Source organism: Lethenteron reissneri, chromosome 47 (genome assembly GCF_015708825.2).
Source record: "Lethenteron reissneri isolate LAM-NWPU_2019-01 chromosome 47, ASM1570882v1, whole genome shotgun sequence".
Classification (NCBI taxonomy): domain Eukaryota; kingdom Metazoa; phylum Chordata; class Hyperoartia; order Petromyzontiformes; family Petromyzontidae; genus Lethenteron; species Lethenteron reissneri.
The window spans coordinates 11,349,045-11,403,818 of record NC_083825.1 but is presented as its reverse complement, the minus strand read 5'-3'; the positions used below and the strand labels follow the sequence as shown (position 1 = coordinate 11,403,818).

The following is a 54,774-nucleotide window of genomic DNA, read 5'->3' as shown; positions in this document are numbered from 1 at the left end:
GAGTGTGGGGGTGGTGGTGAGTGTGAGTAGTGAGGATGATTGGTTTAGGGTGAGTGTGAGGGAGGGAGAGTGTAATCTGCCTAGTGGTGAGGGTGAGTGGTGAGCGTGAGTTGTGAGGGTGAGTGGTGAGGGGTGAGTGGTGAGTAGTGAGGGTGAGTGGCGAGGGTAAGTGGTGAGTAGTGAGGGGTGAGTGGTGAGTGTTGAAGGTGAGTGTTGAGGGTGAGTGGTGAAGGTGAGTGGTGAGTAGTGGTGAGGAAGAGTGGTGAGGAAGAGTGTTGAGGAAGAGTGGTGAGGGTGATTGGGGAGGGTGAGTGGTGAAGGAGAGGGGTGAGTGGTGACGGTGAGTGGTGAGCATGAGTGGTGAGATTGAGTGGTGAAGGTGAGTGGTGAAGGAGAGGGGTGAGTGATGAGCGTGAGTGGTGTGGGAGAGGGGTGAGTGGTGAGGGAGAGGGGTGAGTGGTGAGGGTGAGTGGTGAGCGTGAGTGGTGAGGGTGAGTGGTGAGTGGTCAGGATGATTGGTGAGGGTGAATGGTGAGCGTCAGTGGTGAGGGAGAGGAGTGAGTGGTGAGCGTGAGTGGTGAGGGTGAGTGGTGAGGGTTCTGTGGTGTGAGTGGTGAGGTGGTGAGTGGTTAGGTGGTGAGTGGTGAGGGTGAGTGGTGAGGGTGAGTGGTGGTGGTGAGTAGGCAGAGTGAGTGGTGAGAGGTGAGGGTGAGTGGTGAGGGTGAGTGGTGAGGGTGAGTGGTGAGGGTGAGTGGTGAGTAGTGAGGGTGAGTGGTGAGTAGTGGTGAGGAAGAGTGGTGAGGAAGAGTGTTGAGGAAGAGTGGTGAAGGTGATTGGGGAGGGTGAGTGGTGAAGGAGAGGGGTGAGTGGTGAGTGGTGAGCGTGAGTGGTGAGGGTGAGTGGTGAGTGGTGAGGATGATTGGTGAGGGTAAATGGTGAGCGTCAGTGGTGAGGGAGAGGGGTGAGTGGTGAGTGTGAGTGGTGAGGGTGAGTGGTGAGTAGTGAGGGTGTGTGGTGAGGGAGAGGGGTGAGTGGTAAGGGTGAGTGGTGAGAGTGAGTGGTGAGTGTGAGTGGTGAGGGTGAGTGGTGTGAGTGGTGAGGTGGTGAGTGGTTAGGTGGTGAGTGGTGAGGGTGAGTGGTGGTGGTGAGTAGGCAGAGTGAGTGGTGAGAGGTGAGGGTGAGTGAGTGGTGAGTGTGAGTGGTGAGGGTGAGTGGTGAGCGTGAGTGGTGAGAGTGAGTGGTGAGGGTGAGTGGTGAGAGTGAGTGGTGGTGGTGAGGGTGAGTAGTGAGAGTGGTGAGGGTGAGTGGTGAGGGTGAGTGGTGAGGGTGAGTGGTGAGGGAGAGGGGTGACGGAGAGGGGTGAGTGGTGAGGGTGAGTGGTGAGTGTGAGTGGTGAGTAGTGGTGAGGGCGAGTGGTGAGCGTGAGTGGTGACGGAGAGGGGTGAGTGGTGAGGGCGAGTGGTGAAGGAGGGGTGAGTAGTGAGTGGTGACGGTGAGTGGTGAGCGTGAGTGGTGAGGGAGAGGGTGAGTGGTGAGGGTGAATGGTGAGTGGTGAGGGAGAGGGGTGAGTGGTAAGGGTGAGTGGTGAGGGGTGAGTGTGAGTGGTGAGCGGTGAGAGTGAGTGGTGAGGGTGAGTGGTGAGGGTGAGTGGTGAGTAGTGAGGATGATTGGTTAGGGTGAGTGGTGAGGGAGAGGGGTGAGTGGTGAGGGTGAGTGGTGAGCGTGAGTTGTGAGGGTGAGTGGTGAGGGGTGAGTGGTGAGTAGTGAGGGTGAGTGGCGAGGGTAAGTGGTGAGTAGTGAGGGGTGAGTGTTGAAGGTGAGTGTTGAGGGTGAGTGGTGAGGGTGAGTGGTGAGTAGTGGTGAGGAAGAGTGGTGAGGAAGAGTGTTGAGGAAGAGTGGTGAGGGTGATTGGGGAGGGTGAGTGGTGAGTGTGAGTGGTGAGGGTGAGTGGTGAGAGTGAGTGGTGGTGGTGAGGGTGAGTAGTGAGAGTGGTGAGGGTGAGGGTGAGTGGTGAGTGGTGAGGGAGAGGGGTGACGGAGAGTGGTGAGTGGTGAGGGTGAGTGTGAGTGGTGAGTAGTGGTGAGGGCGAGTGGTGAGCGTGAGTGATGACGGAGAGGGGTGAGTGGTGAGGGCGAGTGGTGAAGGAGGGGTGAGTAGTGAGTGGTGACGGTGAGTGGTGAGCGTGAGTGGTGAGGGAGAGGGTGAGTGGTGAGGGTGAATGGTGAGTGGTGAGGGAGAGGGGTGAGTGGTAAGGGTGAGTGGTGAGGGAGAGGGGTGAGTGTGAGTGGTGAGCGGTGAGAGTGAGCGGTGAGGGTGAGTGGTGAGGGTGAGTGGTGAGTAGTGAGGATGATTGGTTAGGGTGAGTGGTGAGGGAGAGGGGTGAGTGGTGAGGGTGAGTGGTGAGCGTGAGTTGTGAGGGTGAGTGGTGAGGGGTGAGTGGTGAGTAGTGAGGGTGAGTGGCGAGGGTAAGTGGTGAGTAGTGAGGGGTGAGTGGTGAGTGTTGAAGGTGAGTGTTGAGGGTGAGTGGTGAGGGTGAGTGGTGAGTAGTGGTGCGGAAGAGTGGTGAGGAAGAGTGTTGAGGAAGAGTGGTGAGGGTGATTGGGGAGGGTGAGTGGTGAAGGAGAGGGGTGAGTGGTGACGGTGAGTGGTGAGCATGAGTGGTGAGATTGAGTGGTGAAGGTGAGTGGTGAAGGAGAGGGGTGAGTGATGAGCGTGAGTGGTGTGGGAGAGGGATGAGTGGTGAGGGAGAGGGGTGAGTGGTGAGGGTGAGTGGTGAGCGTGAGTGGTGAGGGTGAGTGGTGAGGATGATTGGTGAGGGTGAATGGTGAGCGTCAGTGGTGAGGGAGAGGGGTGAGTGGTGAGCGTGAGTGGTGAGGGTGAGTGGTGAGTAGTGAGGGTGCGTGGTGAGGGAGAGGGGTGAGTGGTAAGGGTGAGTGGTGAGAGTGAGTGGTGAGTGTTGAGGGTGAGTGGTGGTGAGGGTGAGTGGTGAGGGTGAGTGGTGGTGGTGAGGATGATTGGTGAGGGTGAGCATGAGTGTTGAGGGAGAGGGGTGAGTGGTGAGGGAGAGTGGTGAGGGTGTATATATTTTTGCCTATGATAACAGCAGTACATGCTGACGTTCTGTATGTTAAATGTAAAAGCTAAATGTGTGAATGTGTGTGTCTGTTGGAAATGTTAAGCAAACTTGGCGACACGCAGTTTGTTAAAAAGGGAATAGGGCGATTCTAAAATAATCTGCAACCCTCGATACCTTCGCAACGATTCCAAAGAATCGCTTCTTGGTGCGCTTCGGTTACAATTTGAGTTTTATTTTCATTGGTATGTTATGTTTTAAAGTTTTCAGAAGTTTTAAAATATATTTTTGCCCCGGGCAACACCGGATATTTCCCGTTCATTGCAGTTTATATCGACTCTATAACCAGTTCTTTCGGTAAAGTCACGTAGTTTATATCGAATCTATAACCAGTTCTTTCGGTAAAGTCACGTAGGTAAAAAATGAAATTAAAATTAATAAAAATAAAATAAAAATCACGACATTATTTTATTTTATTAATTTGAATTTCATTTTTTACCTACGTGACTTTACCAAAATAACTAAGAATATGAATCCTTGCAGTCACGAAAGCTTCAAATCTAGAATCAACTTATAGTAAACGGCAATCGGCCGATTCTACAACCTTCGATTCCTTTGCGCAATTCAGAGAATCGATTCTTGGCGCGGTCGGGTTTGAAACTTTAATTACACAGTTGTATTTTCATTGGTATGTTATGTTTTAAAATTTTCAGAAGATTTTAAATGTATTTTTCCCCCAGGCAACGCTGGGTATATCGAGTTTATAGCACAAAGTCTTCGCCTGACACGTGGGGTGTCGAGGCCTAGTACCGTGCAGAGCCTCCGGCCTCGCCTAGAATTGCCCACCCGGCCGAGGCTGAGTGCTGGGGCCGCTACCCCCCCCGCGCTATAATAATACTGTCTAATCGCTATAATTGTATTATCTACCGAGCTTATAATAGTAATTACACACATTGGGGTGGGGGGGAGTGAAGAGGACGTTAAACTTTGATGAATTTACATCAGCGTCGCGTGTTAACGCGTGTGCATATTTTTACGGGAATTAAAAATGGCGTCCACCCCGCAACGAGGGCGTTGCTGCCCATTGCCAGGGGCAATCGCCCTGGTCGGCGTCTCGCGCATGCGCAACAGCGTGCTTTGTCACGTGCCGGCCGGCAATAATAAATAAATAAAGAGAAATCACACTAAATCGATAATCAGACCACTTTAAAGGCGACGGACGAAAAAACGGAAATGCCTACTCCCACCGCGGGGCACGGGACGTGCCTCCTGGCAAATTTTTTTCGTCCTAAACCCCACGGTCCGAGCGCCAAATCCCTCGCAAGCGAGCGTACACAGACAGACGGACAGACAGACAAAAAGTGACGTTTATAGGTAAGATGAAAGACATCTGATTCAGCTAAAACTGATGCAGTCATCCAAGCGATCACAAACACAGTCCTTAATATAAAAAATATAGAAATATTCGAGTTTAATTTCACTTAGGAAGGAAAGTACTTTAAATTAAAATATTACACATCATACGTTTCAAAGCAATGAAAAACAGGCAAACAGAATTCACATGCATTTTCTCAGCCTCCTTGCATTGTTGTCCATTATCCAGCAGGTATTTTAACCAGTGCAAATTTGAAATGCAACTGGATGATACAAGCATGTTTCTGTTTACATAGTAAACAAGTCCCTCCGCCACAAGGACTATAAGCAGGTGTAGACAACAAATCAGCAAAGCGACAAAACCGACGTAACATTTCATTCACCACAGGCTCTTAAAAGCGTTTGTCCCAATGTGCGATCTGCATTGTATCACAAGATAAAGAATCCACTTAGAACTCGCTGAGCATTGCATCACCCTACTGGAGAGCGGCCTGCAGAAGGCAGTATTACAGAACTAAATCTGGAGATATTCTTTGGGTCTTTCAGTAAAGTCACGTAGATAGGTTAAAAGAAAATAACACAAAACTATGACATTTCGATCGCAACACAAGCAGTCGCTTGTGTTGCCGCTTGTGTTGCGATCGAAACGTTGTAGTTTTTTGTTATTTTCTTTTAACCTATGTACGTGACTACCGAAAGACCCATAGAATGTTAATTCAAGATATATCTGGAGATCCCTTCCAAGTGAACTATTAAACTAGGGAATGCTCGAGTTTTCCACAAAACCTGCCACATAAGCTCTAATTGTATGGAAACCTATTTAATTTAAATTAATACCCCTACTATAAATTTGTTAAATTAAATGAGAAATCGAATTTAATTATGGTGTCCGGGCTGAGACCATCGACTCACTCTGCTCAAACCCCCCGGTTTCATCGTGGGCTGCGGCTGCCTGGACACGAACCCAGGACCTCGGGTGTCTGCTGCTCAGTGCTGTGAGCCCATTGCCACCCGGCCAACTCCATTACCTCTGCTCCTTAAATTACTTCAGTTGTTTTCTGAGCAAATTAACTTAAACGAAGTTAATGAACTATCAGCTCCACAATGCACAACTCGCTAACCGGCAATAAACTGTATATGTAACTTCCACACCACCCCACACACGAGGATGTTTTGGAATCTAGGTCCAGAATTAGAAGTTTTATGCTCATCTTGCAGACGAAATCAATACAATGGTTAGCGACGCCACTCGGCGACTTGTTTTTGACGTGCCACCATAATGCCGTGGGAGCAGGCTTCCGGGATCCTTGCCATTGCAAAGGGTATCACGACCTCGTTGTGAACTGTTGAGAGGTGTCAGTTGTACTGGGTTTTACAGCAGACATGATCCCCAAATTACGTGCACTGTAGTCCTGGACACGCTGGGGGGCGACACTTGCTGCCACTGTTCCACCTCCGCAGTGAGGGCACCGGTTCACAACTCTGTGTGAGGGCTTCGATAAGTCTGGTTGGTGACCGGCAGCCGAGCCAGGCGTGCCCCGTAGTAATCGATGATGTAACTCGAACCGTCCGACGGTCCAACAATCTGCGGCGGGGGGCAGGGGGGAGAGGTGAGACGTGGCCACGGAGAATCAATTTGAGAGGAAGTTGTTGATTGAGTTGTGCTTGAACGAAGTGGTATCGTGGATATATATGTTTGTATGGTAAACACAGTACTGGAGCTTTCATGCCGATCGTGCTGTAGGCGTTCACGACACAAAATATCCACTGGGTCTCTTCACAGGGCAGTGCAACCCTTCGCATTACAGAATGGTCTGCAGTGGTGGATATCATAGAGCCACCTCAGAGATCGCTGGTGACCTCTGGTGCACAGTAAGAGGCATCACTTTCCCACACGCACTTCTCAAAAGGAATGTTCGTCACATGGTGGACAAACCGACTTTTTCATACTTGCATCTGAAGCCAAGTTAATAGCAGGACCAAATTGAACGTTTTGGGTCTCTTTTTGTGTGCAGTCATTGATGACTGGGCAAATATCATCAGCTCACTCCACTTGGGGACCCTGTTTAGCTGCTTGCATTGAAACCCAGAATCTCGGGAGGGGCCAGGGCAGCACCATGACGCCTTTGAGCCACACTGCTCACTCCTAAATGCAGAAGCAGATTAAGCTAAGGAAATTGAACTCTCACCTGCATGGCAATGAGGACAAAGTCTATGAGGCTGCCGATTCCACAGAAGCCGACCGTGCAAAACTTGAGCAGACCTGAGAGATGTGAACACAGCACAGCAAAATGCATTAAGCGAATGTCATTGGGAGGACTTGATACAATGACTAATTAATGATGTGACTCGGCGGTGGCATATCTAGGTGGTGGTGTGGTTAGTTGGTGGAGTTACTAGGTGGTGGTTTGGCTAGTCAGTGGTGTGACTAGGCAGTGATGTTGCTAGTCAGTGGAGTGACTTGTTGGTGGAGTGACTTGTTGGTGGAGTGACTAGTTGGTGGTGTGACTATGTGGTGGTGTAGCTAGTTGGTGGAATGACTAGGCAGCGGTGTGACTAGGTAGTGGTATGACTACGTGGTGGTGTGGCTAGTAGTGGTGTGACTAGATAGTGGTGTGACTAGGCAGCAGTGTTACTAGGTAGTGTTGTAACTTGGCCTGTGAAGGAGCTCCTACCCAGAGCAGGGTAGCCCAGGTAGAAGCGGTCAGCTCCGAGCCAGCCCAGAAAGAGGGAGAACGCCACTGCGACTGTGTAGTGGTACCCGTTCCTGCGACGACAATCGCCGGTGTTATCTAAAGCACTCCTGCACCGTTTCAAGTCACACTTTATGCTTTACAGCAGTGTTCTTCATACCAAGGCCTGCGGGCCATTAACGGCCCCTGGTGGCCTTTAGTGCAGTCCCTGATGTGAGGCCTATGACAATACACAAATGTTAAAATACCCCATCGTGCTGTCCATGCCAGTGGTTTCAAATGTGTGACGGCCCTTACACTTATGTCTTATTGGCGAAAGTGGCCGCCCTCTGAAAATTAGTGAAAAACACTGCTTTACAGAAACTTTTCAAAGTCAAAATCAGTGCATATGTAATAAAGGACTCTTCAGACGGTGTAGGTCTCCGTTGTCCTTTATTCGGGTTCTTGTCTCTCTCTCCCCTGCGGCGTCCTCGCTCAGACCCGCACCTCCTCCACCGTGCACTCTGCAGCCACACCGCTGCTCCGCTCCGCGGCCACACCGCTGCTCCGTGTGCCCCGCACACTCTGCTAGCCCTTCGCACCCGGCTAGCTTCCCACACTCCACTAGCTCTCCTCCACTAGCTCGACTCCACTAACTCTATCCCACTAGCTCTGCTGTGCCCCACGTACACCGCTGGCCGACGGTGCCGTAGCCTTCCACCACGTGGCAAATGGCGCCACCCTCTCGCCACTGCCCAGCGTGGCCTCCCCGTTTCCACTCCTTCTCAACTCCCAGATCGCTTCCGGTTCTCCCCCTAAATCCTCTCCCCCACGTGACCCTGACTCCTCCTTCTCCTCACGTGACCCAGACTCCACCCCCTCTTTCCTTGCTCGCATTACACATATATGTGACAATATTTTATGAAGAGAGCTGTCGGGACAACTAAAAACGACAGGAAATAAGTGGCACCATCTGCACAGTAAACTTACATTGCCTGCCTTGAGACACTTTTCATCTCATCGGCTAAGCACATTGATGCGTGCGGTTAATGTATTTAAAACATCATTTGTGCACTGTATGTACATTGTTTTTCACATTAAGATCACCACCCCTGATTATTCCTGTGGTATTTGGGATCAATTTCCAATATAAATATGTAAAATTAATCTTCCAACTGCTTGAAGTTACGCATTTTTATAGAACACGGCAATGATCTTGATAATCAACTTCAAGTTTAATATATAAGTATGCAAATACACAGAGAGCTGTGCCAGAATGATTATAGTGAGACGCAAGTAACTCCGGCCAGGTGACTCAGCGGTCGAGTGAGCGGCTCGCAATCGGAAGGTTTGAGAGTTCATTGTTGGCTGAGGGTTGATTCAGCCCATCATCTCTCTGCGGGTCCATAAAATAGGCACCATTTCGTGGAAAAGTCAACAGTGGTAGTCGTATGAATAGATCATTGGCTCAGAGCTAAAAACAGGAAGTAAGCAGCACCTCAATGCTTATTTGAGCAGGAAATCACTCGGAAGTCTGAGATTCGAGTGACTGCTGTCAACGAGGTGAAACTACATGGCAATCGTTTCTTCGTCATAAAATGCGGCTCGCGGTCACCGACGAGCCGTCGAGATGGGGACTCTCACGTGTCACGGCAGGGCACGAGCTGCGTGAAACCGACTCGCTCTCCATCGAAGGTCATCTCCCTACCCTGTGCGTCCACACACGTCACGTTCGGCGCTGGGTAGCACGGCACTGTGGGTCGATGCACACGCGCATACCATACACGCACACACACATTAACAGGCACACATGTATAATATATGTAAACATGCACACACTGATCGTCATCTGTTTCCATTTGGAATAGTGTTACACCCTCGCTTGCATGGGTGTTATCCGGGTGCTCCGGTCTTCCTCCCACTTGTAAAAACACTCATTGGCTAATACTTTTAAAATTAAACCTCAATGTACCAGGACTTTCCTGGAAACAAGTCCTGCAACTCGGTTTGTCTCTCCTGGATAAATAAGTAAATTACATATAATTGGTTTTTTACCTTTCTATCTGGCAACATATAGAAGGGTAAAAACAATTATCATATTTTTTACTGGCAAATGAGATTCCAATGGTGTAAATGCTTACCCCGAGCTCTCATACTCTGATGGTGTATTGTCTTTGAGTTGTGCGGCTTTTGGCGTCATCTGGTCTAACCCATGTGAGACTAGGCTCTAAGGAAAGCTGTCTCGGGTGTGGACCAATCAACTTCAAGGACAGTGCATATATTATCAGTGATGTTTTTTGTTTGCATCATGGCTGCAGGTATTGTGGTCTATGCAAACATGACTCCTTGTAATAAAGGTGTCAGTTTTGTTGCCAGATAGAAGGGTAAAAAAACAATTATCATATTTTTTACTGGCAAATGAGATTCCAATGAAGTAAATTACAGTTTTATTATTACTAAATGTTCAGAGACCCCCACGGGCTGCTTACCTGGCGCCGTTCCGTTGTTGCACCCGACCGGCTCCTGGGTGGTGTCGTTAATGATGGGGCTTGAGCAGATGTATGTGGCAACACCGTCAAGGAGCAACACCTCAACTCCGTAAATACACAACAGCTACAATAGTGAACGCATCAGTGGTCATTAATAATACGCAGTTTCCCATCGACACAGTGCTGGCGTTTCTATTAGAGTATATCAATAACCCTGTTACCACTGTAAGGGGATATCAGGGGAAGGATTCCCACCAAAAGGAGGGCGAGTGGGACGGTGACAGGGGAAGGGGGAGCAAGCGAGGAGATATAAGAGAGAGAACGGGCAGGAAGATCTTGGCAGGAACGAGATTGAGAAGGCTGGGGACCAGTGTGGACTGAAGGAAGGAATAAAAGACGAACCCCCTGGAACCTTGTGTCGGCTCTCCTTTACACCTCTATAATGGGGTAGGCCTAATGACGCTTGGATGGGCGACCACCATGTTTATCGATACAACCTGATGCACAAATGGTAAATTAAAAACTCTCCAGTTTTTGATTGTGGTAATACAGAACTGATTGTATAGCGTATGACACAATGCCCGATCCACAAATACGAAGGAGACATCAAAGCGATGCACTCCGCTACTCCTTGCGCGATTATCTGTCTAGCTTGACCACCTGAATGTGAAATTGTAGTTGTTTCTCTGTATCTACATCAGCCATACGAAAGAAGTGCAGCAACATCAATTGTACTGTACTATGTTCCCGCCCCTCAACCGGAATTGATGTTTCGAATGATGCAACTGCGATGTTACTGCTCACTGTAGCTTTAACTCACAACGCCGCTGTTGCGATCGATTCCAATGAAGTCACCCCCAGAAAATCGGTCCTCACCCGGCACACAGCATCCACTGTAGCCCTCGCTACGGCAGTGGCTTACTATTCACGTACCAACTCTACTGGGCTACCGCATCTACTGCCTATAGAGGAGGCATGGACCAATGTTGTGAGCTCGCAGATCAGAACATCCCCCATCACCAGCGGGCACTCGAATCCGGAGGAGCCCGACCCGCGGGTGGGGGAAGAGCGTGGCTGGTGGGGGGCTGACTTGGTGGGGGGGCGCGAAGGGGGGGGCGGGTGCTCGGGAAGGGGGCGCGTGAGGGGGGCGTCTGGCGTGAGGGGGGCGCGTGAGGGGGGCGCAGGGTGGACGGGGGGGCGGGTGCTCGGGAAGGGGGCGTCTAGGAAGGGGCTGCGGGTGGGGGCGACCGGGGGGTTGTCACGCGGGGGGGGGGGGGGTGCTGGGGGTTGCAGGATGCGACGGGGCGGTGGGGATATTGAGGGGGGGGGGGGGGGGTCCTTCCACGATTGAAAACAAATCTATTAAGAAAACGAATTTCTTTAGAACGGCTTTTTGTGCGGAGTTTGATGTCGTTCACCCGCACATCCGACGAGCACGGTTGGCTACGTGCGGTGCGAAAGAAGTTCAACATACACTACAAACATTCATGAGTCCCGTACGCGTCTGCAGCTGCTGGCCAGGTTGTCGACTCCCGTCTACAAGCGACCACGGAGAAGAGAGGACCCCCATCAGCCCTGCACACAGCCGCTGCCAGCCTCGCTCATCGTCGACCCTTCATCGCGTAATAAGAGGCGGCTCCTTACGGCTGCGGGAACGTGGAATTTCCACCACGCAGTATTTTCAGAGTGCGTAAGCCGCGCGTGCCCCTTGAGGATATTGTCCCATGAGGAGGCGCTCACACTTGTCCGCCGCGGCGCTCAGGCAGAGGAAGAGGCACAGGGAGACGCGGAGCCTCAGGGACACGGGGAAACGGCACGGTACACGGCCCGCCATGGCTCCCTCGGCGTCTTCGCGATTCACGTCGAATCGCGATTTAATCGTCGCGATTCCGAGCAATGTTTGTCGCGTAGTCGATTATCGCGGAGCGATTCCAATGCAGGGTATTGACTACACGAGTGGCGATTCCCGCTGTATCGATTCACGCTGTATCGATTCCCGCTGTATCGATTCCCATGCATTAATTGTCCCGTGTAGCGATTCTCCAATTTCCGCGGTTGGCCGTCCCTCGGGGTGAGAATGAAACTACGGAGTGGATTTCATCCGCGCTACCTGCTAACCAACAATCCAGATCCTGGCTTTTTAATTCTGATCCAACTTTCTTATTAAATCTGTGCCATTTTCTCCGACACCCCGACAATTGGCGCGGAAGAACCAGCCAGGGCAAGGGGGAGCTGAGGACGAGGCAGGGGGTGAGTGAGGAGGAGGTGAGCAGTAATCCACACTCCACGCTTAAATAGCCACACTGTGGTAACCAATTGAGAAAGCACGGCCCAGCAGCCGTGAGAGCACTCACAAGGCCTTAAGTCTGCGTGTGTGCGTGCTATATGGCTACGTGGGTCTATGGGTTTCTATGTGGGTCTATGGGTTTCTATGTGGGTCTTTGGGTTTCTGTGTGGGTCTATGGGTCCGTGTGTGAGTGTATGGGACTACAGTATGTGGATATATGGGTCTTGATGCGAGTTTTTTTTTTATCTCTAGCGGCCAACACCAGTGACGATTATCTGCAGCGGTATTCTGCCTTCCATAGGTCCACTCAGCCTCAAATGACTACCTGGTGCGATGTGTAAACATCAGCACTGGGGAGACAAAGGCGCTTGGGCGTGGTGCTGACCACCCACCCCCTCTTGCGCCGTGGTAGCCTTCACAGGTGCTCGCCAACAGCATGTGTCCCAACAGTTCAGGCAGACTATACGGGGGATCTTTGTGCGAGTCGGTGTATCTGTGTGAGTATTTGACGACAATAGAGTGTGGATTTATATGCCGCCTGAATGTGATTGCATTGTCAGACCGTTGTACAGAAACTGGGCGTATTAATTTTGGAGAGATATGCAGCCAATCATTAGAATGCCTTGAACTGGGAAGTGCACGGATGGTTGTGGGAAGTTAGTGCCAGACGTGGGTGCAGTAGATGAGAATGAGCGACTTCTCGGCCAGGTTGGTGAAGCGCTTCGATGGGAAGTGTTACCGGAGCGGAGAGAGTGCGTGGAGAGGGAGCAGTGAGATTGTTGTGCTACGTTGCTGTACCTCTCTGCAGCAGGGCTAACGTGTTCCCTGCAGGACCGATGTGTTTCCTGCAGAAGTCACGTGTTGCCGACAGGACTGACGTGTTGCCAACATGGCTAACGTGTACCCAGCAGGGCTGAGGTGTTGCCTGTGTGGTGACAGCGGGGATGTCACTGTATGGTGCCGGCCCAGAAGGGCCGCGCCGTTCGATGTTCCTACATTGTGGACAGCACCGTGTGGGTGGCTGTGTGTAGCACCAGCCCTAGCGGGGCTCGGTGAGCACTGGAATCGTGCGGACACCACGCACAGCGTGTGGTGGGGGCTCCCACGAGGGGGAGTGGGTGAGTGTCGGCCCAAGGGCAGGGTTGCCCCGGGCCATGGCATTCTGGTTGACCCCGTAGACACGTGATCTGGAGTGTCCACACAGGGGGCCCCAGGTGGGGGGGCTAGGGGGTGATCATGTGTCTGGGGAGAGCTCTTGAGAGGGATCGAGAGGGAACGAGAATGCTCGAGAAGGCGGGCGGGGGCGGAGCGGCCCCGTCCGTAGGAGGATATAAGGCGGGTCCCTGAGAGGGACCGGGGTCTCTTCGTTCTACAAGCTGGAAGTTATGCGTCTCAAGCTGGAAGCTCTTCGTCCTACGAGGAATCACGTGGTCAGAGACCCGAGCGAGGGCCTGACCCTTCGTGGCAGTAACTCCTCTATATAGTGTAGTTAGCTGGGTGGTCAGCACCCTCGGTTGTATCTGGTAAAGGGGCAGTTACCCCTTTATGTTTCGGTGTTACAAATAAATGTGTTGCCTCTATAAGGAATAACGTCTTCGACTCAATTGGACCCACTACACCTGCAGAGCTAACGTGTTGCCTGCAGTGCTGATGTGTTGCCTGCAAGGCTAACGTGTTGCATGCAGGGCTAACGTGTTCCCTGCATCCTGACATGTTGCCAGCAAGGATGACGTGTTGCCTGCAGAGATGACGTGTTGGCAACAGGACATACAGTATTATGGATAGGGGTACCTTGCGGGAGTGCCTTACTACGATAATCCCTACTCCAAGCCAGCCTAGCATTTTGCAAAATATTACATCCTGCCTGCAGGGCTGGCTAACATCTCACTGGTGCTGCCGGCAGACTATGTGGTGTGGCAGTGGAGAGGCGCGCGTGGCACTGCTGCGGCTGGTCGGAGTGGCGGGTGTGGGCGCCTGCACCAATGACGTCCTAGTGGCTTGTCCCATCACCGCCGAGTCTCCTCTGCGCCACGTCGTCTACTTCCCCGGGGACATACAGGTACCGGCGTGACGCATGAGGCGCTGTACAACACTGACATTGTGTGACGCGGTACCTATTACGGGCATCGTTGTTGTTGTGCATGAGAGGACGAGGGCGCTGGGAGAGGTGCCGGCACTCAACGCTCTGTGCCGTGCCGCCACAGGGCTACCGGGACGAGATGGCGGCAAGCCCGGACAGCGCACGCTGGCAGCGCTGGAGCCTGGAGGAGACTGCGTGCCTGTTAGCACGCCGCTTCCCGGGCCGTTGCGTGTGGCTGGTGCGCGCCTCGCGCATGCACCTGCACAAGTTCAGCTGCTATGACAACTTCGTACCGAGCAACATGTTCGGTGCGCCCGAGCATGCAAGTGGCCGCGCGGCGTTCTCCCACCTCCACCGGTTGCTTTCCAATGCTAGGGCAGAGCTGCTCGGTGCCACACGCAATGGGAGCGAAGCCGGTGACTGGCACAACCCGGCGTCCGGTCCACCGGGCGCGCCGCCGACGACCGATGGGAGCCGCGATGAAACGAGCGGCCCCGTGGCCGGCGAAGATGCACGGAGCGCGCCGAAACTCAGTAGCGTAGATTCGGTGGCCCTCCTCCGGAGCGAGGAGTTCTTCTCGAGGCCGCGCACCATGACCCTGGTGGGCTTCAGCAAGGGCTGCGTGGTCCTCAACCAGCTGCTGTACGAGCTGGCTGCCGCGCAGAGAGACACAACGCTGGCGCCCGTCGTCGGCGCCGTGCGGGACATGTACTGGCTGGACGGGGGCCACTCTGGGGGTCGCGACACGTGGGTGACGTGTTCCGACGCGCTGCGGCAGCTTCACACCGCCGGCGTCGACGTGCGGGTCCATGTGACGCCTTATCAGGTGTGCGACCCCATGCGCGCCTGGATCGGCAAGGAGCAGCGCAAGTTCATCAGCGTCCTGCGGGAGTTTGGGGCGACGGTCACCGAGCAGGTGCACTTTGAGAAGGAGGCCTCCTCTTTGGAGAACCACTTCCGAATTCTGGAGAACTTCTGAGTGGGTGATTTGCTACCCTGGCTTGGGCCGGTCGCCAGGTTTGCTTTGTGTGTCGCAGACAGCGTGGTGATTATTTTTCTTGCCTAATTATATTAGTTTTCCGCAGGGAACGTTTAGTTTCCATTGAGAAAGCTCCACACTAACGCAGCTGGCACGTTCTGAATGTATTTCCTTCCGCGTCTTAAATTACATATTTTATTCTAAAAGTATTTTAGCCCTTAGTGGCTTCTTGAGAGTGACAGTCCAGTGGACAGTAGTCCCTGGCAGTGTGCAATCCCAGCACTGCGTGGCTGGTAGATCCCAGCAGCCCTCCCCTGAATTGGTACAAGGACGACAGGCATCGTGTGAAGGCCGGCTACGGTGATTTCAGAGCTGATGATGAATGCCTGTTGTTTATTATTCCGTTTGTTTACCCGGGAAAGTCTCGCGACTCTATTTCAGGAGGGTCCTAATTTATTTTCACAGTAGGGGGTGGCAATGATTGCCCTGTATATTCCAATTGAGCCTAAAATAATACACTTTTTATACTGGGCTTGGCAGTGGTGCACAAGGAAAATAAATAAATAACTCGAACGTGTGGCAATAGCACTGTGGCATTTACCAGAAAAATGTGTAATGGGCAACGTTCGAGCAATGGCCCTTCTTCATAGAACGTGAATGATGCATTCATGTTCTGTAAAGAAGGTCCATTACCTCAAACGTTGTTTATAATTTAGGATTCCTTTTAAGGCCAGACTAAAATATTACAGTGAAGCTGGTGGTGTCATGCTGGTGTTGGTAAAAATCGACCAAAGCAATTGGTGGAAACTGCCATAAATATCTAAATCCCGTACAGATGCAACAATGTTTATTAGAGACACGGGTTTCACAATGGAGATGGCCGCCCAAGCTAGCCCTACTTGGAGCTGAAAACTTTTCCCCAATCTCCGTCCTCACGCATTTCACTTCGGATGGCGTGAGCGACACTTAACGCACTGTGAAGCGTGTGAAGGTTTTTAAATGTAGGTTGTTTAACCGGGTAAGATCTCAAGAGACAAGATAGTCTCGTTTGCAATTTTGACCTGGGTCACCAAAATGAGGATACTCGGTGGCTCAGAGGTCAAAGACTGAAGCATGCTTTGCAGGCGCTGTGCAGGCCCTCATCCTATCCAGCAGCTGCACATGTATGAGGCTTTTGTGGCAGGCCTCACAAAACAATGACCTCAAAAAAGGACGGACACACTGATATGCAGAACGAGTTGTAAATGTGTAGAGTATTCTTTGGGATTGCGAGCCAATCGGCCTCCACTGACCACCTTGCAGGCTATTCTGAATAAGGATTAAGAGTAGCCCGAAATGCGACTGTGGTTTCCATTCTGAAGCGATGGACTTCACAGTAATGCCACTGCCCGTTGTGATTATTCGCCAACGACAGCATTTCGGATGTCCCCAATGCTGCTCTTGAAGCCACCCTCGGCTCATGGATCACATCGCACGGCTCACTGCCAACCGTGATGAGCATAGAAATCCTGCTGATCCACTCCCACCACCATGCGAGAGAAGACGAGCTACACTCCGGCCAGGCTGTGGAAAGGATCTTCTTTCTGTCTTTGTGGCTCAGAGAGCAGCAACCATGGAGCCAGGGGTGGCAGCTGAGATGGCGCGACGTGGTTTTTCTACAGATGCTCCGTGCTATTTCCTTTGTTGCCACGTTGTGGCCACATGTTCGAGGGCTGTGCAGAGAAACACAACCGTTGGAAGTATTCCACCGCCTCTCTCAGAACCCTCAATCTCGCATGCACGGCAAGTCCTGGAGTGAACAGGGGAGCAGAAGGTGTATCGCAATTCGTGAGTTTGATGCCCAACCACGGCTAACATAAGTGGTCCTTCCGTGATCCTGTGCTGACCCTCTACTGGCCAACATGGTGAAGTATGGTAAAAACAACACCCCATTGGTAGATTGACAAGGGACAATGGCGACGTACTGACAATATCAGTTAACCTGCAGGAATGCAGGTTAACTGATATTGTCAGCAGTGGATTAATGATGGCTGACGATGTGGATGGTCGATAACATTCTTGTGTTTGCCCCAGTGGATTTTATTTCCAAATTATTGGTGGTTGTGAATCGATGGTTTTACATGAAAAGGGAAGCAAGAACGCGGAAATGGTATCTAAATAGCGAGACAAAGGCGTTGCCCTTAAACGATTCAAGACGACGCGTATTTGGCTACGTGGAAGTGAAGTGTTTGTGTTTAGCACATGGGTGGAGGTTGCATTTGTGGACAGCGCTACTTTGTTGAAGTGTTCTGACTTTATTTGGTGCCTTATGTGTAATTTTGTCTTGATTGTGAGGTCCGGTAATTAAAACGGCAAAGGTGGACAGGATGATTTCCATCTTTAACGGAGCATAATGCCTCGTGTTACATTATTGAAAGTGCGCAGGGCTAATTTTGATGGCTAGTATTCAAATCTCCATGATAGGCAAGAAGGCAGTGTTGAGTCGTTCACAGGTGGCCAAATCTGTGTTTTTATGCAAAAAGAATATGCAGCGTAAAGCTTTATCTTGGTGAGGAGGTCCTATACATGGCGTTAATACCTGTTTGGGTGAAACCAGATCAAGATAATGAAGAACGCGTTCTTTGGCACTTGGAGAGTGATAGGCGCAACTAACGTTTTGAACAATAAACGTATTGTTTTGCAAGGAGGTTCTAAATAATAAACAGCCAGCCAGGTGGCTCAGCGGTTGAAAGCCAGTGGCTCGCAATCAGGAGGTTGCGAGTTCAAATCCTGGTTGGGGGTTCACTCAGCCCATCAACCTTTGTGGGGGTCTGTAAAACGAGTATCCAATTTGTTGGGAAGTCAACGGTCATTGTCCAATGGGTAGACCCGCCCCTTGCCGTGAGGAATGTGGAACTTCCACCACTCGCTCAGGGCTGTGAACAGGCATTGAGCAGCGACCCGGTGCTCTTTTGAGTAAAAAATTACGTTGGTTTTGAGAGATGCACACGTACATTGCACTACATTGATATAAACATATATTCTGTTCTTTACATTGACGTTTTGCATAATTTGTGATCCACAGGAATGTGACGTGGATTAAATCACAGATTTATGTTTGTTATTGAGAAATGAACCCCAGGGGCGTGGGGTCACAGTTTTAAATAAAGGTCAAAACCAAGATCCAGTGGCAGCTGGAGGTGGTCGTTATGTTTACAAACCGGCTCTGGGCTGCCTTTTTGAAGCAGGAGACGCGTCCGGATTGAATTTGCTCGTGGCCAGTGTTAAAAACAAAAAGCTTTTGGGCCCACCTTTGAGAGCCTATCACGCGCTCGTCACGTCCCTCAGCAGAGACGCTCGAGAGTGTAGCGTGATGGCTAGACGTCCCGAGTCACTCTGCAACGGAACCGCATCGCGACGTTCCATGTGATTATTAATTTGCATGAACGTAAGCGCGTGACGGTGAAGAATGCGGGAGAATGTGGAATTGCCCTTCACTCCTCCGGGCCGTTGTTTCTGGGAAAACTAATGGCAGCGCTTTACGCACGGTCGGCGTCTCTTCCAAAATAGGGAATCTGACCAACGCAGTTTAAATAAGACACTGTCGATCCATTCACTGGCAGTAATGTACATGCCTAAGTCTGTGACCTGGTATATATTGGGAGGTGTAACGAAGTGTGAATTTCCAATGGAATATCTATTGTTTGTTGAAGAATTACCATGTCACCCTTGCAAAATTAAACAAAAACCCACATTTAATTCATGTTGCTGTTTTTTTATGCTATGGTTACACTTCGCGCTGCTCTACAGAGACTCAACCTTTAGTCACACGATGGTCAAACTGATATTTTAAAATGTAGGTGAAAAATTAAGCACGCATAATCAAATGTAACGTGGTCAGAGTTTTATTGTGCCGCCATTTAGTGACCCAGACTGAACTCAAAAACTCACAACGCTGGAGAGCTTCGTGTAATCACGGTTGTTTGCCTGGGTTCGAACTCGGGTCTCAGGAGTTTTGGCTCGGTGTTCTGACTCCTACTAAGCGGAGCCTCCGGGCCACTGCTTTACAGGTCCAGCAAGTAATTTGCTTTGATACGGCAGCTTGCACGTTGATGAACCTACATCAAGGCTGTGCCTGCCGGCTGGCTCGGTGCTCCTGGGGCCTTTGCGCTGGTTGCGAGACCATCCTCGTGGCCGAGTCACCTGCACGGCGTCGCGTCGTCAACGGTGTTTTCGACAGTGCTGGTCCACAGCTCTTGCTCTTGTGTATACCCCCAGGAGGTACTTCATTCAGCCGGAGCACACTGGAACGGTGGCGAGATTTTAAATAGATTTAAATACTTCGCCTGGTATGCAGGAGGTTGTGGGTTCGATTCCGACCCTGACACCTGTATACTTGGAGTTTGCATGTTTTCCCCGCAGTCGCGTGTTTTTTTCTCCAGGTCCTTCAGTTTTTCCTTTCCACATTTAGTAACATGTTTCAAGTATTTGGCTCCAATACATTTTCACGTGATAAGCCACTTCATTGAACTCTCATCTGTGGCCAGGTTGCTTCTGACAAAGAGCTATATAGCGTAGTGGGCCTTACCTGGTAAAATATAGTTTAGAATGCTGTTCCAGGAATTATTCTGGTCACGACACGTCCATCTTGCCTTATTTTCTCTATGTTCTTTGGTTCTTTCGGTAAATTGACGTAGATAGAAAAAATTATAGATCACGACGTTTCGATTGCAATAAAATCAACCGTCATCAGGTGAGACAAACACAGCAGGAGAACTGCTGATGCAGGAGAAAGCTGCTGCAACACGAGGTTATATAGGCTTTAGGTGGGCTCAACCCAAGGGTAAGTGGGCGGAGCTAGAGATGGAATTTGTACGTAAATGTATGAGATTAGCATGTCAATGTGAGACGGCTCCAGCAACCAGGGGCTGTGCCAACGAGAAGATTAACATGTCAATGTCAGAGAGCCGGGCAACAAGAACAAAAAACCCACAAGAGCAACTACGAGGGGAGACCAGCATGTCAACAAGAGAGATACACATGGAGAGAGACAGAGACACACAGAGACAGAGAGAGACACAGAGGGACAACCCACAAACTGAGAGAGACATCCGCATAGAGACACACAAAGACACACACAGAGACACAGAGAGAGACACAAAGAGACAAACGCACATAGAGAGAGACACACGTAGAGAGAGAGGCCCACACAGAGACATACGGAGATACACAGACACGACACAGAGAGACATAGAGAGAGACACACAGAGACAACCCCCACACAGAGAGACAACCCCCACACAGAGAGAGACACATACAGAGAGACAACAACAGAGAGAGAGACATAGAGTGACACAAGCACGTAGAGAGAGAAAGAGAGAGACACAGACACAAAGAGAGAGATATACACACAGAGAGACACATACAGAGAGATACACACACAGAGAGACAAATAAACAGAGACATACACAGAAACATCACAGACAGTTATAGTCTGGAAAGGGGCAACGTTAGCTGTGTTAGTGAGACACTTAGCCCGTTAATGTAAAGACATTTAACCTGGTGATGTACTCAGAGAGTCGGAAATAACAGCTGACATCGGCAGGTAGGATGGAAACATTACAGTCGGTTAAGACTTTACCTGGTTAATAACGTTATTCCAAGGATTGCTCAGTTTGTACCCATCTTCACGGTTGAAGCTGTGTCTGTGTTTATATATCTGGATGGCTTCATGAACAAATCTCTGAAGGTAGCCGGTAGGTTTGCAGAGTACCTCCGTCTTGGAAAAATTCATTTCGTGTGAGCCCACAGCGTTAAAACAATGATCAGCAACGGCAGAGGTATTGGTCCTACCGTGTTTCAGATCTGCCCTGTGTTCGCGAACACGTCCGAAGCATGTCCTTTCGTTTCCCCAATGTAATTGCTGCCGCAGCCACAACTTAGTTTGTAGACACCAGGGTATTGCATGTCAGGAATCACATCCTTTACAGATGGGATCAAATCACGGATTTTGTGTACTGTGTTGAAACGAACCTGGATCTTGTGTTTGTTTAAGATTTTGGAAATATTGTTGGTAACCCCTGCTATGTATGGCAAGGTGATGGTTTTGATTTGGCCCTCAGATGTTTGTCTCCCCATGGCTGGGGAGACAGCTTTGCGGATTGTGCGGTCAGAATATCCATTCATCCTGAGGGCTTGGTGTACGTGTTCTAGCTCGCTGGCTAGGTGGTGCTGGTCGGAGATGCAACTGGCCCTATGGTGTCATGTTTTGATGAGGGAATTCTTCTGGGCTGGATGGTGGTGGGAGTCGGGCTTTAGATTGGTATCCGTGTGGGTGGGTTTTCTGTAGACAGTGTTCCAACGAGCCATCAGGTCTCTTCTCGATCAAAACATCCAGGAATGGTAACTTGCCATCCTTTTCCACTTCCGTGGTGAATTTGATGACTGGGTGTATGGAATTGATGTGGTTGAAGAATTGGTTCAGTGCTGGCTGGCCATGTGGCCAGATTACGAACATGTCATCTACGTATCTCTTCCACAAGGAAGGACGTAGGGTGGATGCCTGGATGGCATCTGTCTCAAATTTCTCCATGAAAACATTCGCTACCATTGGTGATAAGGGAGAACTCATTGGGTTACCTTCCTCTTGTTTGTAGAATGTACCATTCAAGGTAGGAAGTAAGTGTTGGTAAGGCAGTGCCTCACCAAAGTTAGCACATCAGAATTCAGTCCCTGTTGGACCAAGTCTTCAATGATTGCAATGATGTAAGGCACCAGGTACCTTGGTGAACAGAGAGACTACATTGAAACTGACAAGCAAATCATCTGGAGACAATGAGATGTCTTTGATTAGAGAAACCAAGTGAGCTGAGTTAAGTACAGCTGAGGTGGTCTTGCCAGTGAATGGAAGCAGGGTCTCAGACAGAAATCGTGCCCGTTTGTAGGTGGGTGAGTTAATGGTGGAGACGATGGGACGGAGCGGTGTACCTTCTTTATGGATTTTTGGAAGGCCATCAAATCTGGGTGGTCTAGCAGCAGAAAGTTTTAGAGAGAGCAGCTTGGTTGGTTCGATTATAGAAGTCGAGTTAGTGATGATATTGTTGGTTTTCGTAACCAGGTGGTTGGTAGGATCTCTATTGATTTTGGTATAGTTACTATCCTTAAGAAGGTTCTGAATTTTGTTGTTGTATGTGGTTTTATCCATGATGACAGTGGCATTGCCCTTGTCGACTGAGAGGATGATAATATAATATCTCTTTTTTAATTGAGCGAGTTCAAAACGCTCGTCCTTGCTGATGTTGCGAACGGGTGTCTTAGCGTTTTTGAGGATAGCAGCAATTTCAGATCTTGCTACGTCTGCCGGGATGTGTCCAAACCCTTTGAGGGCTACATCGACCTGGGCAATGATATCATCCACTGGGATGTGTTTAGGGGTGACTGCGAAATTCAACCCTTTAGCTAATACCGATTTTAGGCTGTCGGAAATTGGGATTTTACTCTGATTAATAACAATCTTTTGGCGTCCTCTGGTCTAACACCGTTTTGAGACTAGGCTCAAAAGAAAGCTGTCTCTGGTGTGGACCAATCAGTTTCAAAGACAATGCATATATTATCAGAGTACGTTTTTTGTTTGCATTCTGACCACAAGTATCGTAGTTAATGCAGACATGATCCTTGTAAAAGGTTTCAGTTTGGTGTTTTAACATCTTAACTAGAGGCCGACCGAAATTCGGTTTCGGCGCCAAAAGTTGGCAAATGGCCACTTTCGGCATACTTTCGGTTTCGGCCGAAAGTAAATTTTTTACTTTCGGTCTGGTTTCGGTTTCAGCCGAAACTGATATTGACTTTCGGTCGTCAACCGAAGATCTATTTTTAGAATATAACGCTAGTGCTTAGTCTATCAGCCGGTCAGTCGGAGCTAGGCAATCCTATGCGATAGGCTGCATACACACACACGTCAGCAGCGGCAGCTTGCGAGCGAGGTTACAGCCGCAACCATGATCTGGGGCCGTCAATAAATGACGTCACACACCTAGGGGGGGGGGCAGCGACTGCGCAGCGATTCACGCGCTGCGCTACAAACCCGGCGGCCCGAGTTCGATTCCCGCTCACGGCCGGTGACGATTATTTGAACCGGTCCTGGGCCTCCCCTAGGTCGACTCAGCCTCAAACGAGTAAGTGGTGTGGTATGTCAACATCGCCACTGGGGAGACAAAGGCGGCCGGCCGTGGTGAATCCAAGTCCCGGGCGAAGCCGGGTAGTAAAGCTACTATTTCATAAATGTTGTGTTCGGTAACTTCGGTCATATACCTTTCTGTTTCGGTCTTGGTCGAAAGTGTAGTTAAACTTTCGGTTTCGGCTTCGGCTTCGGTTTCGGCCGAAAGTCAATTTGTAACTGTCGGTCTGGTTTCGGTTTCGGCCGAAATTCAGTTTCGGTCGGCCTCTAATCTTAACACCTGTTTTGTTGCCAGAAAAATTGAGAAAACCGATTCTCAATCTTGTTAACATCTAACTTTTAAACGTGTGGATCTGGCTTCTTCTTAGACAGGAAGTTTAATTTAGTAATCAAGTTGACTTTACATTTGGTTGATATTGAAGCGGCAGAAGAAACTGTCATGTTATTTTCTATCTAATCATTTTAATAAACCTATACATTGGATCGTGGGGGAATATAGGATACGATATTATAGGATTAGTTATGGATAGGCGACGTACCTTCAACTCAAGTGGTAGGGCCTTACTCCGATAATCCCTGCTCCATCCACCCGTGCTACACCCTGCTGTGTGTCCCAGTCGTGTCCCTCTCAAGATGATTTGGTGTCACCAGGCAGATGTCTCTGATTGTTCAGCAAACTCGTCGTATGTTATCGCTATCTCGAGCCCCACTTTGCATCCATTTGTTAAGTTCTCCTCACGTTCGCTGCAGCACATCGTATTTCAGCGGTCATCGTGAGGACTACGCCGTCGGAAAATCTGAGATGGCTCGTGTGTTTGCCCATTCCTATCCGGGCATTTGTTTATCTCGTACAATTATCGGGAAACTATCTTCCTGTGTCGTTGTGAGCAGCTGCGCCGACGCTCTGTTCAATGTGCATCGTGGGACTTCATGCAGTCTCACTGCAGCAGTTCAATTTTTTTGTCAGTGTTTTTTTATTACGTCTAACTACGTGTGTTTTATTGAGACCTCGGTTTGTGAGGGCTCGGATGACTGCATTAATTGTCACCGAGTCGAATGCGTTTGCAGAGTCTACAGATTAAGACTACGCGGTCTTCGCTCAACGCGTTTGTCAACTATGCTGTGTGGTATGGTCTGAAAAGGTAAAACATGTTAGAAGTGACATTTCGGGTAATTACTATTCTGCACGGCACTCAGTGAATTGCAGGCGTAGGCTATGAACAGCATCAAGCTAACCTCAGGGATACTGCACTGAATAATCTTTGCACAAGAGTGGTCATGCAAAACACCCCCCCCCCCCGCACCTTCTTCTTCTCCCGACCCCTAACCTCACCTTACCGGAACTCTAATTAGCACAGTTGGCTACATACGGTGCGAAAAATAGTTCAACATACATATAAAATAACCCAATTAACCATAATCGGTCCCCATTAGGGGGAGAATAAATCGGTATCTTTCATCAGAATCTTTATTTATCTTGGAGAAATTCGATGAGCTGTTCATCTCTTTATCATAGATGTCCAGTCGGGATGGGTCAGAAAGTTGCAACAACAAACAATATAACCAACTATACAAGTACAAAGTGCAGGAAAGGTAAGCAAATCACGAAAAATAAAGATACTATTTTTATTTTGACAGGTAAAGCCTACTAAGCAATTAGTTATTTTTCAGAAGCGACCTGCTCACAAACGATAGCTCAACGAAGTGGCTTATCACGTGCAAATATGTATCAGCCAAATATTATTCAATACCCAGAGGGTACGGCCCATGGATCTGTGTTTATTTGCCCTCTGTCATGTTCGCGGTTGCGGTTTCAATAAACACATTACTACAAAAATTGGTCATGCAAACAGCAATGACCGTAACCAGAATCCGGCAATTAAACATTTCTCAAGCAAGGACATGGAAATAGATAGTTATTTATTTACAAGGATCCGGTGACTTTGCTTGAATCGGTTTTTAATTTTACTGGGTCAGTGGCTCGCAAGCAAAAGGTTGTGAATTCAAATCCTGGTTTGGGGTTGACTCAGCCCATCATCCATTTGTGGTCAAAAAATAAGTACCACTCTGTTGGTAAGGCAACAATAGTTTTCCTTTGGAGAGATTCATCCTCGTCATAGGAATGTGTAATTGCCACCACTGGTCGAGGCTATAAATATATGATGAGCACCGCCTCAATGCTCATTTGAGCAGAACATAATTTTGACCTTCGACTTGAGTGTTAAATACCGCTGTAGTGTCTGGTTATGCTGTTTCTATGTTGGATGGCAACAGCGTGGGTCAATATTCAGCCAGCAGTGGGTAGAGAATGCGGGATGTGACAAAACCGTTGAACAAACTCTACGAGAATCAGGCCCCGAGTTTCTTACGCCAGGCTGTTCTGGGTCACAGTGAGACTGCCAAAGTAACGAGCCATACCAAAACAAGTCCCTGTAAACAGAGGCATAGACCTGATGGCAACTTAACACGTAGGTTTTCGCGACCAATATTATTAATGATAAAGTTGTTTTGCTTAGATCGCGTAAATGTTAATTTGTTGTAAACCCACCTCCACCCGAAGTCAATTAGTAAGGGTTGTCACGTGAACCAAACGTGCCAATTAGTTACTTCAGCGCGTAATTATAGCAATCGCCTGATATGCTGTTGTAATCACCAGCGAAATGTCGTTAACTCAAATTGTAAATGTTGTGGGTTTGGTCTCCAACACACCGGTGTGCTGAAGTATTAACTATTAACGTTTTGTTCACTTGACAAACCTTACTAATTGGCTGTGTCGGTGTAGGTGGGTTTACGACACTTTTACATATATTCGATGGAACCCAAAAAACGGTATCACGACTAAAGGCAATGACTCTCACTGAACGCCTGCAATCAATAGCAGGATGCAAACATCAGGTCACGATAATAGAAACAACTGCACTGCAATTTTCCGAGTAGATACTTGCCTTGTTATGAACGACTGATTGAGAGGGAAGGGATATTGGACCAATTAAATTTAGAATTTGTTTCCACGTTTTTGCGGAATTCCAAACGTTAGCCGGAAATCCGGCACCAGCAGACGCATCTCGTTCGCGAAGCGAGGAGGGAGGCTGTGCAGCCCGGTCCGACAAGACTCCCTCCCCCCCGCTGTAGAATCGCGCCGTGGGAAGGCTCAGTAGGAAAAGGTTCCTAATGATGGGTCGAGACACCCTCGTCCAGAATCCGCAATGCAAAATCATCACTGGCGTGGCTGTGCAGCATTTACACACACACAGAGACGATCAATAAACCGACGATTCGCCGCCTCCACGTGTCTGTGCCTTCACATACAATGTAAAAGCAATGATAACACATCCCATAAACCACACCTCCGATTAGCACGGTTGGCTATGTACGGTGCGAAAGAAGTTCAACATACATAAACGGTCTCCTTGGGAGTGCATAATTTAATCAGTATTGGTTCAACGCAAGCAGACTCAATTGCCAAGTCAGGCTTGCTTGAACCAATGCCGGCGAACTGTCAGATGGTTATAGCCAAGGGTCTCCTCTCTCTGTTCGATATGGGGTAGAGTTCGATGCAAAACTCTATAACACACAAAACTAAATAATCATTCATTTGCAGAATGAAGCGTGGAGCAGAGTGAAAGACAGGGCCAGCGCTACGCTTCAGAAGGTTGTCTTGCACAAGTGATCTGAGCCCATCCCACCAGGACCGTGTCAGCCCCAGAGGCCATGCTGATGAACACTCCTCTGGATTAAACCTGCACAGGGGCTCCTCGCCGTCTGGCGAGCGCCTGTGTGGTGGCCACACTGGTGACGCAGATACAACCTCTCGCGGGAGGGCAGAACTGCCTGCGGTTCAAAATTAAACCAGTTGCATCGCTGGGTCACGCATGTACCGTATGTATGTTGAACTTATTTCCCACTGTATGTAGCCTCCCGTGCTAATCGGAGGTGCGGGGAAAAGCCAGACGTGCCCCATAGCGAGACGTGCCCCAATAGTGAGATGCGCACCAGTGGCTACAGCGAGGATAATGGGAGCATGGGCACCCACTGCCAGGGCCCTACAGAGGTGGTGGTGGGGTGGAAGGGTTGGGCAAAAAGGGACAATTTGTCCTGGGCGTCACAACGGACCTTCTTATTTTGTCGCTAATTAATAAAGCTGCCCAACGTGACCTTCTACCCACAGAGTCTCCAGCTCCGGTGCCTCCAGGGACCGATGGGTGACCTTGGCCGCACCAGCACGGAGCGGAGTTGTTTTGTTGGTGTCGGTTCTCACGCGACTCCCGCCCCTCCTCGCCAGGACGCCCGGCGATCCGGCCCGCGCGCGGCGCTGCTGCTGCTGCCGCTGCTGTTCTTCACCACTCGTTTGGTCTCGTGTCACCGCGCCCGCCTGACTTTCAACGCACTTTCTTTTTTTATTCGCAAACGTTCTCGCAGTTAACATTCAAGGTTATGCACATTGCAAGCCCAGGTGTGTATGTTTCCTAGAACTCACATGTAGAGGTTGCACAATGATTGAGCTTCCTAAGTTGTGCCCTTGCCGCTGCTTGTTTGTGGTTTATTTATTAGCCAGGCAAGCCCAGGAACCCGGAGCACGTTTTGCTCCCCACAGCCCAGGTTGTTGTGGCCTAACCGTGCCCTTGGCTCTGGGAATCTCGTGCAGAGAAAATACTAAAGTGTTCAGATTGGCAATCGCTATGGCGGAATTTTACAAAAACAGGACAACGTCAAACCCCACTTTAATCTGGGCCAAATAGTTTAGAGTTGCAAAGGCAATTGAGATAAAGATGTTCAGTTTTATACGTAGGCATCTACGGGCAATATGATTTTTTACTAATATATTTTGGGTTGGATTGTCGTGTAGTGTGTATAATATCAATGCCTTAACTATAACCCCCGACAAAGCCAATCAAATTAGGTCATGTCATGGGTCAAATATGCCAATTGATTTGGTTTATTAGCAAAGCCGGAGGAGGAATGTTGAAAAGTCCAAGCAATATCGTGACGTTCGTCGACGTTTCGCTGGAGATTACATTCAGCATTGTCAGTTGTCAACGATTTGCTTGCTTTGCAACATTCCTCAAATTAGCCGAATAACCAATGCAACATTTTCTCCCATGTGACAACTTGATTGGATTGGTTTTGTCGGGTGGTGGAGGGATATACTAAAACCACTGAGATAATACCGACACAATTATCACGTGAACTCCGGTCATCCTCGCAGCAGCAGCAGCAGCAGCTTTTGGATGGCCATCAAACAAAGACGGTCACTGAATCTAACTCATTCCTTTAGAACTGTTTTTAGTGTTTAGTTTGTTATTCTCCCGCACCTTCGATAAATTAGCACTGTTGGCTATGTGTAGTGCGAAAGAAGTTCAACATACAAATATACACTTTAACCCAAGAGAAACTAACCATGAATCGGTGTTGCTCAGATAACGTTAAGGCTCTCAAGTAAACACGAGCTGAAGGTGACGTGAGCTCACGAGGCGACACCAATGCAATTGGTGGAGGCGTAGTCACCAGCTGGTGCGTACGAAAGCACTGTACTGGCCCACTTCTGAACGAGGCCGAAATTCTCTGCGCGGTGACGACGGTGGACGGGAGTGCGAGCCGCAGGTGAGAGGAGCCGACGACTGAGAGAGGACGGCGGAGTGAATGCGGCACCGCTGACAGGAGCGAGAAAGTTCACAGCCAGCAGGAGACCTGACGACAGTGAGCGTCATTTCCAACGACACATACGAGGAGCGCTAACAGTGCAGGGGGCCAGAAGAGGAGCGCGAATGAGACGAACATCTGTGGAAAAAGAGCGACATAACTAATCGGATTCCTTCACTCCAAATAAAAATTCTGATTTCGAGCTACGGAGCGGTAGACAAATGGAGGGGGAGGGGAGCACGCACAGGAAGACGTCCACAGCAGAGGAGCGACCACATCGACTCTTGTGCAGGTGCTCAGATCGGTTGTTCAGAATCAGAATATTTACGTATACTTGAGGAATCTGATGAGCAATAAAACTCTTTTTGACTGATGCCCAGGAGGTTGTTGTATCGGTGGGCCGTGACAGATGGCGACGGTTTGAGGAGACATTTCATCCAGCAGCGGATGAAACGTGGATGCTGTTGCTGCTGATTGCGCTCCAGCTGCAGGACACACCCCGTGGCGAGGTTGGCTTGCTGGGCGACAGCCCACACGCACCTCCTCCTACCGCGTTGCCCACTGTCCCCCACCCACCGACAGCACGCCTCCTGCGCCCACGCCTCGCGCGCTGCCAGCTCGCATATAAAGAGGGACCCCCCCATCTCGGGTACCCATCACACGCCAACGTCGTCGGTGAGATGCACGCGCTTCCCAAGACGTGGACACAGGTGCACGCGGGGCTCGCACGGGGTTCGTGATAACACGGGGGTTGTGATGACACGGGGGTCGTGATAATGTAGTGACATCACGGATGTCACTGTGTAATGCCGGCTATGGAGAGGCACGGCGTGCGATCTATAGACATCGCGGGCACCACGTGTATGTGGGTGCAGTACCGGCCCGAGAGGGGCTCGGTGAGCGCTGACTGACAGTGCTGGATGGCACCACGTTCTGCGTGCAGTGCCGACCCCTACAGGATAGGATGTGAGAGTGTCGGCCACAGGGAATGGGGTTACTATAGGCCGTGGCACTCTGGTTGACCCCAGAGGACACGTGACTGGTTAAGTCTACACAGGGCCCCCAGGTGGGGGCTAGGGGTGGTCACGTGTCAGGTTCGAGATCCTGCTCGAGGATTCCAGAAGGTGGTCGTGGCTAAGGGCGGAGCCAGCCACGCCACAGAGGATATAAGCCGGCTCCCCGAGAGGGACCGGCTGCTGTTGTTCATCCTGAAGAATCTAAGTTCTATGTTCTATGAGTCTCCAACACGTGGACCAGGACCCAAGCTGTGGTCCGGTCCGTTGTAGCTAGTTACGGTGTAATTAGCGCAGTTAGCCTGGTGGTCACCATAGGTTAAGGGGTAGTTACCCCTTATGTTGGTATTAATATATGTGTTGCCTCCAAAGAGTACATCTGCGACTCAGTTGAACTTGCTACAATAACAAGGGGGTCATAATAACACAGGGGCATGATAACACGGGGGTCATGATGGATATTGAACTTCTTTCATACCGTACGTAGGCAACAGTGCTAAACGGAGGTGCAGGACACAGTAGTGATAATGTTTGGCAACAGAAGAGTGGGTTAGAAACGTTCAGCCACAAATGGGTAATATCCATCCGATGTGACATTTGGTGGCAATGTATTGCCTTCGTTTACCATGAACGCCTCCTTGAGTGTTCCAAGATGTGGACAAAAAAATCATTACAGTTTTGTTTATTTTTTTAACTTGAGGCAGTGAAAATTTTATATATGTCCTGTTTGTGCGTGTGATATGATGCCAACATATGCATCTCATGGATAGTGGAAATTACACATCAAAGTATCGTTTTCAATCTAGTTTTTAAGTTTTTCACTTTCGGAAAACGAATAGATATTTTTCAGTATCGCAAAACAATATTGTTTCTGTTTTGTTGTATAGATCGCGTGTTATATACTGGATACTATAGCAAAACACTGAGCATTTCATAATTTACGCATGAGTTTTCATTTCTAATTCACAGCTGAAGTGAAGAGTGGTTGTAGCATAGAGTATGATCACCACCTCAGTACTCATTTGAGGATGAAATCACAGACTATTTTGTGAGTTTTATTATTCTGATTTGTAATTGATTTTTTTACGTTAGGTTCACGCAATGGTCTGGCTAAATTGGTGTCATGCAACCCTTCACCACCGGACACAGCCATACAAAAGTTCAGGTGTTTGGCAATTTTTTTACCTACGTGACTTTACCGAAAAAACCTAAGGATATTTAACAACGTGCCAAATGCGATTCTGTCAGCTAGCTCACCGGTAAAGTTCAAGAGGTATTCTCACAATCAAACTTATCAGTGATTAGATACGGGACCTTCCATTTGAAACTGCTACAATACTCCTCAGATTATAAACGTCGCGGTGGCGAGATGTTAACTATCTCGCCTGGTATACAGGAGGTCGTGAGTTCGATCCAGACCCTGACGCCTCTATATTTGGAGTTTGTGTGTCTCTCTCCCCGTGATTGTGTGGATTTTTCTCCGGGTTCTCCGGTTTTTTCCCTCCACATTTAGAAACATGGTTTCGAGCATTTGGCTGCGATACATTTCCACACCATAAGCCACTTTGTTGGGCTATCATTTGTGGCCAGGTCGCTTCTGGAAAAGAGCTGTGTACATCAATGGGCCTTACCTGGTAAAATAAAAATAATAAACCATTTCGGATCTTAACTGATTGTGTTCACGTTTACGGTGACTTTCAGACCGCAGTCCACTCACTGGCATTGACTATATATCTTTGTATTCTCCGCAGAGAATGGAGTCTTTGCTCCGCTGCAAGTCTCCTTTCACCACTCTCCCATTGACATATTTCGTTGCTTCCTCTTAGTACCTTTCACGCGACGGTCAATGGTATAGTGTATAGCAGATTGTATAATAATAAATAGTATAAAAGTGTAATGTTTAATATAATGTATAAGGTAATATTTAGTATCGTAATTGTATAGTGAATATACAGCAGTGTGGTATACAGTAGGGTGGGTAGAATAATACATAGTGTTATATTACAATGTATAGTCTAAGGTATAGGGTCGTGTATAGTAATGCAGTATATAATTTAATGTTTGGGTTTGTCTATGGCAGTATATAGTACAGGGTAGATCCGTGTGATGTAAGGAAAAAGTTTAGCTGGAGGCATATTATATTTATTGCGACATAGAATTGTAATGTATGACTTACTGTTAATAGCTCAGCTTATTGGAGAGTATATTTAGTATATTGATGATATTGATGTAGTTTATATTTTAGTTTTTTACGTGGTGGTTTGGCTGCTGCAGCTCCTTACTATTAAAATTCCTTCTCTTTATTACTGCTAACCCTACTTCCTCCCTTTGTTGCTGCTAATCCTACATAATGCACGGGCATAATATGACTTTGAGACCCCTCCCCCCACCTCCTACGCATTCCACAAGTAGTGACTAATCCCATATCTGCATTTTCCATAAATATGCTAAATTCCTCTGTTGATATGCAATTTCCTTTGTCAAGGCGCCCTTCCTCCTCTAACCCAGCTTAAATATACGCTGCCAAGCTTGGTGGTGTTCATTCAGATGCTGTTTTTCTGACAGACCTGTTCTTCACCTGAGGACGGCTGCTTGCGTTGTGGCCGAAACGTCGTGAGAATTGTATTTTATAATGTTTTATTTTTATTATTTTATTATTTCCCTTCTACGTGACTTTACCGAAAGAACCAAGAATAAAAATCTAAATAGTTTATAGTTTTAATAATCAACAGTTTATTAAACCAAGGAGGTCAGAATGGTCTTTTTGAACGATTATGTTGCATGGTATTTGCTAACAGATGCTCCCTCCGATGGCGATGTGGTTGGCGTCCTGCACCCTGGCGCTGATGGTGGTGGCGACGCACGGAGGCGGGAAGGCGGAGGAGCACTGCCGGTGCGGTTGCCCCGGAGCTCCGGGCAGCCCAGGGCAGCCCGGCCTCCCGGGGCGCGATGGACAACATGGCGTCCACGGGCAGAATGGAGAGAAGGGAGCAGCAGGTTTATTATTATTCATATCGCATATTTACCCACATCGAGTCCGAAAACTCATTTTTAAGGAGAGTAAAACCATAATCTTTCTTTTTCCAGCCCACTGAACTCTATACCGTAGCTGTTTTCTTTCAGAATCGACCTGGTCACAAATTATAGTTCAACTGCGTTGTTTATTGCGTGGACGTTTATAGCAGCAGAGTGCTGCTATCACTGGAAGTTTGGTCAACACCAAAGCAAATTCGTGCAGATGTTTAGCTTTGGTAAGAAACCGGAAAACCCGAAGAAAATCCATCCGGAACTGGGGGAGAACATACAAACTGCAAACAGAAAGCGGCCCGCTTTTATCTGCAAGTGGACTCGCCCTAGCCTGCTGAATGAGTTAAATGTTTCTCTGCCTCCATTTTTCGGCTTTCCATTTCAGACTTGATTTGGAGCTTTTGTGACTGCAGGAATTACTCTTTGGTTCTTTCGGTAAAGTCATGTAGAAAGAAAATGTAACACAAGCAATCATCATCAGGTACAAATGGAAGAGAAAACAAACCTAGTAAACTTAGAAATATAATGCAATACAACACAGAGAGTCGGCTAACATAACAGTCAACACCCTACCTGGTTGATTACCTTCTTCCAAAGATTGCTAAATTTTTGAGAGAGACGAAGCACAGACACGGAGACACATAGACAGACACATACGCAGAGAGATATAACACAGAGACACAGAGAGAGAGACACACACACATAGGTACACAGAGAAACAACGTCTCTGTGTCGAGGCCTTAAATAGAGAGCGAGAGGGGCAGACAGAGAGCGGGGGGGGGGGGGGGGGGGGTAGAGAAATTAGCATTTCAATGAGATATTTGGAGCTTTCGTGACTGCAGGAAATACTACAACAGCGAGGACACACACATTAGCAAAATTTGGAAATGTAATGCAATGCAACACAGAGAGTTGGTCAACACACAATTAACGCATAGCCTGGTTGATTACATTCTTCAAAAGATTGCTACATTAGAAGTTAAGTGTGAAATTGGAGAGAGAGACAAGACACAGACACGGAGACACAAAGACAGACACACAAGCAGTTTATTGGGTTGCCCTCTTTGCATCTCGGGAAACCGTGGGACTTTCCTCATAGGGACCCTTCGGATTAAACCCCGTGTGCCAAGCAATCCCACGCCAGGACACTACATGTGTGCGCTGCATGTGTGTACTCAGTGTGGGGGCCGGGGAGGGGGGTGCTCGCGGCGCTTGCAGAGTGGCATCGAGGCCGTGGCACCACAAAATCACCGACTGCATTGATATTCGTTGTGTAAATGCGTGACTATGTAAGTCAAGGATTTAACGTGTGTATGTACACGTGTCGTGACTCTATTGCTATGCACACTTGTCACTCGACGCCCTGGAGATATGATCGATCCCAAGTGGTCACCGAGGTGACATGTTGTAATCGCTGTGAAATAAATTGTCGAGCAATTCACAGTGAAATGCTGGAATCGCCACACCCGTGATTCTGAACGTTCCTCAATAGGAAACGCCTATCACAGGCGACGTTTCGGACAATGACCTTCATTCACTACAGCACATAGAGAGGCCAGAGAGGTGACATGTCTGCTGGAATGTCGCCTGTAGTGATGGACTGGGACTAAAAATCGGCCCAGGCATTTGTTAACACACCTGGCCCAAATTGCCGTGCTATCTCATTTGGCCCATTTGGGCTGCCAAAGATGGGACTTAATGCCAACTGAGAGCATTAAAAAAGAGCAATGAAGCGTAAACAGAGGTCAAATGTTTAAGAATATTTGTATCTATATTTTTTTTTTACTCTCATATTTGCAATTTCCCCACACAGACCGGCCCACCAGCCCTCGGAATGGACCGGCCCCACTGGGCATTTATCCAGACTGCCCTAGGGCCAGTCCGAACCTGGTCACCTATGATGTATCTGAAATAATCTTGACTTCTTAAATATAACACAATCGTGCGTGAGTCATTATAATAATTGTCATCTCAATTCGTGTTTTTTCTTAATTGTTGTTTAACAACAGGACCCGTCGGCCCGATCGGTCTTCCTGGCACCAAAGGGGAACGCGGACCGACAGCCGAAAAGGCATCGAAGGACGATGGCGTTGTCCTCGGCCTGAGGTCGGCCTTCACCATCGGCCTGGCTGCGTCCGCCAACCCCGCGAGCGGCGCGCCCCTCAAGTTCACCAAGGTCGCGTACAACGACCAGGGCCACTACGACGTGTCCACCGGCAAGTTCACGTGCGTCGTCCCCGGGGTCTACTACTTTGACTTCCACCTGACGGGCGGCACTGGGGCGAGCCGCTTCTCCCTGCGGCACAACGGGAACGCCGTCCAGTTCAAGTCCGCCACTGGCACTGGCGCCTCGACCACGGGGACGGCGACGGCGGCCACCATGTACTCGTTGGCGGGCGGCTCCGTGCTGCGCCTACGGAAGGGAGACTCCTGTGTGGCTCCAGGCGGAGACTGGGCACAGCAAGCTGGCGGCGGAGACTCAGGCCGACACCACCTTCTCCGGCTTCCTGCTGTACCCCGACCTGCCGAAATAATAATAATTCACAGTTCTATATTTGAGCACAATTGGTAGTGATGGGATTCGCGTTGGTTTGGTTCTGCTAGGGTTTGGATGGCAGTCGCGTTAGTTTAGACGACGATGAGTTCAGAATGTGATTTACGCTGTCTGCTCGTCACTAAAACTACACTTTGCCGCTGCCAGGAACTGATCCGCCAGGGTGGCTCCAGGATAGTGGCTCGCAAATTGCAGTTCTCAGCCCGTCATACCCTCTTCATCCCTCAGGGGTCAATCAAAATGAGTACTGCTTTAGTAGTAAATTTAACAGTGGTTGTCCTATGCATAGAATCGCCCTCGCCACAGGAACGAGGAATTTGCACAACTTGCTCAGGGCTCCGCCTCAGTGCTCACTCCAGCACGGAATCGCTTTAATTGTTTGTTATTTTAGAATAAACCAGAATTTGAACGAGGTGGTTGTGCAATGCGCCCGGTGGGTGTTGTGGGAAGAGAGGGAGAGGGGAGGAGCGACTCCTGTGGCCGGGGCTCATGGTTCGACCCCAGGTTGGAGGGACCTGGCCGAGAGAGCGAAAGCGCCTGACGCGTGCAGAGCAGGGACTGCGTGCAGACATCTCTGCCGCTACGCCACGCGGTTTCGTGCCCGGACGAACCGATCTTCTCGATCATCGTTGTCGTCCCCCTCGTGAGTGTCCACCACTCGACCCAGCCGGTCCACCCGTCTCTTATGGGAGTCACACAAACGCGTCTTCCGAAAGGGACCTTTGTTCAAAAGCAGGAGCAATGTTTACGACGTGCAATTGCCCCAGTGCAACGCACAAACCGTCTTCATCGTCATTGTCAGCAATGATAGACCCGATGCTGGGCGAAGGTCTCTCCAGACTGGTACCACCACCCATTACCTGCTGAGGTGCGTAAACATCGCTACTAGGAAGATAAAGGCGGCCGGGCGTGGTTCTGGCCACCCACCCCCTCGTGTGCCATGCCGGCCTTCATAGGTGTTCGCTAACAGCACTTTCCCAAAAAGTCAGTGCAAGGCGATACGAGACATTTTGTCCTTGTCATGGACGAATATATTTTCATTGGTGATGTAAACAACACCTGGTACCTTGTACATTCACAAACCACTTTGGTTTTATTAAAATACAAAATATCATAGTCATCGTGTTCACGCACGCGGGTCCCGTACGTCACACGGGGCAAGTTGGTCCCATACGTCACACGGGGCACACTGGTCCCGTCCGTCATACTGGGCACGTGGGTCCCGTACGTCACGCCGGACACGCGGGTCCCGTACATCACACTGGCCTTGGAGTCCACGGCGTCGCGATCCTTTGCTCGCTAACGCGCCCAGTTCTACTATGTCCTTGCGCGTGATGGCAGCAGCACTATGTTCAGGAGCTGGATGCCCATTGTCGAGATCTGCTACTCGCCACGACTAGAGGGCTTCAGCAGAGAGAGTTCGTCTAGTTTTAGTGTTCCTCCTCGTCTTCTATTGAAGGAGCGCAGACCATAGTGGTTTGTAATATGGTTTGTGTTGCATGGCCACAATCACACTTCTGTAGTTCGTCTTTAATGTATCTCTATGCGTCTATATGTGTTGTTAAGTATCTGTTTCTACAGGTTTACTCTACAGTCTATAGTTTGGGTTACACAGCCACAATCACACTATTGTGGCTTGTTTTTAAAGTATCTCTACGGGTATCTATGTATCTCTGTTTATCTCTATGGGTCTCTATTAGATTTACTATACGGTGCACAGTTTGAGTTTGCATGGCTACAATCGCACTCCTGTGCCTTGTGTCATCAATTTTCCATTCACGATGAAACGCGACATCTTATTTACATAATGCACGCGTCTATATATCGACACGAAGCTCCATGCCAGCCAGCATCATTCGTTAATGATGGTTTACGTGGACTCCGGCTAGGAAGTGACATCAAAGTTTTGCTGGGGTGTGTGGGTTGGGTCTGAGTGGGTTGGGTGTGAGTCTGGGTGTGAGTCTGTGTGTGAGCCTGGACTGGAAGTGAGTCTGAGCTGGATGTGAGTCTGAGCTGGGTGTGAGTCTGGGTGTGAGTCTAAGCTAGATGTGAGTCTGAGCTGGGTGTGAGTCTGGACGTGAGTTTGGGCGTGAGTCTGCAAGTGAGTCTGGGCTGGGCGTGAGTCTGGACGTGAGTTTGGGTGTGAGTCTGACTGGCCGTGCCAGTCCCTGGATCTCACGCGGGTGTTGAATTATTTGTCAGGCAGTCACCGTGAGGTGCTCGTCTTCACTTGTGTTCTTGAGCCAGTGGTTAAAATTCCACATTCCTATGGCAAGGATTAGCGTCTTAACACAATAAACCATGTTTGCACCCTCACTAGGTGGGACTAATTTTATCCACCCTACAAAGAAGAATCTGATGGAATCTCTCGACCCCACAGTAAAATGTTCACTTACTTTCCCCTTGATAAATCCAATGGTGGACAAAGGCCGTGTCTCATTGTGGATTTATTTTTACCATACTTCTCCACGCTGGTCAATGCGGGTGTGGCGAAGAGCGGAGCTGGTAGTGTCGCTCCTGATACCTCTCGCCGCCGACATTAGCCGAGGTCGGGATTAGAACTCGGCTTACGGGCTTTGTTGTTGGAGCACGTGTGCGCCAATGGCCATGCCGCTGCTCCCTTGAGCCACTCAGCCGGGAACTCCGTGTGCCGCCGCACGCCCGCTGAGCCCGCTCGGCCCGCGTCGCTCACGATCCGCTCGGTGCGGCAGTCCGCCCGGCGCGCAACTTGCGCAGATAGCTGCGCAGCTTGCACAGCCGGCAGTAGGCGGCGGTGGCTGCCAGCGATCGACCCCCTGCTGCTGCTGCTCCTGCTCCTGAGAAGACACCGCTACCACTGCCACCACCGGGCTGCCCCTCTCCACGTCTCCGTGCTCCTCCGTCACGCGGCAGCAGCCAGGGCCCCCAAACGCCGCCCTGCAGCGCCGGGTGGGCGCGCGAGTCATCGGCAGGGAAGCGCACGGGGACGGCGCCGCGCGCGTACTCCGCCAGCCGGCCCAGCAGGTGCCGCACCACGTCCGGGTGCCGCGCCGAAACGTCGTAGCGCTCGAAGGGGTCGGCCGACAGGTTGAATAGCCACAGCGTCTGCGGCTCCGCGACGCCCCCCCTGCCTCCACCTACGCCGCCTCCTCCGCCGCTGCTCCACGCCGGTGCGGCGCGCTCCAGGGCCCACCAGCTCCCGCGGAATGCCGGCCACGTCTGCGGCGGCACCCAGTCGCCGTAGCCTGGGTCGCCCGTCAGAATTTTCCAGTCTCCCTGGCGCAGCGCCGCCTGCCGCCCGAGATGGAGAGGGCCCCGGGTTTGTACAGAGGTCACGTGAAAGAGGGGAGGGGGTATCAGAAGTAGCTCTGTGATATCCGCATCCATGCACCGTTCACCTAACGTGAAGAGGATTTGCCTTTCACTTCGAGAGATCGGACTGCCTGGTCACCTGACTGACGAAACGGCTGACCGCCTTATTAACCTACTTACTGACTAACCAGGTAATCACCTGACTAACTTACTGATTAAACTAGCTAGCCACCGCATCCATGCACCGTTCACCTAACATGAAGAGGATTTGCCTTTCACTTCGAGAGATCGGACTGCCTGGTCACCTGACTGACGAAATGGCTGACCGCCTTATTAACCTACTTACTGACTAACCAGGTAATCACCTGACTAACTTACTGATTAAACTAGCTAGCCACCTTACTGACTTGCTGACTAACCAGCTACCCCCCCTTACAAACTAAATTACTAACTAACCAGCTAACCACTTTACTAACCAACCGACTGATAATATGACTATAAAACCATTGGCCACCTCGCCGACCAACATCCTGACCCACACACCCACTCACCCATCCACCCACCCACGCGCCCACTCACCTGTCCACCCATCGGCTCACCCCCCTGCCCACACGCCCTTTCACTCGCTCACCCAGCCACCCACTCACCTGTCTGCCCACCCGCCTACCCGCTTACCCCACCCGGCTGGTGTCCCACGGACCCTCACCTGCACGCCCGTGTTCCAGAGGCCGTGTCCGGCGGCGCGCGACCCCCCACGGGCGCGGTTGTACAGGGGGTCGATGTTATGCAGGATCTCGGTGCGGGGGGACGGGGCCCCCTCGCTCAAGGCCCGCCACACGTCGTGCCCATCCAGCGCGGGGCTGGCGGGGTCGGCAGTGGTTGTGTCTGCGCCTGCCCCCGCGAGCGCGAGGAGCGTGGGGAACCAGTCGGAGACGTGGACGAGCGCGCGGCTCACGCGCCCCTTGAGACGCAGCAGAGGGCTGTGCACGAAGCCCAGGGCTCGCACGCCGCCCTCCCAATACGTGCCCTGTGGGGGGGCCGGGGAGGCAGGGGGCACAGACAGAGAGCGACAACCACAATACACCCACCACCAACGCACACCGTGTAGCCTACGCAGCCTGTGGGACGGGTGCTGTTGGTGAGTGGTACTGATGTGTTGGACGCATGTCCATCTGTGTCTCAGGGGAGCGGTGGTGCAGTGGTTAGCGCGTTTCGCTACGAACCCGGCGGCCCGAGTTTGATTCCCGCTCATGGCTAACACCAGCGATGATTATCTGAACTGATCCTGGGACTCCCCCTAGGTTGACTCAGACTCAAATGAGTACCTAGTGCGGTGTGTAAAATTGCCACTAGGGAGACAAATGTTGGCGGGCGTGGTGCTGGCCACCCACCCCCTCGTGTGCCGTGCCGGCCTTCATAGGTGCTCGCTAACAGCACTTGCCCCAACAGTTTGTTAAGGCTTTCCGGGGGATCTTCGTCCTTGTGTGCGGTCGTCTAGCGATCAGCGCGCTGTGTGGTGCCACGGCCTCGGAGCAACTCTGCAAGCACCGCGACTCCCCCCTGGCCCCCACACTGAGCACACACACGCAGCGGGTAGTGTCCTGGCAGGGGATTGTCTGGCACAACAGGTTTTAATCCGAAGGGTCCCTAGGAGGAAAGTCCCACAGTTTCCCGGTGCCAGGAGATTGGCCGACCCTCGCAGGACAGGTCACATTGCGGTGCCCCTGAGTTGGCTTAAAATTGCATGGGTGCAAAAAGGTTCACCCATTCCCTGCCATCCTGCCTTCTCGAGCCGCTCGCAGCATCCGTGCGACACTAGCGAGTGCCGCCGCGAGGCAGTGATAGGTAAAGATCTCATTCGTCCTCCCTCAGATTCTCACAGCGTCCGTGCAATGCCGTGAGTACAGCTGCAAGGTACGTGATAGGGCATCTGAGTATCTGGGGACTTGGGCAGCAGTAGGCTAGGCTCTGCTCGCAGAATATTCCCTCCGGGCAGTGCGGGGTTTGCGCCACAATAAAAGTTAGTACAGAGCATAGGCATGGTGTCTGTGATTCCTGTGTGGAGCGACTGCGTGGGCGAACGCGTGGCGAGAATGAGGGCGCATTGGGGGACTCGCTTGCAGGTGTAAGTAGGCCTCGGCAAGGTAAGGTAATTTACTCTTTTTACCGGGTAAAGAGGGTAAAGGTAAAGGGTAAAGGTGTCGACATGCCAAGGGGTAAGGTAAAGGGGAGGGTAAAGGTAGCTCGGAAGAATTACCCAGTAGGGTAAAGGAAGTGCGAAGTGTTACCCGGTAAATACGGTGCCTTGTTTACTGCTAAAAGCTCCGTGGCACAATCCGTGGCCTCCATTTAATAAGTAATATAAAAACAAACTTTTTTAAAAACACGCTTTTATTAAATGTACTGTACTCGTAATGGCAGAACTCCACGACTCCAGGAAGTGGCCCCGAAGCTTGCCATGACGTAAGGTACCGTGGCCAATTACAGCCAACGTCAGTTGAGCGTGGACAGTTAGACCCAAGCCGAAACATAACATATACAAAATAATGTTTAAAAATAAATATTTTTATGATAGAATATAATATTGTCATCAGTATGACATACGTATACCAAGTTTGAAGTCGATACCACATTGGGAAGTTTTGAGGATACAACAACGACAACGACGACAAGCGTGTAAAATTGGAATAATCGATAGTATTCTATATGAATAAAGCGCTCTACCTTATAGCATTTACCGTTATAAACCGTGTTCATGTGTAGTAGTTCCCCAGTAATCACCATGTGTAGTAGTACCCCAGTAATTACCCTGTAATCGGGTAATTTGTATGGGGTAAGGGTAAAAGGTAGGGTAAAGGTAGGCTCGTTGTTTTTTTACCTTTTACCTTACCTGCTAAAGGGTAAAAGGTAGGGTAGAGTGATTGTATTGTGGTAAGGTAAAAGGTAGGGTAAAGGTAGGCTCGTTGTTTTTACCATTTACCTTTAACCTTACCTTGCCGAGGCCTAGGTGTAAGAGCGAGCGTGCCACTGTGTGCTGTGTTAGCGATAGCTGTGCTGTGTTAGCGATAGCTGCGGTGTGCGCGGGTGTGTGGGTTAACTCCGTGCGGCGGTGAGCCAGCAGTACAGCTATGTTCCTCATAGAGGGCGCTAGCGTGGGGGCCCCAATCACTCGGTCGGCGGGGGCCCGGTGGGAGCTGACCGCCGCGGTGGAGGAGGGAGCAGAATGGGCGGCCGTCGCGCCCCACCTGCCTAGCGAGGGCGGTGGGGTGGACGTCGGGCCCCACAGCTGCGCTACGACCCCAGCGACCCGAGTTCAATTCCCGCTCACGGCTAACACCAGTTAACGATTATCTGAACAGGTCCTGGGTATTCCCTCGGTCGACTGAGTATCTGGTGCGGTATGTAAAAATCGCTACTCGGGATACAAAGGCTTCCGGGCGTGGTGCTGGCCACCCACCTATTCATGTGCCGTGTCGGCCTTCATAGGGTCTCGCTAACAGCACTTGCCCCAATAGTTTGTTCAGGTTATATGGGAGGGATCTTTGTGTGTGTAAGTGTGTGGCAGGTGCTATGGCACCTGGATCTGTCCTGTAACCTCCTGTCAGCGAGTCTTCGACACTTCACGTGGCCTCAAAGTGCACCTGATCTGGCACAGGCGCCACTAACTGATGGCAACGTCACTTCGTGGCGAATGGCGGGTGTGGGCATTGGCGCACTGGCACGGCCCCCCCCCCCACCCATAGTCCAGGGCAGCCGTCGCCGGAGCTCACCTTTCGTCCCCGCAGTGGCCAGTTGCTGCCCCCGGAGAGCGGCTGTCCTCCATTGTCGCTCGAGTAGACGAGCACCGAGTTGTTGTAGAGGCCACGGCGGTGCAGCGCCTCCGTGATGTTGTGCACTGCCTCATCCAGGCACGAGAGCATCCCCGCGTAGCGGCGCCGTGCCTGGTTCGCGATCCGCCGGTAGCGCTCCGTGTAGCGCGGCGGCGCCTGGGCGCGCAGACACACGCGAACGGACGCACCGACGCACGCACGCACCATGCACGCGCGACAACGAGAATGACGCCCGACCGCACACTGTGACGTTTTGCTGCGCGTGCTGGCAGCTGCTGTTTTTTGGAGTGAAAACGTTGCACCATCACACAGTGCAACCTGAAAATAAACACGTGCGCACACATCGGAAAGATGTCCCCCCCCCCCAGATTTGCGGCCTGGCACAGTGGCATGCCACCGGGCACCGGCTGCGGAACACGAGTGTGCAGGTGAGGACCACGAGACACTCGGCGGGGGTGGGTGGGTGAATGGGCGAGTGGGTGAATGGACGAGTGGGTGGGTGAATGGGCGAGTGGGTGGGTGGATTGGTGGGTGAATGGGCGAGTGGGTGGGTGGATTGGTGAGTGAATGCATGAGTGGGTGGATTGGTGGGTGAATGGGCGAGTGGATGGTTGGATTGGTGGGTGAATGGGCGAGTGGGTGGATGGGTGGGTGAATGGGCGAGTGGGTGGGTGGATTGTTGGGTGAATGGTCGAGTGGGTGGATTGGTGGGTGAATGGGCGAGTGGGTGGATTGGTGGGTGAATGGGCGAGTGGTGGATGGGTGGGTGAATGGGCGAGTGGGTGGGTGGATTGGTGATGGGCGAGTGGTGAATGAATGGGCGAGTGGGTGGGTGAATGGGCGAGCAGGCGGGTGAGCGGGCGGGCGAGCGAGCGGGCGAGCGGGCGAGCGGGCGGGCGGGCGAGCTGGCGGGGCGAGTCACCTGCAGGGGCGTGTGCACGGCCTGGAAGGCCACATAGAGGAAGAGCGGCCCATGCGCCGCGTCGTGCTCCTCCACAAGGCGCACAGCCCTCGCCGCGTACATCTCGGTCGAGTAGCGGCCCCCGTGTGCACGCGCCACGTGCTCGCCCACGCGCAAGTCCAGGCCGCACGCCGCGGGCCCGTCGCATGCCTCGTGCGTGAAGTGGTCGCCGCTGCCTGCCAGCGAGCCCAGGAAGGAGTCGAAGCCACGGCGCGTCGGCAGGCACTCGGGCCGGCAGAAGCCCAGGTGCCACTTTCCCACCATGTGCGTGGCGTAGCCCGCATCGCGCAGCCGCTCTGGCAGCGTGGGCAGGTGCAGCGGCAGGCAGCTGGGCTGGCGTGGCCGGATGATGGAGTGCTGCAGCCCCGTGTGGATCTGGTACCTGGAGGGAGGTGGGCCAGCGAGGGAGCGATCGGTTCTGCGTGTGGTGATGACCGCTATCACCACGGTCAGTTTTACACCGGCAGCAGTGTTCGCTACCCGGGCCAAGGACAAAAGTTTTGTTTTCTTTACATGTGTAAGAGATCTGCGAGCCACCCTCACGCACACGCACCATGCAGATATTAAATCTCCGCACTCAGTATAACACGGACCAATCACACGCACGGGAATACACTAGACGGGGGTCAAGTGTTAAAGGGCACTGACGTCACCCAGACCAGGCGTGCACGACGAGGATGTGATTTTGGAACGAGAGGCTGTGAGACGCGTGTTCGAGGTTGCTTTTGGAACGAGTGTTGCTGTGGGTTGAAGAATAAAGAAGTGCTTAACCAGTCTCCGGCTCCTCTTCATCTGGTGGCAGTAGTGTGGTGTCTCGCCTCAACCAACACAAGATCCCAAGGGGGGAGACACAGCTAGAAGACACTCTAGGTGCCCGGGACGAGATTTGCACCGAAACGAAACCGACGAGTCGGGATTCGTCTCCCAGTTCATCGACGAGAACCGTGGCAGCTGCTCGTCCTGTGTGGGCACCTTCCTCCACCAACCCGGCGGTGCAGACCCAGCGTCGCCGCTACCGCAGATCATCCTCTAGGGATCGGAAGATGGATCTGCTGCTGGAGGCAATCACCGTGCTGCTTAGCCGGCTGGGTCCTGAGGTCGGGGGGAACCTCAGCCGCACCACATCTCCAGCGAGGGGACGGGGGCCACGGTCAGCCTTCCCGACCAGGCACTCTGCAGCATCTCTCAGGGGATGGAGCAGCATCAGCGACGCCGCCGACCGTGCGTCCCACGCGGAACCTAGGAGAAAACTCTGGTCTGTCCTCCCGATATCATCCGACAGCAGTGGCTACCGGGGGCGAGATTCAGCCCGAAACTCAGCCGAGGCAGCCCGTTGAGGGAGGACCAGGATGGAGCCGCCAGCTGGGCGTGATACAGAGGTTCGCGACCAGATCGGGAGAATGGCGTGCTTTCGTCTGCCGGTTTGAGACGGCCGCCCGGTCAATGAGGTGGATGGAGGATCAAGCCCTGACGATGCTGCCCATTGTGTTGGACGACCCCGCACTGGCAGTGTTAGACCAGATTTCACCTGCAAAAAGAGGATCCCTGCAGGGTGTCTACAAGGAGATGGCGGAGGTGTTTGACCCCCCGTCCGGGGCGCGCCAGAAGTTTAAAAACCGCCAGCGTGAAGCATCCGAATCGCTCCTGGTCTTCGGGACGGAATTGTTGACGCTGGCAGAAGCCGCATTCCTGCGGCTCAATGAGCCGGGCCTGGACTCGCTGGTGGCAGAGCGGCTCCTTGCCATGGCACAGAAGGCGGGAGTGATGCTGCCGGTGGTGGAGGAGGAAGTCCGCACCTTGCCATGGGTTGCACGCCATCTCTGCTCTTACGAAGAAATGGCGTGACCCGCGCAGAGTGTGGCACACGTCGCATGGGATCACGGTGACGTAGAGGAGCTGCCATGAGCCCTAACCAGACACGCGCCGCTGGTGGAGGAGGACAAGGGAGGGACGGTGGTGGCCCTGCGGCAGTATCCAAGGATCCCGCGGGAAGCGGAGCGCCGACCCCGGCGCTGGGCACCTCACGAGGCAGGAGAGCATCCTCGGGTCATCGACGAAGTCATCTGCCATTGCCGGTAGCAGGACTAGTGTGCCGGGGATGACCAGCTGGGATCGTCAGCCTCGGTCCACAGCCGTTCCGACTCAGGCGAGTGCTGACACCTCGGACACCCGGCTGGAACCATCCACCCCAGGTTCACCCCATCACGCATCTCATTCCTCGGGGGCGGCGGCATAGGATTCCCGCTGATGGTCCAGTCCCGTGGCCGGACACGGTTAATACGTGGCATTGGCTGGCCAGAAGGGTGGTGGCGGCCACGGCTGGGACGTCCATGTTAGTAGGCTCGGTGGCAGGGGTTAGAGTCAGCGTGTTGGTTGACAAGGGTGCGTCGGCCAGCATCATATCCCTGCGTGTCTTTGACTTGTTACCGGAGGGACAGCGTCATCTCGCGCCAGTGCAGGCCAGGTACATAGGTCAAGTGATAGTGCTGGTCCGCATCGGGGAGCTGGAGGTACATGCTCCGGTACTGGTCTCCAGTTTGCTCACGGTTCCATGCTTGTTGGGCATGGACCTGTTGAGTCACATGTCTATTTGCATTCTGACAGACGAAGGCTGCGTCGAAACCCCATCGGAGGGGTCGCTTGTATTTCTTGCATCGAGACGGGGAACTGAAGCAGCTTCTGCGAGTTCAGGTGCTGGTCGGGACTACGGTCTCGATCCCGCCTGGTGCACAGGCTTTGGTGCCGCTCCGATATTGCACCCCGCTCGTCACTTTCCGGTCGGATGCACTGCTCATCGTCTCCGCAGTACCGTCGGTGGTGGGTCGCCATTGCCTAGCAGCAGCTGACACGCTCATGCGCAGGAATCAGCCACTGTTCCTGCAGGTCCTTAACATGGCTGACACACCCGTTACAATTCAGGAAGGGACATTGTTTGCAAATGTCAGTCCCATGCATTTGAACCCTGAGGGGCACACCATCAACAATGTGCAATTGGACAGCCCGTCAGTCATCGCAGAAGACATGTCATGGATAGACGCGCTCCTGGCACAGAACAGCGATCTGTCGGCAAGGGAATCGGGGGAACTCAGGACTTTGTTGAGTGACTTTGCAGACGTGTTCAGTCAGGGTCCCTATGATGTTGGTCGCACGACGCTGATGGAGCACCACATTGATACGGGCGATGCGCCACCCATTCGGCAGAACGCCTATAGGATGGGTCCTAGCGAGAGGGAGCATGTGCGGCGGGCAGTGCAGGAGATGATGGAGTCTGACATAATATCGCCATCTACGAGTCCGTGGGGGGCGCCGGTTGTATTGGTTAAGAAATCGGATGGATATTTGCGTTTTTGCATAGACTTCAGGTGGCTGAACAGTTATCTTGGCGGACATCTACCCGCTCCCACACATAGATGACTCATTGGATGCACTCGCAGGAGCAAACATTTTCTCCACCCTAGACATTTTGTCGGGATTCTGGCAGCTACCACTACATGCCGAATCCAGACCGAAAACGGCTTTCAGAGCGCCTCAAGGTCTCTTTCATTTCAACTGTTTGCCGATGGGTTTACAAACGGCTCCCGCCACTTTCCAGCAATTGATGGAGCTGGTACTTGCGGGATTGCAGTGGGAGTCGTGCCTCATCTGTCTCAATGATGTGATCATGTCTGCTCGCACATTCGAGGAACACTTAACCCGGTTGCGACAGATGTTTTCGAAAATTTGTGACGCGAAGCTCAAGTTAAAACCCTCAAAGTGCCGTCTGGTTTGCTCCTCCGTAAAATACTTGGGTCATGTTGTTAATGCGTCGGGGGTTGCGACAAAATGGCGTGTGTCCGTGATTGGCCAACACCCACGTCCATGCCTGAAGTCCGCAGATTCATGGGGTTTGTATCCTATTACTGCCATTTTGTAATCCCTTGCATGCGCTCACGGTGAAGGGGCCAGGCAGAGACCGACGCGTTCTTGACACTGCGCCTGCGGTTGACAGAAGCACCACCCATAGCATACCCCGATTTTTCGATTACCTTCCTGCTGGACACGGATGCGAGCGACGTGGGCATTGGGGCCGTTCTCTCCCAGATTCAGGAGGGGAGAGAGGTTATCATTGCCTACGGAAGTCGCGTCTTATCGCAGGCCGAGCAGCGGTATTGCGTTACGCGCCACGAGCTGCTTGCCGTCGTCCACTTTGCTCAGCAGTTTCGGCCCTACCTGTACGGCCGTGACTTCACTGTTCGGACGGATCATGCGGCATTACAGTACTGACTCCGCATTGACCAAGCGACCGGTCAGATGGCCCGATGGTTGGAGCGGCTGCAAGAGTACATGTATCGAGTGGTGCATCGGAAAGGAATCAGGCATACGAACGCCGATGCATTGTCCAGACTGGCAGCCCCCGTTAAGTGCGCCTGCGGCGACAGATCCGCGCACTGTAGGCGCAACCCGAGATCGTGGCGCCGGTTTTTGCCGGGGACACGGACCAGGCGGGGCCGTCGGTATCACTTGATAGCGACTTGGGGCTCACCCTGCGGAAATGGAGGGACCGGCAGCAGGCAGACGCGGTTTTGGCACCACTTCGCCGGCTGGCAGAGACGGCACGCGCTGACGATCTCCCCACATCACACGGATGATGGATCCCGTTTAGCCAGTTTCTCGGCGATTTTACAAGGGAGATCCGTGGTGCGTGAGTGCAGCAACAACAAAACAAAGACAAACGACATCAATAGGGTGCTGTGAAAAAGACGTCTGTGAAAAAGAGCTTCATAGCTCATCGGATTCCTACAGTAAAAATAAATATTCTGATTCTGAAGTAATGTTGCACAACTAACAAATAAGTAGTTGACATTCATAAATGAAATGCGTTCGAATAAAAAAAACTGTGCTAATGTAATACAAACAAGTAAGGTATGTTTGCAAGAAAGCTCTACACAGTATACGAGTCTTAACAGTGACATATCCACAGACAAATCGAAAAAGACAGCGCAAACATGTGGCAGCAAGAGGCTCCCAAAAAAAACATAGGTATATAGCTCTTGGAGGAAAATCCACACGATCACGGGAAGAACATGAAAACTTCAAATGTGCACGTGTCAGGGTCGGGATTGAACTCACAACCTCCTGTATACCAGGCAAAGTAGTTAAAATCTCGCGAATAACGAGGGTGAGTGAAAGAAGGGAACCAAACTATAGATGAATGTCAAGGGTATTCCAGAAACATGGAGCAGCGACGCGGAAATACGTTTTATCAAACAAAGTTGTAGACAATTGCCATTTTTAGTAGGAATAAAGACGCACTTCTTATGCTATGGGAGGGAGTTGAGGAACTTAGTGGTCCTTTAGGTAATTTGGCGAATTTGTTTAAGGATGACCTTCAGGATGAAAGCAACCCAATGATGGTCTCCGCAGATTAGTTTTTTGGACCCACCTCTAATGGGCCAATGAGATCGCACGGCTAAATCTCGCGAACACTACGCAACACGTTGCAAATCTAGAAACTAGTATACAGTTCGTTGCACAACTCATTTAAAAATAAATTAATACATTGCAGCCTATAGCCCGAATTTGGGCAGGTGTGTTTACAAATGCCTGGGCCGATTTTTAGTCCCATTCCGTCACTGCATGTGGGCAGGATTAACTACACTGAGTTGTTTCTGTATAAGAATCCAATTTTGGTGCTTATCTTGTTTACCATGTGGACAGTTTCGAGTCCAGGATAATGACTAAATATATACAGTTATCAACCTACTCAATGTGGGAGTCCAGAGCCACTGTGCATAGGTGGCGAAACAGCTTCGGAACAGCCAGAGAATAACACAACGTTGGCCTTTTAGTGTTGAGGAGCAGTTTTAGGGCATTAAGTTGTCGTAACTCAATGGAATTTACGGAGGCCATCAGGGCTGTGTCATCAACAAAATATGAATGTCAGTGTGCAGATTGGAGATTCCTAGATTGTTGATGTACAGAGAAAATACAGTGCCCCATAGACTTACACAGCGACCCATAGGCACACATAAACCCATAGACTCACATAGAGACCTATAGCCTCACACAGTGACCCATAGACACGCAGAGACCCACAGACTAACACAGTGAACCACAGCCTGACACATAGACCCAAAGACTTATACATAGACCCACTGACAAACTCAGAAACCCATAGACTCACACAGAGACCCACATACTCACACAGAGACCCATAGACTCAGTATTTCTCTGTTGTTGTTGTTGTTGTTTTCCTCGCACTTTTTGTTTATAGGTGGCGTTGTGTCGCCACTTTGTAAGGGTTTAGCCAGAGATCAATCGATTTAATTTTTGGTCCGCGTTTTGGGCCACTGAGAAAATGGGAGACGTCTTCTGGCGTTGCTTGGCACAAAGTGCAGCAGTTTGGGGTGTTTGGGTCGATTCGATTTTGGTAATCGGCTAACATAGAGCAGCAGTAACCTGAACGGAGTTGAGCCAGTTTTGTGCGAGTTGCCCGGGTCAGGGATTTTTCGTCGTCTGCTATGGATAGGGGCCAACCCCCTAGCACGACATTGGGCTTGTGGGTGTTCAGGCAGTGCATGGTGGCAGCGGTGTGCAAGTGGTTCAAAATGTATTTGGTGGTGCTATTTGGTGGAAAGCGTTTAAAGTAGATTGTACATTGGCAGAGCTGAAGGAAAGCAAGGTGGATTTCATTTTCTTAGCAGGTGCAGGGGCTTTGCGTAGTTTTGTGCAAGGATGCGTTGTCGAGTGGCATGAAGCCAGATATTGATCAGTGAGAAGCTTGCAGTGTTCTTGAATCATAAGAACTTTGGTTTCTTGGTGGAGATGGTCAATGGGCGCCATGAGGTGGCATCCTGTGGCGAGGCAAAGTGCTTGGTTTTGGGCGGTTTGGAGCTTTTGGTAACCTGTAGAGAAGAAGTTTGGGCACCAAATGGGACCGGAATAATTGGTGATGGGACGTCCAATGGCTTTGTAGGTTAGGAGTAAAGTCTCCTTTTGTTGATCCAAAGATGTGCCGGCTAAAGCTCATGAGATGTTATTTCGTTTGTTAACTTTTGCATGGACGTTTCTGCCGTGTTGAGCGAAGTTGAACATGGTGTCAAAGGTTACACCTATAATTTTTGGGGTTTTAGCTAGTGGGAGGCGTTGGTAGTCTATTATGACGTTGGGATGTAAGTTGGCTTGATGAGGAGCAGGTGTGAAAAGGGTGATTGTTGATATTTCTCTGTGAATGCCACAAACGTACGGAATCACAGCGCTTCACACCTGCCCGTGGTTCCTCTCCCATCAACATCTCAATGCGATGCTGAGCTGTCGATTGTTCATGACAGCTTCACTTGCATTTGATCGTCATATACCCTTGTCAGTTTCCATATTCGTAAAATGATGACCCTGTATCTGTTCAATGTTTGTGCAAGCTAATTTAGCAATTGTGCTCAAAGTAATCTGCGCGAGCTGACTCGCGCGCCAGGGAATTTATAACAAGAAATAACTATTGATGTTTGTGCGATATTTTAAATTCTTCATATGACGGAGATTTCTTTGTATATATTTCTATTTGATCTTCATTGCTCTACTGTACTTGTGTTGCTTTTGTTGTTTCGGTGACACATGCCACTCTTAAAATAAGTCTCTTGAAATCCCACCTGATAAAACAAAAACCCGTAAACATATGAAGGTTATACCATACAGGTGAGTATAGTGCAGGTGAGGTGGTTACAGGGATATAACAGCTGACGTATATTAGTTGAGTCTACACACCTACAGGTGCGTTCAATACGGCAGTTGCTCAATCTCGAGTCACTGACGCCCAACTCACACGGAGGCCGGGCTTGCACAGGTGAGCACGCCTCATCCAGGTGAGCTTCACTGCCACCGCACATTTGCTCGAGATCTCACTGTGACCCGACACAGATGCCCCATTCCAGCCGTGGTCTTAAGACGACACTGTGACGCTACTTCGGCAGTGCGGTATGCGAAAACGCGCCTAAAAGCCTAACGCATTCCTCAAAAACACTGTCCCTCCAATGAAAGATATATATTCTGCGGCAATAAAATATGTATATTCTTCATAACACATAGCTGCTGCTGCAATCATCAACACGTTGAGTTGCCTGTGAACGCCAGACGCTCCGCGTGCATTCCTACCGACGTGGCGGCGGCGCGCCATGCGGGCGCCCCCATGCACGGGCGCACCCCAAACACGCGCTCTCCCAACTGCACATCCCTCCAATCCTTCAGCCGCGAGACTCGTCCATCCCCCACGGACCGGGATATGAAGGCGAGAGACGTTACACCCAAGACACTTCACACTTCATTGGCGTATCACCTCAGAGACGTTACACCTGAAATACTTTACACCTGAGAGGGGTAACACCTGAGAGACGTTGCGCCTGAGAGACTTTACACCTGAGAGGCGTTGCGCCTGAGAGGCTGTGCACCTGATAGACGCTGCACCTGAGAGATGTTGCATCTGAGAGATGTCACATCTGAGCAAATTTTAACCTGAGAGACGTTAACGTCACACACGCGACGCGCGTGTGACGTCACACGCGAGAAGTTACCCACGGGACGCTACACGGGACACCACACGGGCGTCACTTTACGCGTGGCCCACAGCCACGAGGGACGGATCGCTCCCGGCGGCTGGACCGGCCGGCGGTACCTGCCGCTGAGCAGCTGGCTGCGGGTCGGCGTGCACACGGGCTGCACGTAGTAGTTCTCCAGGCGCACGCCCTGCGCCGAGAGGCGGTCGAGCGCCCGCGTGCGGATCTCGGCGCCGTGGTAGCCCACGTCGTGGTAGCCCTGGTCATCCGCCAGGATGAACACGATGTGCGGCCGCGGAGTCGAGCTCCTTGGGTTGGCAAGAGCGGGTCCCCGACTGCGAGCCGGGACCCCCGCGGAGGATGGGGAGTAGGAGGAGGATGTGTTGGTCGATGTGCAGGATGTTGAGGAGGCGTTGGTGGAGGTGGTGTTGGTGGCGCAGGAGTTTGAGGTAGAGTACGAGGTGCTGTTGGGGATGGCGGTGATGGTGTTGATGTCATCTCGCTCGGCGGTGGCGTTGGCTCCGTGCTGCAGACTCAAGGAGTCTCCCACGAGGGGCCGCACCATGTTCCACGAGAGGTAGCCCAGGGTCACGAGGCTGACCAGAGAGATGGCCGTCACGGTGTGAACCATCGCGGCCCCAGTCGCGTCCCCTGGGCGCTCCTCCGCTCGGAACTCTGCCGGGCAACAGCCGCGAGCCCCGCGACCGCGTCTGGGCGCGGCGCGTCGTCCCTTGTCTCCTCTTCCGACACGTCCTCTGTCGCGTGCGCTCCTCTGCGCGCACGACGGTGATGATGAACCGCTTGCTGCTGCAGTGTTTTATTGCCGGCGGTCCATTCCCGTGAAAGCCGCGGCGACTGCTGTTGCCGCGCGTCGCTCGCTCGCAGCGCGCGGTTAATTCAGTTCCACGCGAGGTCGTGGGAAAAAAAAGGGGGTATAAAAACAAAACAAGTTGCAGCGACAGCAGCCAATGGGGAACCCCTCGCTCGTGGCCGCGGGGAGCGCGCTTCGCCGCCTCCTTCACCGGACTGCGTGGCCGCGCGCGCGCCCCTGCTGCCTTCCCATCCCCGACGACGATGGCGACAATGGTGGTGAAGATGATTTATAGAAATGCTGAAGCCCCTTCCCCCCCTCTCGATGGTGATGATGATAATTATGGTGTTCAATCTGAAGAATGTGCAGGTGCTGAGAACGACCCTGCGGCTAGAGATGATTAATTGCAGGCAGATGATTGATGGCACGCAGTGACGCTGCAGCTGATGATGATGTCGCTGATGATGCGGTGGCCTCAAGGTGCACATAGCCTGGCACAAGCGTCGTAGTGACGTCACCGCCACTTAGCGGCGAATGGCGGTTGTTGTTGTTGGTGTCGCCGCAGCGCGTGTTCCTCGGCGCTGTGCGCGCAGTGGCGTCTCCGTGCTCACTGCGAGCTGAGACCCCAAAACTCCTCCGCCCCCCACCGTCCGTTTGGGGCCCATGGCCAGGAAAGCGATGTTATCCCCGCTCTCTCCCTCCCTCCTTCCTTCACCTCCCTCCCCTCTTCCCTTCCCGGTCTCCCTTCTTACTTCCTCTCTGCCTCCCTCCCCTCATTCTCCCCAATTCCCTCCCTCCCTCCCTGAAAGGCGCTGCTGCTGCCCGAGAGCGCAGCGCGGATATTTACTCTCTCCGCTCTCCGATGCTTGACTGAGTAGGGTCCGTCCTCCAGGGAACTCCCACGAGCTCTGACTGCCCCGTGCGCTGTGCCTCGGCCTCCCGGGGCCCCGTGCCTCGGCCTCCCGGGGCCCCGTGCCTTCTCCGTCTTCCCTCAAGCAACCGCGCCCAAACCGCCACTGGGGGGTCCCGTACCCCCCCCATCTTCTCCATGGACGGGTTAAGCCTCCAGGGAATGTTGCGATGGCGGTTGTGTTGTTGGGGTCCGATTTGGGGTCCACGCATCCTTGCAGGGAGCACGCGAGGCCTCGTGCGTGGCTGTGTGCGTGCGTTATGGGGAGCGGTGGTGCTGCGGTTTGCGCACTGCGCTCCGAACCCGGCGACCCAAGTTCGGTTCCCGTTCACGGTCAACACCAGTGACGAATGTCTCAACCCGCTCTGGGCCTCCTCGACGTCAACGCGACTTCATACGAGTACCCGGTATCAGGAGTAAGCCGTTCCGACCTTTACAGGTGCTCGTTAACAGCACTTGCCCCAACAGTCTATTGAAGGCTACACGGGGGATCTTTGTCTTTGTAGTGTAGGCCGCTCAGCCTCTCTCATTCCCGGCATGTCTCCGTGTCCCCGTTTCCACTCTCACCTCGCCACCTCCACATCTGTGAGACCGCTCGACCGCGCGCGTTACGCGATCACGCCGACACGCCCCCAACTCTCTCTGTCGATCACACAAAGCAACACACCTCTATCCGTTCAACAATGATAACCAGCCAGGATCAATCCATTGCTGAATATATTATGTAAAATTATATTAATTTCATCTTAGAATAATATCCAGGAAAGCCACACTGAGCCTTAGGACTTTGTTTCCGGAGTGTCCTACATTGTCTTTTTAAAACGTAATTTTAGATGTTTTCAGCCAATTCCAGATGAGTGTTTATTATACACGTGGGAAGAAACTGGAGCACCCGGGGAAAACCTACGCGCGCGAGGGGGCAACACTCTATCCTCGTACAGATTGAAACAGGTGGCGATAAATCAACGTGCTCTACCGCCTTTTCCTGGCGAGCCAGGGCACGCAACCCGCTCGACACCCACGGGAAGGGAGTTTCACACCATCTGCGCGTGAACCACCAACCCTCGCTGCTGCTTTCACGGCGCAAGGTTACAGGCCACGTG

At 51.4% G+C, this 54,774-nt stretch overlaps 4 protein-coding genes across 12 annotated transcripts; 2 read left to right on the top strand and 2 right to left on the bottom strand.

Annotated features, from left to right (window-relative positions):
• Nucleotides 1-4,422: 4,422 nt before the first annotated feature.
• On the bottom strand, nt 4,423-11,490 carry TM2D1 (TM2 domain containing 1). Its single transcript, XM_061571376.1, has 6 exons — nt 11,327-11,490; nt 9,609-9,682; nt 8,764-8,872; nt 7,123-7,214; nt 6,637-6,710; nt 4,423-6,032 (listed from the first exon to the last, which is right to left on the bottom strand). The coding sequence occupies exons 1-6, from the start codon at nt 11,440-11,442 to the stop codon at nt 5,922-5,924; spliced, it is 576 nt and encodes a 191-aa protein (XP_061427360.1). The 5' UTR covers nt 11,443-11,490; the 3' UTR covers nt 4,423-5,921.
• C47H2orf69 (chromosome 47 C2orf69 homolog) lies at nt 11,189-18,676 on the top strand. Of its 6 annotated transcripts, none has more exons than XM_061571366.1 (3): nt 11,189-11,230; nt 13,799-13,954; nt 14,100-18,676. In XM_061571366.1, the coding sequence occupies exons 2-3, from the start codon at nt 13,802-13,804 to the stop codon at nt 14,952-14,954; spliced, it is 1,008 nt and encodes a 335-aa protein (XP_061427350.1). In that variant the 5' UTR covers nt 11,189-11,230; nt 13,799-13,801; the 3' UTR covers nt 14,955-18,676. The 6 variants fall into 6 exon arrangements, with proteins under 6 accessions (XP_061427350.1, XP_061427355.1, XP_061427354.1 ...); XM_061571371.1 differs by having other exon boundaries at nt 11,221-11,294; XM_061571370.1 differs by lacking the exon at nt 11,189-11,230 and adding an exon at nt 11,708-11,858.
• Nucleotides 18,677-29,131: 10,455 nt separating this feature from the next.
• LOC133354492 (complement C1q and tumor necrosis factor-related protein 9A-like) lies at nt 29,132-37,771 on the top strand. Of its 4 annotated transcripts, none has more exons than XM_061571375.1 (3): nt 29,132-29,424; nt 32,561-32,759; nt 34,799-37,771. In XM_061571375.1, the coding sequence occupies exons 2-3, from the start codon at nt 32,561-32,563 to the stop codon at nt 35,359-35,361; spliced, it is 762 nt and encodes a 253-aa protein (XP_061427359.1). In that variant the 5' UTR covers nt 29,132-29,424; the 3' UTR covers nt 35,362-37,771. The 4 variants fall into 4 exon arrangements, with proteins under 4 accessions (XP_061427359.1, XP_061427356.1, XP_061427357.1 ...); XM_061571372.1 differs by having other exon boundaries at nt 29,146-29,459; XM_061571373.1 differs by lacking the exon at nt 29,132-29,424 and adding an exon at nt 29,949-30,024.
• A 118-nt stretch (nt 37,772-37,889) lies between these two features.
• ARSI (arylsulfatase family member I) lies at nt 37,890-53,420 on the bottom strand. Its single transcript, XM_061571365.1, has 5 exons — nt 52,070-53,420; nt 43,387-43,807; nt 42,405-42,620; nt 39,341-39,661; nt 37,890-38,613 (listed from the first exon to the last, which is right to left on the bottom strand). The coding sequence occupies exons 1-5, from the start codon at nt 52,579-52,581 to the stop codon at nt 38,032-38,034; spliced, it is 2,052 nt and encodes a 683-aa protein (XP_061427349.1). The 5' UTR covers nt 52,582-53,420; the 3' UTR covers nt 37,890-38,031.
• Nucleotides 53,421-54,774: the final 1,354 nt, after the last annotated feature.

Coding starts and splice junctions, on each gene's coding strand:
- TM2D1 (XM_061571376.1), bottom strand. CDS start 11,442: ATGGCGGGCCGTGTACCGTGCCGTTTCCCCGTGTCCCTGAGGCTCCGC. Junction 7,215..8,763: donor CTCGTGCCCTGCCGTGACAC/GTGAGAGTCCCC, acceptor TTGTCGTCGCAG/GAACGGGTACCACTACACAG. Junction 6,711..7,122: donor CCTGGGCTACCCTGCTCTGG/GTAGGAGCTCCT, acceptor CACATCTCTCAG/GTCTGCTCAAGTTTTGCACG.
- C47H2orf69 (XM_061571367.1), top strand. CDS start 13,673: ATGGATAGGGGTACCTTGCGGGAGTGCCTTACTACGATAATCCCTACT. Junction 13,955..14,099: donor ACTTCCCCGGGGACATACAG/GTACCGGCGTGA, acceptor GTGCCGCCACAG/GGCTACCGGGACGAGATGGC.
- LOC133354492 (XM_061571372.1), top strand. CDS start 29,208: ATGCTGTTGCTGCTGATTGCGCTCCAGCTGCAGGACACACCCCGTGGC. Junction 29,460..32,560: donor TTCCCAAGACGTGGACACAG/GTGCACGCGGGG, acceptor ATTTGCTAACAG/ATGCTCCCTCCGATGGCGAT. Junction 32,760..34,798: donor TGGAGAGAAGGGAGCAGCAG/GTTTATTATTAT, acceptor GTTTAACAACAG/GACCCGTCGGCCCGATCGGT.
- ARSI (XM_061571365.1), bottom strand. CDS start 52,581: ATGGTTCACACCGTGACGGCCATCTCTCTGGTCAGCCTCGTGACCCTG. Junction 43,808..52,069: donor AGCCAGCTGCTCAGCGGCAG/GTACCGCCGGCC, acceptor ACCTCCCTCCAG/GTACCAGATCCACACGGGGC. Junction 42,621..43,386: donor CCGTGCACACGCCCCTGCAG/GTGACTCGCCCC, acceptor CTGCGCGCCCAG/GCGCCGCCGCGCTACACGGA.